This window comes from Lissotriton helveticus, chromosome 5_1, assembly GCF_964261635.1.
Source record: "Lissotriton helveticus chromosome 5_1, aLisHel1.1, whole genome shotgun sequence".
NCBI lineage: Eukaryota > Metazoa > Chordata > Amphibia > Caudata > Salamandridae > Lissotriton > Lissotriton helveticus.
In genome coordinates, this window is record NC_136065.1 from 2113179391 (window position 1) to 2113251479 (window position 72089).

The 72089-nt window shown below is 47.7% G+C and overlaps 1 protein-coding gene across 1 annotated transcript; it reads right to left on the reverse strand.

The window, feature by feature from the left end:
* Window positions 1-23148: 23148 nt before the first annotated feature.
* LOC144754021 (barH-like 1 homeobox protein) lies at window positions 23149-58184 on the reverse strand. The gene is made up of 3 exons (XM_078641535.1): window positions 57716-58184; window positions 47960-48182; window positions 23149-23431 (listed from the first exon to the last, which is right to left on the reverse strand). The coding sequence occupies exons 1-3, from the start codon at window positions 58182-58184 to the stop codon at window positions 23149-23151; spliced, it is 975 nt and encodes a 324-aa protein (XP_078497661.1).
* Between the last annotated feature and the right edge of the window lie 13905 nt (window positions 58185-72089).

The window sequence follows — 72089 nt, forward strand, 5'->3', positions numbered from 1 at the left end:
AAGTGTGCCTAGGTGAGGCTAGCAGGCAGGTTTGACCACAGAGAAGGGGGACCCCACAATCAATTGAAGGCAGGTAGACGGGGAAAATTATAAATCAAGGCAAAGAAAAAATACCTGCCTAAAGTGTAAAAATATAGGCCTCAGAAAGGCCCGACTATATTTGTGCTAACCTCAAACCACATAAGAAATTCTTGAACACATATTTTACAAAAGTATGAAAAGATATTTTTTATTTTATATGGCAATGTTTATCCATTTCAAAGGCATACTCCACGTTAGTTCATTGCATATAGGTCATAACTATAGAAGACAGAAAAATGACACCAAAATACAACAAGATAATTCAGTTACATCCTCACCATAGCCCACGCATCATAAAACACTGTCATACCATCATGCATACGGTTCAAATCACACACATCCAACACGTTCATATACTACTCCACATAGATGTTATAATAAATGATCAGTAGGGGGCAGTTGGTATAAAATCCCAAGTCATTCAGATATTCCTCAGATGGTAACAAACGCCAACGCGCGTTTCGGTGTGAGGACCCAGCCGGGGCTATACCTTCATCAGGGCGGAAGTAAATGGGGGCACAAGGAAACAGGCAGGTTTGGGCAGAGAGAGGAGTGGTAGTACTGTGTACTGGAGAGCGGTTAAGGATGGAGTGGGAACTTTTAAGGGGTGGTCCAGTTACTTTGCAAGATGTTACTTGAAGAGATGGGTTTCCTGCTCCTTGTGGAAAGGGTGAAGGGATGGCGCTTGACCGTTCTCTACTGTGATAGCGCTACAGATCGTAGGTGCACAGCAAAAGAACGCCTGGCTTCTCCTCTTCTGATCACCCATCCGGCGACCCAGCTGGTGCACAGGTACCTGTGCGTGAGGATCCTTTTAACCCCTTGCATGCTGATGACAGCCCCCAGCCGTCATGCACTCCAGTGCTCATGTGCTGATGACTGCTGGGGGCCGTCATGAACCCGCCCACTCAATAAAACTGCCGTACAGGCGCAGAATCTCGACAGCATGCAAGGGGTTAAAAAATCGAAGAGACTTCGGGGCCTACTATCCACCACCCCCTGCTTTTCCTTTCAAGGGACTAAAAAGACTGGATAACCCTCTCATTTTGATAGGATTTGTATTGTTTGGGAAGCTGAGGGCATCTTTGGTGTCCTGCTTCTCACTCCCCTTTAGTGATATACTTTGGGGAAATCTTAACATCTTTCAAAGAGGAGTGGGTTAAAGCAGCCTTAGAACAAAATCACGACTTAGCCCTGTGCTCCCCCAGGAAATAAAACTGTCCTCTTTCATAAATTGGTAGTTTCTGATCTGAATTTGAAGAAGAAAATGTATTTGAAGGACAGTGTTACAAAGGAGGGAAGGGGGCACTGGAAACACTACAAAGGAACCCCACAGTAGAAATTAAACCAGCTGACAAGGGCAGAAACATCATACAGCTGAACAAAAAGGATTGCATTTTGGAGATGTATGACATTACAACGCATGCTTTTACATCGCATGCCTTTACAACGCAAGTATTACAACGCAGTCCATTACAACGCATAGTGCTTTGGGGTGCTGGATAGTGAATAGTTTAATTTACTATTCCAACTCCAGTCCCCGTGGACACTAGGGAAGGTTATTGGATAGTAAATTAACCTAACCCTATCCTAGAGCGCCCCCCCCAGCGCAATGCGTTGTAATAGTTTGCGTTGTAATGGTTGCGTTGTAAAGGCTCTGCGATGTAAAAGTTGCGTTGTAAAGGTTGTTTACCGTATTTTGGAATCCCTTAGACAACTCAATGACAACAAATGTTATGAAAAACGGCAAGCAATTTTTTTGAAACAACTGCAATAAATGTATGAAGAAAAACTAGCATTGTAGGAGTTGAAGGGTCTTATTGACACGGATGAATGGAAATATCTGGATACAAAACAAATCAGTTTCTCTGTCTATGTACACCATTCCCAAAATCCAAAGTATTAGCAAAATTCACCAGACAGACCTATAATATTATCAAAAGGATTCCTCCTACAGAACACATCTTCATATAGCGACTATTTTCTGACACTGATTGTAAAGGACTTATCTTCAATCCTATGTGATATAGGTGATTTGCTAACATACTCACAGAGTATACCTTGTAGTTACAAATGTATAACCATGGATGGATACGCCAACATTGAACATACAACAGGATTACAGACTTGCCAATATTTTTTCAATAAGTGAGATCTCAACTACTCTGATCATAATAAGAAGAGTCTTGAAATGATCGAACGGTGCCTGACACATAACATCCTTTTGTTTATTGGTGAAATCTTCAAGAACACATTTAGAACTACCATGGGAATTTCCTTCTCATTAAACTACGCCAACCTAGCAACAGGATAGCGGGAAAAGGAAATAGCACGGGGAAAGGAGAAAGCTATCTTTTTAGAAAAAATATGCCATGTGGCCACAGTTCATAGATGACCTAATTTTAGGTCTCAGCTCTGGACAGCGCAGCTGGCTCGAAGAGACATGTTGGATATACTTTGTGGGCTTCAGCCTGCCCATAGGCTTCGCACTTGTTGGGTCCATTATATCTATCCTATTCTTTCTCCCCATTTGTCCAGAGCATGCATACGTCATGCCTCTTCCTGTGTTTTGTGCTCCACACAAGCATGGACCGATTACTACTATCCACTGCAGTCATTTTCGGAAATGCTCTGGAACTCTTGTTTTCTTCCTTGAAGAGCTCTTCACGCAAGTGCACGTGTTTTCATTTGCTCCGACCATTTATGTAAACAGACCTGTAAATCCTGTTGTTATCTCATCACATTTGCTGTGCATGCGGGAGTTACTTACCCGTCGCCCAAACCCCTCCCATTTTGTTGCTTGACCCGTACCCACAACCCCTCCCTCATCTCTGCTTGCTTTGTGCGTGAGTGGTCCTGCAGAAATTACACATGTAAGCTATTTGAAAACCTGACAGCTATAAAGTAGTTCAGAGACCGGCTCCAACTCGAGCGTCTCTACTGAATTTTTCAAAAGAGCTAGTGCTGCTTATTTGTTGCATGACACTGGAATGAAGGAGCGTTTTAATTATTCTTTACTTGAGGCTTATTAAAGGAGTAATCACTGCACTCTTACATGCTGCCGTGGTAAGAGTCTCCGAAGCAATACACTGCGGCAAACATATTTAACCTGCGCTGCTGCCAACCGCACATCTCCTTTCGGACCTTAGACCAAACTCTTGTGGTGCTAGGGAAGTCCTGCAACGGGTGCACTAGAGCAGCCGGTGCAGTAGAACTATTCCTGCAATGCAAGAGTGAACCGCTTCATGTCTACCATAGATATAAACACAATAGAAAACTTTTTCCAAACTTTTCTAGAGGTAAAGAAGGATATATTTCCCTTGGAAAAATCCCACACGAAAACATCATATCATAAATAAAATGACGACTTGTAGCACAAATAGTCATTCATTATTAGATCTCCAAGATTAATCTGAAAGGGCGAACATGTTAAAACAATACGTTTACCAAAGACCGAAATGTGTAGTAAATTAGCCAGGCCATGCACATGGAAGAAAGACTCCAAGGTAGACTTGCGAAAAGAACTAGAGTGCTGACTTAATACGAATAACACTGACGCCAATTGCCCCATTCATAAGCTTCATTTCAAGCCGCCACTTTCTTATGCTTCAGTACAATGGATGTTTATTGGTTTATTGTTTGTTGCAACTAGTTGTAGAAGTAGGTGCTGATGAAAAACAGTGAGATGGGATATGTGGATAGATAGGGTGTCTTTTTAGGCGTGGGACGTGTTTTTTTGTTTACCAAATTGCAAAGCATTCCAGTTGAGCTCTTCCTATTTCCGTCGCTTAGGTTGCCAATCAGTTTCAAACCAGTTTCCTATTTACCACCCTACCCCTTCTCAAGTTAAAGTTATCTCAAAGTCTGAAGAGAAGCAGAAGTGATCGATCGGATATTTAGTATCATGTTATGAAGTAAGTCCCACATTCGATATCCTCTTGGTTGGTTAGCCTAAGATATATCATGTAAATGTACAGGAATTTATATAGCGCAAATCACCAAGCGGTCTCTAAGCGCTTGCTTAGGGAACCCGTCCTGGTATTTCCCTGTGAGATAACCCCGGCAGGGTATCCGCAAGGTGAAAGCCAGGCATCCCGCCGCGAGGGGCCATTGTGGAGATTAAGCAAGCTATTGCCCAGAGTCGCAGAGTGTGACCCCGTGAATCGAGTAGGCACCGGAGCGAGAATTGTCGAGTCCATGGACATTTTTTAGGACTCAAGACCCCGCCGAGCCGGGAATTGAACCCTGGTCCCGGGCTGACCTCTGCTTCCAGGTCTGTCTCCTCTAACCAGTGAGCCACACTTCTCCACTATCATAACAGACACAGGGTTGCTGTTACTTTGCTATTTACTCTTTAGTTTTATTACATATTTCACCCAAGAAACTACACACAAGTGGCCAATTGTTAATAACTTAAGACCTGCCAACTCACCCGGTACCCATGTGTGTAACATGATATTGGCTCTCATCACGCGGTCAACTGGTGAGGAGCCGATATCGCGCGGTGGCAGGGAGAACGAGCTGAAAACTATCGTAAATAGTGGATTTCCAACTCATTTTCTGAGACTTTGAACTGCCAACATCCATTAAGTGGTGTGAAAACACCCCAGGACATCTGCACCACCCTCAGCAAGCTTTCATTTGTTTTTAACCCCTTGCATGCGCTGCGAATTTTCGTGCTGTGCTGGTCATTTACATAGTGGGCAGGATTCCGACGGCCCCTGGACGTCGTGAGCACATGCCCACCGTGACTCATGACGGCCGGAGCTGTCATGAGCATGCAAGGGGTTAAAGGAGGGGGCAGGGTGGGAGCAAAAGCGCCTTGTTGGTGCTTCTTGGTATGAGGCCCGCCCCCTCCTCACAAGGCGAGCTTTTTATTCAAGTTGGCAGGGATGAACTTACCTGATTGAGGAAGGAGGTACTAGAGCTCAATTTTAATGCACAAAACTGCGCTCCCCCAGTGCTCAATTGTTACATATTGGCCAATTCTAGCTACGGGACTGATGTTCTGCTGAGAACCCGTATGTCAATAAAGCCAGCCCAGCGCCGTATACCAATGTGTTAACATTGACAACGCCTATAGCTCTCGGATTGCAGAGACCTATTGGCTTGGCCAATGCTTGTTTAATCTGGAATAGCACAGCAAGGGAATATGTGAAATATTACCTGATATTGAACAACAAACAAAATCTCAGATTTACAAATGATTTAAGTGAGTCGTTGATTATTTTCTTAGAGATAGAGGTTTTAGCAATGAAACAACTTGAACTACTCTTCAGAGAAAACCAACTGCCTCTAATAGTATCTAATATGCAGACAGTGCCACCAACAAAATTTCTAAAAGGAAGTATTCCTTACATAGAATTTTTGAGATTGAAATGCAATTACTCCACTGAAGTAGAATTTTAAAAGAATGAGCAAGAAAGAAGCAGGAGATCTCGGCAAGAAAATACCCTGAAAAAGTGATTCAAAGAGGTCTCAAAAGAGCTAAAAATAGAGTTTGTCATGACCTGAATGATAGTGGGAATAAAAACCTCAAAAAAGTAAAAGGAAGAGGGCCCCAATCACATTGGTAACATCTTTCTCACAAGAGGCATACGCGATTAAAAGAATATTGATCAAATGTTTAAAAATATTATAGGATGAAGTCCTGAGTGTGTGCATTAGTAGCAATCCTACAGTAACATTCATAAGATAAAGGAGCTTTAAAGATAGACTTGTGCATAGTCATAATAAAGAAATTATGAATACACAGGAAATATGGTCAAAAAATACGTTTCTGGAAGTGCGATTCATTGAAGGCATGTAAAATTGGAATGAACACTACAGAAAATACAATACGGACAAGTTGAAAGAAGTAAATCTGTACGCGAATCACTCGTAAAAGTAAATTTGTGACCTGTGTTCTCACCTGCCGACGTGACATGAAATATTTGGCGAGTAGAACGAGTGAATTGAAGAAGAGAATATTAGAATATATATGTGCTGTGACTAATAAAGAAAGGAGCTATAGAACTACAAGAAATATGAAACTATAACATAACAGTGATTGGAAATTGATGCGATATTATGCAGATACGAACATTCAAGGGTGTGAAAGAGGAAGGACACTGCGTCAATTTGAGTTAAAATAGATAATCACTCTCGAAGGCAGGAGACCGGGCGGCCTCAATAGTGATGAAGAAATTTTTGTAAATCGGGAAATCAGGAATAAAAGGAGTCCAAATTAAAGGGTAGACCTCCTGAGCAACAGACCAAAGTATGATAACTTTGTTGTATAAATACACTGGCGGTGGCATCTCTTAGAATAAATGTAATGTTGAATAGGATAACAGGTATTTTAAGAACTGTTTACAAAAAAATATTTAAATGTTCATAACGCATGGCATGAACATAGGACACGAGGCAACAGTAGTGTGTCCTTAATGAGTTGGGATGATGTGTATTCTTAGAGAAAAGTAAAATAAATCCCCCACAATAGGGAATTAATGCAGAATGCACAAAACATGGCAGATCCCAGGATATATGGCGTGGTCATTGTAAACTAAATGATCTAATGCTGCTTAAGAGTGAACTCCCGGTGTCGTAACTGTGAAAAGGAAAAAAACCTGCCCCCCCCACTCGAGGGAAATATCAGGACAACACGTTCCACTTACTATTTGGAATCCATACCAAAGCATTTTTTAATGATGTTTCTTATTTGCAAATATGATTTACTGTAAACTATACTATCACATAATTATGTTGTATTTTTCACTACATCTCTTAGGATACCATGGGACAGGAAGAGACTTAGTGAATATATACCCCGACATCTGCATGATTTTCTAGGTCCATGTGTGACTAGTTTGGCCAACCCTGTTTTTGTTTCTTCTTGGAATTCTGGTACTTTCGGTCCTGGTTTTATATTGAGGTAAATAAGACTATAATTCACCGAAATCAAGGGGAAATAAATAACTGGCGTAACTAGTCATGCATGGACGTGGGGAAAATGGCAGCTATGATGAAGTGCAGTGCAAAATCCAACGTGTTTCGATTGCTCCAATGCATCCAGAACGCCTCTGCGTGCCTGATCCTCGACATCCCTCGCCGCAGACACATCACACCCCACCTGAGAGACCTGCACTGGCTCCCCATCAACAAGAGGATCCCCTTCAAGCTCCTCACCCACGCACACAAGGCACTCCACATCACCGGACCAGCCTACCTCAACAACCTACTCAGCTTCTACACCCCCACCCGCCAGCTCTGATCCGCAGACCTCGCTCTCGCCACCGCCCCCGCATCCGAAGAGTGTCCGATGGCGGCAGATCATTCTCCCACCTCACTGCCAAGACATGGAACACCCTCCCCATCCGCCTACGGCAGACCGAGGGCCTCCTAACCTTCAGAAAACTTCTCAAGACCTGGCTCTTCGAACAGTAGCAGCTCCACTCCCACCCCCAGCGCCTTGAGACCCTCACGGGTATGCAGTGCGCTCTACAAATGCTGTGATTGATTGATTGCTGATTTATTTTACAGCTAAGTCCCTTCACCCACAGCAGTAACCAGCTAAGCAGACTATATCATAAGAAATAAAATAAAGAGACCTGCAGCGCTGCTCAAAACTAACAGCATACTGAAAACCATAAACTACGCGCCTATCTCTTGCACTTCATCTTTCAACACACTGCTACCCGCTGCATCCCATAACATGCTAACCCCACCTCGGTGGTCATCACGTATGACATGGAAACACTTTCCACATAGGTTCAAAACAAAGATAACACCCTTCCAACCGCACAACCCGCACACTGTAGTGTGCTAATCATATAGGCAAGCACTTCAGCATCCCACATAGAGGTAGTAAATGCAATATAAATGCTGAAGTACAATACAATACTGGAATGGGAAAGTGCGGATTAATAACTGGAAGAAAGGTAATCTGAAAGCCCTCCACGTGAGCTGTGTGAATGTGTGGCGTTATGGAAGGGGCTAATCTGCAAAGGCTCATGAGAAGGACGGGGTGATTGACTTCGATGGAGATTAAATGTAAAGATTCCTGAGGCATGGGAAAGGTGGGTGGTGACTAGTACGTGGATATAACCTGCAAACCTTCCTAAACCAGGGGAAAGGAGGAATGACGGATTCCTGTAATGAGGTTACCTGCAAAGACTCCCGAGCCATGGGAACGAAGGGGTGATTGATTTTTGGATGATCCGCTGTAAAGTCTCCTGAGCCGTGGGAAAGAAAGGTCGATTGATTATAAGAAGATTACCTGAGACTCCAGAGCTGCAGTAAAGGAGGGATGATTGATTATTAGATGAATATTATCTACACAGACTCCTGAGGCATGGGAAAAGAGGGCTGATTGATTATTGATTGGAGATTATTTCCAGAAGATTCCTGGACCATGAGAAAGGAGGAGTAATTGATTATTAGATGGCGATTATGTGCAAACACTCCTGAACCTTGGGACAGAAGGAGTGAATGATTATTAGATAATTATCTGAAAAGACTCCTGAGCCGTAGGAAAGGAGGGGTGCTTGAATATTGGATAGATATTATCTTTCTAAGACTCCTGGGCCACCGGAAAGGAGGGGAGACTGATCATCAGAAGATTATCTACAAAGATCCCTCAGTCATGGGTAAGGAGGAGTAATTGATTATTAGATGGATATTAGCAGCGAATCCTCTAACACCGTGGGATAGGAGAGATGATTGATTATTTGAATACGGTTATCTGCAAAGACTCGCGAGGCATGAGAACGAAGGGATGATAGATTCTTGGATAATTTGCTGCAAAGACTCCTGTGGAACACACATCAAATCCCCCAGGGGGAGTTAAAAGCATTAGTCAGTTCCCAAATTCTACCTCCACCGACCTCACCTCACACTACAACACAAAAACAGAACTCCTTGACACAGTTGCCCTTTGAAACTCAAGAAATCAAGAAGTATCACTTCCGGATCACGGTTTGATAAAGATCGTAACAAAGAGAGGTGACAACTTCCGTTGGATGAAAGAAACTGGAGGCAACAACCCTCGCTAACTCATCTCTCGATCCTCTGAGCTGAATGCCTAAAATGAAAAAACACATTACCAGAGAAAAATCTTCTTTCTTCCAAGCTCAACTTGACCATTCTAGGAACAGACCTAAATACCTCTTCATCATCATCAGAAACAAATCTCCTCATTTCCTCAACATTCAATCAATGATTCTACTAAGTCCTGTGAAGAGTTCGCAACATTCTTCTCCGAAAAAAAACCCTACCATCAAAATCTCACTTGACTCCTCCCCACCCTGCACCAAAGGTGCCCCCTCTAGCAAAGAAGTTCTACTCAATGTCCTACCACCAACTAAGGGTTGTCTCCCCAAACTCTCCATCAGCATTCCAGAACACTAACCTCAACCCCTTGAAACTAAAAAATGATGCACCTTGGACTGAATTTGACTATATCCATGAAGAAGAAGTCCTCAGATGACTTGCTTGCATGAGGCTCACTTCGAACTTTCCCGACCACCTTTCTGCCGCGCTTGTCAAAACTCTTTGTCACAACATCTCTCCTACATGGACCAAATTCCTTAACTCCTCCTTATCGAGCAGCTCCATGCCGACCTCCCTCAAACTCGGCAAAGTTACACCCCTCCTAAAAAAAGTCAGACGCCAACCAGAATGAACATAACAATTGTAGACCTATAACTAACCTCCTTCTGTTTGGCAAAACTATTGGAAAATGTGTTGTCGCACAACTCAACAACCACATTGAAAAATACAACCTGCCAACACTTTCCAATCTGGGTTCAAGAAAGGCTGCAGCACAGAGACTGCAATACAACACATCACCAATGACCCACACAGGTCTCTGGATGATTTGATGGCCAGGCCTGCCTCCTAGTCCTCTTTGACCTCTCAGTGGCCTTTGATAATGTCAACCATGACATCCTCCTAAACACCCTCTTGCAGCGCAGGCATCGATGGAACCGTCCTTCAATGGTTTGCTTCTTTCCTGAACCAACACTCACAGCTAATCCAACTAAGCAACTACACCTCAAAAGCAACCGCAGTCTCACAAGGAGTCCCTCAAGGGCCAATCCTGTCTTTTGCCCGATTCAACCTCTATACGGGACCCCTTGCAATGATCCTGAAACGAACCAGAATTGCCTAGAATCAGTATGCAGATGACACCCAACTCTACACTAAACATTCGTCAGCTAAAGATATCCAGCACCTGAGCAGCACTCTCTCTGTGGTACAATCCTGGCTGATTAACCCCTTCACTGCTGCGGCAATTCTGCCGCAGCACTAGGGGGGTGGGGCGGCCGCGCGGCGCTCCCATGCTCGTGACAGAACCGCTCCGTCACGAGCCTCGGGTGCGCTTTGCTTATGACGAAGCGGTTCCGTCATGGCCCCGCCCGCTCAATGGAACGTCCAGCGCAGGTGCGGAATCCGTGCCGCGCAGGCGCTTCGAGCGGGCCGTGACGGAACCGCTCCGTCATCAGCACAGCGCGTCCATGGCTAGTGACGGAGCGGTTCCGTCACCAGCATGGGAGGGGTTAACAACCGCCTTAAGCTCAACTCCAATAACACGGAACTCTTCTTCGTCCAGCCGAAAACAAAAGTCCTTTCCCGTAGATATCTGGCTCAACAACCTCACTGCACTCAACTGAAAACGATTCCTCTCCAACTCTGTCAAATCCCTAGGTATTACACTTGGCAGAGGCCTGAACATGAAAGAGCATATTAAATCCTCGGCTAAAAGAGCCTTCTACACCTTGAACTCCTTAAAAAAATCAAACCTTTCATCCCCCTCAAAGACCTGAAGACTGTGGTGCAATCCTTAGTTCTCTCTAAGCTGGACTACAGTAACGCAACGATCACGGACACCCCCAAAACACACCTCATCCCTTTGAAAGTTACACTCCACGCCGTGGACAGACTACTGTCGGGGAAGAGTCGCTCTGACCACATCACTCCCACTCTCAAGAAATTCAACTGGCTACCAATCGAGGCAAGAAGTATACTCAAAGCTGCCTGCATAACGCACAAAGCTCTACACTGAAAAAACAATTTACCTCACATATAAACTATCAAAATCCGGCCAAAATTGACCTCTTCAAAGCTCAAGCTGTCTAGTCTTGATTCCACCAAATTTAAGAAAGAAAAATCTCGCACCTGCTCCAGCGGAAACGCTTCTAGACTCTGGAAACTCACTGCCACAGGATTTACGTGACAATCAATCATTCCCTCACTTCAGAAAAAAGCTTAAAATTCTTCTTAATAAATATCCAAACCCTCACCCTAAATTATCTGACTGGCCTGATGCTCTTACCTCACACCCTCCAAATAAATCTGAGTAACTACTCTCCCCACCTCCACAAAACCCTACCATAACTACCTCAGAACGGGGAACATCCTTTACAACGCAACTTTTACAACGCACTACCATTACGGCGCAACTTTTACAACGCAAGTTATTACAACGCATTGCGCTGGGGGGCGCTCTACAATAGGGAATAGTTTAATTACTATCCAACACCTTCCCTACTATCCACGGGGACTGGAGTTGGAATAGTAAATTAAACTATTAACTATCCAGCGCCCCCCAACGCAAGTCGTTGTAACAACTTGCGTTGTAAAACCTGCATCGTAATGGCATGCGTTGTAAAAGCATGCGTTGAACCGTCATACATCCCCTCAGAACTATATCACCCACATTTCTTACTGTCTATCGTATTCTTCTTTCATAGACTGTTACTATGTATTTTTATTTACTCCATTTGTAACTCGTGTAATTGCTGCGGTGCTGACACCGTAAAGCGCTCTGATACCTTCAGGCCAAGATCGCGCTATACAAAACTCGATGAATAAAATAAATGAATTATTAGATGGAGATTATCTGCAAAGACACCTGAGCCGTGGGAAAGGAGGTGTGATTGATTATTAGTTGAAGATTATCAGCAAACACTTCTCAGTCCTGGGAAAGGAGGGGGTGGGGTGATTATTAGATGATTCTCTGCAAAGACCCCTGTGAGCCTTGGGAATGATGGGGTGACTGGTTACAGTTGCAGCTTCTGCAGGTGAGCGCGGCGGGGTGGAGGGGATGTCAACAGACAACAGAATAGTATTTACTTATCGCCTTAACCGCGGCGGTTTTTTTGCCACGGTGCGGGCGTTCTAAAGAGCGGGCGGGGCTGCGTCGGCTGTTGGACATGCGCAGCACCAGCGAGGTAGCGCTTGCGACGTCCAACGGGCGACGGCAGCACGCAACCAGTTAATGTACCCTATTCCGTTGTCTGTCAACATCCTGCCCGCCGCGCCAAGCTTACCCGCAGGAGCTGCGACTCATGGATTATGAGATGGCTATGATCTGCAAACCCTCCTGCGCCATAGGAAAGGATGGGTGATTGATGATTATTTATTGGGCATTATCTTCAGAAGACTCCTGGGCCATAGGAAAGGAGGGGTGATTGATTATCAGGCTGAGAATATCTGCAAAGACTCCTGGGCCAATGGAATAGGGGTAATCGATCATTATATGAAGATTTTCTGCAAACACCCCTGTGCCATGGGAAAGGAAGGGTGATTACTTATTAGATGTTTATCTGCTAAGATTTCTGAGACATGGGAAATGAGGGTCTGAATGATTATTAAAATATTATCTGCAAACTCCCCTGTGCCATTGGAAAGGAAGTGTGATTGATTATTGGCAGGAGAGGAGATTATCTGCAAAGACTCATGGACATGGAGAGGGTGATTGAGTATTGGCAGTGGGGGTAATTCGTGAAGCCTGCTGAATTGATTCTGAGGATGTATTGATTAATCTGGGGTAATCTGTGGGGTGCCCTAGGCCTTGGAAGGGGTCTGGTGGGACCGGATTCTTATGTCCTTCTCTCCAGGGCACAAGTCCTATAAAAAGAAGTGGGGGCGAGTAACCAGGTTAGGCAGTATGCAAGTGAAATCATGATGCGTGCCATCAGAGCGCATGATGTCACGACACGTGACATTACAAGTTACATCACAGGAAGTGACCTCACTGGAAGTGACATCGCAAGAAGTGACATCAGATATTAAGACCTCACACATATGTTTATCAGGTATACCATGAGTACATTTAAGCACATTATGAAATTTAACAAATGAGATTTGGTGTCGGGTTGTGCCAAAAAAGTGGCACAATCCCAACGCAAAATCTGGGCCTCAATTAATACTTTTTTTTTTAAACCCTGCCACAAAGAATTTGGCAACAAGGAGAAGCATGGCAGTATATCTGTTTTGCTTAATTGGTTGCAAAGTCTGCATTTTTTAAATATTTGATTGGGTTAAGGCATATGCTGTGAAGGTGCCCAGTACATCTCAGGGAATAGTAATAACGGTGACATAACTCTGGAGTTTAACGCATTTGTTGGAGAGATCTGTGTTTTTGGAAGTCCCAGATTTGAATCAAAGTAGTATAAGGTTAACGCCTCTCCTGCAAAGCACATCACGTTAAATGCAGATGACAGATTTTTATTTTATGTGGATAGAAAAGTCGATTACTGCTTTTAACACAGAGATCCTGTTCTTAGTTGCAGTTCACAAATTGTAATCCTTGTAATAAAGCACAGTGAGCTATGAAGAACAAGTGACTCCTACTCTTTTTAACCCTGCCTCATGTAACTCATCTTGTATATTGATTTATTGTCAATGTATAATGTGTATGTTACGTACAAAGCTCTGACGCCCTGAATTGGTTAAAGCGCGATAAAAGATATGAAATATTACTATTGAAATTGTTATTTGTGTATATCCGCTTAACCGCTGCAGCAATTCCGCCGCGGTGTGGCGGTTTTATTGAGTGGGCGGGGCCGCGTCGGCCAATGGACGTACGCAGCACTACGGAGGTAGTGCTCGCGACGGCCGTTGGCCGACGGGCGAATCGAAAGGGTTACACAGGGACAGACCAACACACCTGACATTCTTACAGTGCATACATCTCTTATATACAAGGACTGAACAAAGGCAAAAGCTTCCTCTGCTGAGTACTTGTGGAGAGATAACAAGCTGTGTGCCTTTGTTTCCCTTCCATGGCATTTACTTTTAAGTGTGAGGTTCCACAAGGCCTCCAGTCAGGATTTTCAAACAAAAGGAGGCCTGATGGCCCCTTACCTTCGGCCCAGCTGGAGGTGAAAAAAAGCCCCTTCCCCACCTGCATGGAGCTGGTGGGAATCAAAAGCAGACAACCTGCAGGCGCTGCTGAACGTGCCCCGCGTCTGAAAATTACACCTGGACGCATTCAGCATATTTCTGTGGGGACCAACTTCTTGGCAGGAGGAATTGGCGTCCATCTTTGAATATACTGGGGGGACGGTGTGTACCCCCTACTTGTGCCCCACTTCTCTCCTCCTAAACTCGGGGCTCTGATTGATCACGAGGGCCGCACAATTACACGGTAGAGATGAACAGACACTTCCAAATTTAATTCACGCCCTCTCTATTATCTGAAGGAAGTCCTTCCATTATAGGAAATTCTGTTCTACATGACTATAGAGGGCCTTCCCAGTGTGTTTTGTGATTTGAGAGTCTGCCATTTATTGCAGTATTATACTTCTACTTGTATTGTGTACTCTTTTGTAACATGCACACGTCACTTTTCCTCTTGTAATGTATCGTTTGCTACCTCTTGCTTTTTGTTTGCTTTTGATACATGCACAATTGCCACCATTACTTCATGTTACGTAACGTTTGTTCTTGTGTTTTGAGTGTCTGCCATTTAGTGCAGTATTATACCTCTATTTGTACTTTGTACGCTTTTGTAACATACACATACGTCACTTTTTTCTCTTGTAACGTATCGTTTACTACCTCTTGTATTTTGTTTGCTCGATACATGCACAATTGTCACCTTTGATTCATGTAACGTAACGTTTGCTTTTGTAATTTGTTCACTTGTAATTTTCTTCTTATATATCACTACTGTTCCTACTGTGAAGCGCTCTGACACCTTCGGGTAAAGTCCGCGCTATATAAAAACGCATAAAATAAATCAATTAAAAAACAGAGAGGGCCAATCAGCATGAGTGTGTACGTGGCGCGGTAGTGGCTGTTGATTGGATAATGCGCATGGAGCCCTGTGACGTGGATGGGGAGGGCATGTTCATTACTTGAGGGTGGGCTGTGGGGCCCCGAGCTTTGCAGTATTAGAGGGGGTCTCATTATCTGGTATAAGAGGGGTCGACGCGGAGTTTGGTGAGATACACCTCAAATCTGTTCTCTTCCAAAGAAGCTTCCAGAACTAATACACCCCTTTTCGTGTCCCTCGAGGAAGTTCTTCCATTATTGTAAATCTGTAATCCATGCCTGTACAATCTTCATCCTATTGTGTTTTTTTGTGTGACTGCCATCTATTGTTTTATTTTACCTTTTCTTGTTTGTTTCTGTAACGTGTAAATATGAAATATTCTACTCATGTAAGGTCCCTTGGTTCAATTGTACAGCGCTCTGACACCTTTGGGTAAAGTCTGCACTACATAAAAATGCATTAAATAAAATAAATAAACAGTGTGGATGCTAATAGTTTATTTGGGGGGGCACTCAGTTGACTTCTGTCAGAAGTGCAGGAGCGTGGGGGGAGTATGGTTGAATGAACAGAATGAACTTTGAGCAATGTGGGGAGAGGATGTGGCCTAACGGGCAGAGCTGCCGACTTTAGAACTGGGGAACCATGTTCGAGAATCGTGTGGGCTCAACATCCTTTGTGGACAAATCACTTAATCACCCCCTCCCAGGCGCCTACCAACAATTAATTTTTCCTTGTGTAACTTAACTGGTGTTTATGTAAAGTGCCCCAATACCTTTGGGTCAAGTTCACGCTACATAGATCTTCAACAAAAAACCCAATGTGTTCCGGGTTCATGGATAGATGGGAGGGGGCGCTGCGTTTAAGACTCGATGAGACATCACCCCCACCCCATCAGAGCTCGTGATGGGGGGGGGGGCAGAGTGGTAACAAGCCGTGTCGACCCCTCAACACTGAGGCTCGAGTGTGTGTCTTCTCGGGTGTGTGTGTGTGTGCGTGTGTGTGTGTGTGGGGGGGGGGGGGGTCCCTGGACGTGGGTCCTGCGGTGGGGGGGGGGGAGCTTACCTCGCCCCCCATCTGTCGCCTCGCCGGCCCTGGGTCCGCTTCCAGGCTGTTCCCGGGCACCAGCTGCTCAGGCGGGGCAGCGACACCTCGGTGGGGGGGGGGCATTGATGGGCCCCTCCCGCGTTGGGCGTCAGGGCACTTAGGACAATTAGAGGCCCCGCTAAGTCAGGAGGCGTCTGTCGTCCCACGATGGCTTTATTATCTGTCCCGGACCCCCCCTGCACTGTACGACCCGCCCCATTACACCGAAAGGGTTGGAGTGTAGGAGGGTGTGACGTCATTCTCTCTGCTCCCTCTGTACATACCAACACTTCACCCCCTCCCAGAAACTGGGTGGGGGGAACACAGCCCCCACCACCCCCGTTTCCAGAGTTCTCCAAAGAAACGAAACCCCGACAAACCGCACACACGGGAGACAAACTTTGTAAGAACTTTTATTTTGACATTTAAAAAAAGGCGAACTGAAAAGAAAGTTTTTTGATCTGTTTAAATAAAATAAAAAACTTCTCTTTCACCCCTCCTCCTGCGGAGACAGGAGACGTCAGGACGTTCACAGGACACGCAGCACCGTCACTGGACAGGAGGCAGCACGATAAATAACAGAGTATACACAATATCATACACTTTACACAACTTATTTACATGTTTGACCTTACAGGCTTGGGGGCCGAGGGAGCGTGGGTCTCGAGCTGTTAAAAGGATAGGGGCAGGAGCTCTCTCGGGGGGGGGGGGAGGGCGGGGTCACTTTCCCATTTAATGTACATCTTTGACGGAGCCCCAAGGTCAGGCACACGGCAGCATCACATACATCAGGGCACAAGACCTAAAAACAGAAGTGGGGCAGATTGGGTGTGCGTGTGACGTCAGTGTATGTGACATCACAGCACATGACATTGCACGTGGCGTCACAACCCATGACCTCACAGAAAGTGACATCAGATTTTAAAACTTCACGTATGTTTAGCAGGTTTGTCATGAGTCATTTAAGCCCATTGCAAGATTTGAAAAATTCGATTTTGCATTGGGTTGTGTCAAAATATTGACGCAAAACCTGGCCCTCAACCTATTTTTTTTTAACCCTGCCACAAAGAAATTGGAAACAAGGAGAAAAGTAACAGTAAATCTATTCTGATTAATTGGTTGCAATATCTGTATTTTAAAATATCTTATGAGGTTAAGAGCTAAATCCCAGGGGATAATAATAATGGTGAGATAACTCTGGAGGATGACGTAATTGCTGGAGAGATCTGTGCTTTGCTTAGCCCTGGTTTTTAATCAAAATAGCATAGAGGGTTAATATGTCTCCTGCAAAGTACGTCATGTAACAGGCAGATGACATACTTTTATTTTATGTAAATGGGTCAGTGGGGTACTGCTTTAAGACCGAGGTCCTTTTGTTACCTGCAGTTCATAAATTGTAAACCTTGCAATGCAGCACAGTGAGGTACGAAGGACATGTGACCCCCCCACACCTTGTAACCCTCACTGTCTTATCTAACATATCTTTATATTGATGTATAATCTGTACGTGTGATGTAAAGTGCTCGGACACCCTGCATTGGGATGGGTAGAGGCAATTTAAAAACCACTATTTTGTTTGATTTCTTTTTATAGCGCATTACTCTAGTGCTGAAGCGCTATAAAAGAAATAAATCTAAATAGTGGTATTTAAATAGTTATTTGTGTCTATACTGGGGTAATTAACACATCTGACATTCTTACACTGTATGCATATCTCTTTTATACAGGGACTAAACACATTCGAAAGCATTTCTTTTTTGAGTACCTGCGAAGCGATAAGGGCATAGAGGTGTGAGGATCCCAATAGCTCCCAGCCGGGATACTCTGACTAAAAGAGGGCTAATGGCCCCTTAACTCCGGCTTTTGCTATGAGCCCAGCTGTACTCTGATTAGCCCCTTCCCTGCCTGCACGTTGCTGCTCGGAACAAAAGCAGACAATCTAAAGCCGCCACGGAAAGTGTCCCGGTGTCAGAAAATGGCGCATACGCGGTACTCCGCTGAAAGTGGCCAGCTTTGCAACAGGTAGACGGCATCAACCCACAGTAAATAGTGGGTAGACAGCACCTACCTGCGCCTGCCTCGACTCGAGCCCTGATATACACGATGGTGCGATACTCCAGTTAATAAGTTCTTATGAGATCGCGAACAACGAGTGTGAAAACTCAGGGATTTGCAAACGTAATGAGAACGCCAAGATTGCATTACAGGAGCATACGCAACCTGTCACATTGTGTAATGCTATATTACATGTTTATCTTAGACCAACGTGTAATTGTGTGTTAGAGTTCAGCAATGTCATCGGAGGGGTTTCGGCGACACACAATCACAAGGCACAAGGGGGAGTGGTCCGCAAATGTTTCCATAATCCAGAGAAACTTGGTTCAGCCCTAATGTTCGTTACCTAATCCACATTTTTATAATGCAGGGTTTATCCATGGGATTTAGGACTAGGGTAGAACAAATCACCTTGATGTGCTGCCTTACGTCAAAGTGAAAGGGCTGGAATGCACTGTATTTAAGCATGATGGTGAATTCCTCTCCTTTCTCCCTGCGCTGGTACCGTTTCGGAAGCCCAGAGCCAACATAGGCACCACTTGCATACAGGATTGTTTATGTACAGGAAGGGACACCTTCCCGCACAAACAGAACCCTAAGATGTGTTTTCCTCCTTCAATGTGTGCTGACGAACGCAGCACATACAGAAAGAGGAAAAAACGCAAGGAGAAAAAAGCATATTTCTCCTTGTTACGCCTCACCTCGAGAGGCGTACGATTTGCGCTTCCCCCAGTTCACATAGCTTTGTAAATATGGGGCAACGTCAAATTCCATAGGTTTTCCAAGGGAAAGCCACCACTACACCCATGGAAAGCCTCCCGGGTGCAGAGTGAGGCGACGCAGCGATTTGTGCTGCGTCGACTTACTTGTGATTTATGAGGACGCTCAAAGCCACGCTGTGAGACCCTGCGTCATGCATGTACCAGTTTACGTGGTGCAAAAGTGACACAAGGCTCTCATAAACAAGGCCCCGTGTTTACTTTGGAGCCGGCAGCGTGAATAGAGTGTTTTTTCCTGAAAACACGTAGGTGAAATTCTGGCTTGTACTTGTTCGTTGTCTGTATTAACAAGAAGAGATTAAGGTGCTTGTACTAATGAAGCTTCTTCTCCAGAAGTGAGGGTTTTTGAAGCTGCTGTCTGCAGGCCTAGCTGGAAATGAACTCTGACTGTAATTAGTATCTCAGATCTGTTCACCCTTCGTGACAAGGATGCTGAGTAAACCAAGTCGATGCTGGAGTCTGGAGAGCGGCTTCGAGCGTCATCGCCCGGACGCACTGTCATACTTAGATACTAGGGAACTTTAGAGAAGGCAGTCAGGCGGAGATTACGCCTCCCATTGGAAGAAATCCATTTTTGACCGGAGTGTCATACCAGCAATATAATATCTTATATAATAATAAATAAATGAACACATGGGTATTAGTTCCTTTGTTCTACCTCATGTGCTGCCGACACAGATTCCATTTTTATTAAAGGGGATGGGGGAGAGAGAGAGAGAGAGAGTGTGTGTTTGCGTGTGTATGTGTATATATAATCATAGATTAACCTCTTCCGTGCGTCGGACGGCCCCAGCCGTCTGAAGTCACAATGGGCATATGCCTCGGACGGCTGGCTGCCGTCTGATTTGCGCACGCGTGGAATTCACCCGCACAGCGGGGAAATGTACGCTGCATCGAATCGGTTAAAGGGGAACCACATTTTCTGAGCAATGGTGCACAGCAGAGCAAACACAGCCTTTATACAATCAGGGATTGTTGGCTCCGCAGTCTTTGAGACGTCGGGAGCCAAAAATCTTCGACAGTGCCCCCGGCCCTATCCGTCCAAATGTCCCAAAGTAGGTCAGATTTGGACACAGGATTGTTGTGTTGGAAAGGAAGGTGGTGGGGCTTAGTATAGAGTGGTCAGCGTTCTAGGCCTCTCAATATGACCTCGGCATTGGGGCAGTTGGGGTCGAATGAAGGGATTTTTACAGCGCACGGCTACTCAGGAGTGTCCCGACACAACTGTGCATACAGAGGAGGTGACGGCCTTAGAGGCTAGAGATATGTTTTCAGTTGTTTCGAAAACCTTCTCGTTGGACGTATTTCTGAGTGGCACGGGAAGGCGATTCCAGATACAGGCCACGCCCACCAAAAGGAAGCACCCCTTTGCCTAATTCCTTTAAAACGGGGGTACACAAACAGATGAGCTTTTTCTGAGTGGAGTGTCCTGCTAGGAGAACACAGACAGATTCTCTCTTTTAGGTGTCGAGGGCCTACTCTGTGCAGGAAGAAGTAGGGCTTTGAACGTGGAGAAGTGTGGCTCAATGGTTAGAGTGGCAGACCCTGATGCCGAGGTCTGGCCCGGGACCAGGGTTCAGTTCCCGCCTCGGCGGGTCTTGGGCTCAATTTCCTCGGACCTGATAATTCTCGCCTCGGTGCCTATTCTAATCCATGGGTCCCACTCTGCAACTCTGGGCAATAGCTTTCTTAATCTCCACAACGGCCCAACAGCGCTGGGATGCCTGGCTTCACCTTGGGGGTGCCCAGGAGTGGACATTTCACAAGGAAAAACCAAGAAAAGATTCCACAGCGGTATGCGTTACAGCGCCAGGACACCCCAGTCGGGGTATAAGTGCGCTTTACAAGTACAAATTTCATTTCATTTCAAGGTGATTCTTTTGCTCACTGGTAAGCCATGTAGCAGTTTTAGATGCGAGCACTGGCATAGCGAAACTTGAGGGGGCCTCCCTGCAAGGTGGGTGGAGGGGCCCCCTCCGGGCTCAATCAGGAGCTCTGCAGCCAGAGTGCTGTGCTGAGGGGCCCCCCCCGCACCGCAATGTAAATGTAAATGTCGGAATTTGTAAAGCGCACAGCTACCTCCACCGGAGGTGTCCCGGCGCTGTCCGTATACCGCTTAGGAACCCTTCCTGGCTTTCCTGGGAAATGTCCACTCCTGGGCACCCCCCAGGTGCAGCCAGGCATCGCAGCGCTTTTGGGGCCGTTGTGGAGACTAAGCAAGCTATTGCCCAGAGTTGCAGCGTGGGACCCATGATCAGAACAGGCACTGAGGCGAGAATATCCAGTCAGGGGAATTAATGAGCCGGAGACCCGCCGAGGCGGGAATCGAACCCTGGTCCCTGGCCAGAGCTCTGCATCAAGGTCTGCCTGCTCTAACCATTGAGCCACACTTCTCCACGCGATGGTTGCGGGAGCCTGTGTTACGCCTCTGGATATGAGGATGTCGAGGTGCGTTTAGAAAGATTGAATAAGAGGCGTGCTGCCGTGTTCCGCACTACTTGCAGATGGTGAGTCAAGAAAGCAGGAAGGTCTGAGTACAAGGCCTTGTGGAGTCCAATCTAGGTAAGATGCAGGGCTCGAGTCGGGGTGCCACGCGGGTGGCGGCATCCCCCCACTTATTTTAACGGGAGTTCGATAACTAGAGCAAAGGGAGCAACACATTCAATCTTTGGCCTCTCTGGGGCAAGATCGCAGCTCATTCAGAACGCTGCACACCCGCTGGCTTCTCTGATGCAATCGCATCTAAGGGGTGAGCGAGGGGAGGCAATGAGTCGGATGGTACAAGCCACCTTTCGTGATGTCACTTCCTGTCGTGACGTCAGCGTCCCTCCATTTCTTTTTTTAGGACTTGTGCCCTGGTAAGATGGATGCTGGTACAACCATTTTCTGGGCTTCCCAGGGTAAGAGAGGCAGGAATTCATTCAAGGCCTTCATTATCCCAAAACACACTGTTACTAAAGCGGTCACGGGCCTTTAAAAGAAGGGCAGCCATCAATTACAACCCCAAGATTTCTTGCAGATCCCCTGATCGGAGGGGGAGATTTTTGTAACTTCCACTGATCTCAGCCTCCCTGATGTGTGATCTTGTGCACATCTGTGTGTTTTTATCATTTTGTAACCTGTAGCTCCCCTGGGGTTGAGGTGATTCTATGACACACAAGGGCTGCTCACCGACCAAGGACTGGGGTTCTCCGGGCATTTCCTGCCTCCTGCAGTCTCTAAAGGTAATGGGCAATAACCCCCCCGCCCCACCCCCAAACTCTTCAGCAATCAGACCTTTCACTCCTGCCCCCCAAACAGCCCTCCTCAGGAACATGCCTGAAGTGAGAGATCTTTGGTGTGAAGTCATTGAGAACGAATAACTCCTCAACGGGGACCCCCCCCTGCTGACCCTCACCCCACTCACACACACACTTTGCTCGTGCCCTCCAACCTTGATTCAAAATCCATGTTTGCGTTTTGGGTTTTAGGGTGTGGTGATGTCTGACCTCCGCTGGTGCTCGCCCCCAGAATCTTTATACAGTTTATAGCATGGGGTGCACCCGAATGTTTTCTTGGAAACAACACCCCCCTGCTGTAGACACAATCGCAATGGACCGCACACCGCTAGCCCCTCCCCCGGATCACCCCTAGGGACTCTGGTACATGGAGTTCTTGAGTGGTTCACCCCAGTGGGTGCAAGTAGGTACTTGTTGAACTGATGATCTCTAGAACACCCCCCTGCTGTGTTCTTGCAGGCACCACCCCCACTTCTTGTTCTTGAATAGAGCCCCCCATAGTTTCCGTTTTTGGAAACAACACCCCCTCTTCTGTTTTCTTGAATAGAGCACCCCCATATTTTCAGTTCTTGGAAACAACACCCCCTCTTCTGTGTTCTTTGCTCTTCAAGTTTTAAAAAGTTTTCAAAGTTTAATATACGTCAGTCACACATTCTCCGCCTTTGAACGGGGCTGTTTTCTTCATGGCTGGGGGCGTTTTTTTGCTTTTAAAGAAGTTCTGAGCCTGTTTCCACCGCTTCCACCCTGCCCTCGGGGTCGCACAGGGCGCGCCTCCCTGCGGACCCCCGGGGCACCAGACACGCTTCTGGGTAGTCCCGGGAGGCCGCCCTCACCGCGGCTGCGCAGCCCGGGGCAGGACCCCTCCCAGCGGGGGCGGCTCGCTGCCTCCTTGCAGTCCGTGGATGAGGATTCTGGGGACCAGAGGCCTTTGCAGGGCGGGCGGGGGCGCGCTGGGGCCCCGGTACAGGTACAGGGCCGCCCCGGGGTCCAGGTTGGAGACCAGGCTCTGCGGGTAGAAGTAGGGGGAAGGGAACATCCGCTGGAGAGCAGAGTAGTTCCCTGCCTCCGCCAGCAGCTCCAGGCCCACGGCCGTCTGCCGCTTCCATTTGGTTCTACATGGAGAGGAAACAAAGAGAGACACGGTCAGAGTCAGAACATGCTTTATTCGATTTTAGAAAATTTATAAAATAATAAAAGCAGAATTAAAAAAAACTCTTCATACAGATAAAAGGTTTGCAATACAAATTAAAAACATCTGTCGCGACAGTGCATAATTTATCATTTTAGAGATTTACAGCTAGATTCATCAAGCCGAAAACGGCTCGCAAAGGGCCAGATTCTGAGAATCCGGCCCTTTGCGAGTGCAATTTTTGCATTTGGGATTCATCATCCCAAATTCAAAAATCGCTAATTAGGAAATCGCATATTTGCAAGGAATTGCATTTAAGGAATCTTAATCTTAAATCTTAATTTAATTTGCGAATTCGCAATTTTTGGCCGCTATTTACCACGATTTGTAACTTCGTGGTAAATAGCGAAAACTTAGAAAAATGCACTTCAGTGCATTTTTCTAAGTTGCATGTTACACACACACATGTCCTTGGGACATGTGTGTGCGCAACACATGTGTACATTTGCTTTTCAGGGGTGCTACAGGGTGTCCTTTGGACACCCCTGCACCCTTGAAAACGCATCCTTATTTGCGATTAGCAAATTGCTAATCGCAAATAAGGAATAACTCCCCATTCATTCCTATGGGCCTTTAGGCCCATAGGAATGAATGGGGAGTTATTCCTTATTTGCGATTAGCAATTTGCTAATCGCAAATAAGGAACATGTAGGAATCGCAATATTTTCTGCAATTCCTACATGAATCCCGTTTTGCAAGTCCTTAATAGCGATTCCTTATGAATTGCTATTACAGTCTCGCAAAATGAGACTTTGATGAATCTAGCTGTTAGACAGTTATGCTTTTCCTTTTCCTCATAATGCTTTTCAAAAGTCCAATCATAATACCTGTACAGTACAAGTTATCCAATAGTTGTAAGTAGAGAGATGGTCAGTTCGCACATCCATGCGTCTCCAGAGAGCCAATCACATTCTTAGGGGATCCTGCCAGTCTGAGCTCGCGAGATCACCCCAAACATGTGGAGAGGAGGGACATGGTGATCCCACCGACAACTGTTACAACGAATCTCTCTCCTAGCGCCTGGTGCACCTGCAGAATGGCGCAGACTTGCCCCTTCTGAGTGCAAAAACATGTTTTGACCAGAATCTCGTGGCCACAAGGGTTTCAGTGCTAAAGACTCCTCACAGACACTTGTTGGTCTTTCTTCCTCCTGTACCCACAGGTTCACTCCTAGGTACAGTAATGGCGTACACCCTGTGACTCCACGCAGACACGTCTCTACCCCGGCGACCCACATTTTCACGCATTGCCTCCTCAGCCTTGTGTACCCATAGGTGCACTGCTAGTACTTCAAGAGCTTACGTCCTGCAATTAGGGGATTAACGCGGCTTGTTCAGCCTCTTGTACCCACAGATTCAGTGTCAGTACATCAACGACTCATACCCTGAGATTCGACACACACACATTGCTTCTTCAGCCTCATGCACCCACAGGTTCACTGTTAGTACATCAAGTATTCTTACCATCTGATTGAACACTTAGCCTCTTGTACCCACAGGTTCACTTTTAGTACTTCAAGGACTTATACCCTCTGATTCCACAAGTACATTGCTTCTTCAGCCTCGTGCAGCCACAGGTTCACTCTTAGTACATCAAGGACTTAGATCCTCAGATTCCACACGTACTTTTCTTCTTAAGCCTTGGGCACCTACAGGTTCACTGTTAGTACATCAAGAACTCATGCCATCTGATGCCACACGCAGGCCTCTTGTACCCACAGGTTCACTCTTAGTAGATCACTCACAGTGTGGAGTGGTGTGGCTCACTGGTTAGAGGCAGCAGACCCGGAAGCAGAGAACGGCCCGGGACCAGGGTTCAATTCCCGACGCGGCAGGGTCGTGGACCAGGGTCAATGGACTCGATAATTCTCGCCTTGGTGCCTACTCTAACCAGGGATCACACTCTGCAACTCTGGGCATTAGCTTGCCTCATCTCTACAACAGCCCCCCACATTCGCCGGGGATGCCTGGTTTCACCTTGGAGATACCCAGTAGGGACCATCTCACAGGGATAGCCAGGACGGGTTCCCCAGCGGTCTACAGCGCCACAACGCCTCAGGGCAGCAGTGCTCTTTACAAGGCACATACATTTACATTTACATTCCACACTCAACCTCTTGTAGCCTGGGGTTCACTGTTAGTACATCAAGAACTCATACATCTGATTGAACACTCAGCCTCTTGTACCCACAGGTTCACTCTTAGTACATCAAGGACTTCTACCCTCTGATTCCACACATAGATTGACAGCCCACCCTTGTGTACCCACAGATTCACTGTTAGTACTTCAAGAGCTTACACCCTGTTATTCAGTAAGGACATTGCTTGTTCAGCCTCTTGTAACCACAGGATGTGTGCCTTGTGATCACACACACACATATTGGGTTTTTTCACCCTCTTGTGCCCACAGGTTCACTGTTAGTGCATCAAGGACTTATCCCCTCTGATTCCACACATAGATTGACAGCTCAGCCTTGTGTACCCACAGGTTCACTGTTAGTACATCAAGGATTTAGACCCTCTGATTCAACACTTACATTGCCTGCCCAGCTTCTACTACTCACAAGTACCCCGTTAGTACACCTACTCACAGTTTCCTCACCCGTGTGTCAAGGCCTTTGCATGCTGAAGTTCCTCAAATGCATACTTTTGTTTGGTCTGCCCCTTGCACCCACCGGTTCACCATTAGTGTTTGATGGACTTAGGCACACTGAATCCACAATTATATTACTTGGTCAGCCTCTCCCACCGCATAGTAATCTTTCCTCAAACTAAGGATTTAGACCCTTGTGGGTCCAACAATATTTGTTTATCAACCTCTGCTACCCAAGTTTTTTCTCACTCAAGAAGGACTGAGGCAAAGTGCTTCCATGAACAATCTGTTGTGTAACTCCACCAAACCCACGTTCACCTGCAGCATATTGCATCCTTAAACTATTGTGGAGGGGGGCGGAGCTAGGTCCCGACAAAATGGCGGCTCACCCTTAGCTCGCCTGGGGAGTGAGAGACCGCCTTCTCGTTTTTCAGGGTGTACAGTGTCCAAACTGCAGCACACGGATGAGATCAGTGTACTTAACACTCAGGAGAGTATGGGAGCTGCTAGCGCTGGGTCTGACGCCTGTATAAGTGAATCCGCTGTGCCTCCCCACACAGGGGCTAACGGCCACGCTTGTATCACCACGATGTGGCAGGCTGTAGGAAGCCGTTGCACGGAGACCTGGCTCTGAACAAGGCCGCACCGTCCTTGCCGGACTCCGGCAGGTGAAGGACCCACCACCGGGACAGGAATCGCAGCAGGCCCTGAGGAAGAGGGCTCGCCCCGCCCATCTTGTTGGAGGCTTCATGTTCCCAGGAGTAGCCAGGGCATCTGGTAGGCCCGAGGGCGCCTCGCCTTACTCCAAGGAGACACTGCCACCTAAGGGCTCCGCTGTACCACCCGCACTGCGCTGCTTTCACAAGTGAGTCCTGTGCCCCTCATGCACACTAGAGCCTTGGTGGGGCCTGAATTACTTGGAACACTCTTCGATGTCGTCAGCCGCCTGAAAGCCTAGAGGAGGTTATTAGATGTACAGCTCACAACCCTGAATAAACAAACAGCTTCAAGTTCTCTCTCCCACTTGCGTGTTCCCCACGCCGGTGCAGAGTGGGGTCCTCCAGGACTGTGACCCCCTACATCTGGGATACCTACAGGGGTGGCTCTGTTGGAATGAAAATGTTTTCGCTATTTTGCCGGTGCATTATTCTATGTACGTTAGCATTTGGGGCACAATTTTATGTTTGGCCGCCATTTTGAACCATGATCAAAATTAATCCTTGCTTTTTCTTGAAACGGCCCGGGGTACGTTTAGTTTCTCCAAGGTTGGGCCTTGCTTTGCTAATGAATACACTCTTCTTATTAGCGCATACCTTTCCCACTAGATAGAGGCCTTCTTCCACTAGTCTAGAGGGGGACACGGACAGAGTGACCTTGGGCAGGGGATAGTGTGGGCCTGGCCTCAGAATCAAAAAACATCCTTCTGTACTTCTTTGTTGAGCTGCATCTGCCTGGGAAAGTCCATTATGGGCTTGCCTTCATTGGTTCTGAATTGTACATAATGTATATCCATGTTTGCTGATGTCAGTCCCTCCGCAGCACTCCTTACAGACTGGGCAGATCGGGCTCCACTCGGGTGTATCTGAACAAACATATATTGGTTTGTATTCTCTACTGTCTGACCGACTCTTCATCAGCCGCGGCCGGCAGTGGGAGTACCTGCAGGGCGGTGACCTGGGGAGAGGGAGGGGCAGGGTGGGGGGTAGTAATGTATGGATTACGGAGTTTTACAGGTAAGTAAGCATTTAAATAATTAAAACAAATTTCTTTGCGCGCACTGCATCGTATTTGGTGATGCAGTGCACTCAACGAAATTTGTTTTATTTATTTAAATGTTTACTTACCTGTAAAACGCCGTAATCCATACATTATTACCCCCCACCCTGCCCCTCCCCACGTCACCGCCCCGGCAGGTACTCCCACTGCCATCCGCGGCTGCTCTTCATTTGATATGGAAGGCTGAGAGGTGGTTGTGAGTGACCCAGGTGACTCTAAGCGGGCCACTTCCTTCAGCTCCATCACCCTCATGCTCCCTATATGGGGAGGCTCCCCCATCCTGTGTGAGAGCGCTGCTCCTGCCCTACCTTTTCAATGACCTTGTGTTCTATATGGTCCCTTTACCCGTGCTTCTCTAGGTGCCCCCTATCAAACTTAGCAGTGGCAGATTTGAGACCTGCTTCATGGTTTGCCCCCCAAGAAAAACGGATGATTGCCATCCCCACGGCTTCCCATGCAGAAGACCCAGGTGTGATCCTGACAGACTCAACTGTACTGCAAAGTATTACTTTTTGAGGCTTCTTTGACTGTCTACCTGCACCCTTTCATGCCGAAACCCAAGCCTGCTTGTCAACTCACATTCCCAGCTGTGATGGCAAATACAGCCCAGCTCAAGGGGCCGATCATTGACTCACCTCCAGCCCCCTCTACTCTACAACACTCCTGAACAAGATGGCTGATATCAAAGGCTCTACTGCACAGATGTCCTCTGCGGGTACCGTGACAAATTTGGAAGCACAATCCCTATGAAGTGACATAAACCACTTTCAGACCAAGCTGACTACTGTCGAGGGACTGCAGACGGACAAGGAATAATGACTGGATGCACCTCCAGACAGGAGCTGAGATATCTGGGGGCAGATTTACAAGCACCTTGCGCCACTTTTGCGTCACTTTTAACATGGGAAAAGTGATACAAAAGTGGCACAAGGGGATTGTAAATCTGCCCCCTGGTATCCTGCAGAGGGTCATCGACTTAGAAGACAGCAACTGCCGAGACAACATAAGGATTATTGGCCTCCTGGAGCGTGCTGATAAAGACAATATGTTTCACTTCCTGGGCGCACTGATCCCTACTCGTATGAATCTCACCTTTACCCCCACCCTTGAATTCCACAGGGCACTTTGGGTCTTCTCCAATCTAGAGCCTGACAACGGTATTGTGGCGTGTTGCGTGAGACATCAGCATGCTAGATAAATTGTTCAGGAAGACAAAATCATGGCTCCTACTGATACGATAACATTCAAGTTCTGTTTGTTGCGGACTTCTTTGCACTTAATAGCGCCACAAGGAATCTGTTCCTGGTTCTCTGCCCTCGACTCAAGAAGGATATTAAAAACAGCCTTCTGGTACCCACCTCCTTGCTCATCTCATTTCAAGGCAGAACATCCAAATTCCATGAGCCAGGGGACCGGGATTTATTTCTGGATGCCTTAGACGACATCAACAAGGATGCCGCTCCATCTACGGCCCCTTCTGACTCCCCTCCTCTAACCTGACAGTATGACCCAGGTGGACTCCTCTTCATTGGAAAAACTTAAATATTGGGACTCAGTCAAGCAGAATTGGACTTAAATTGCTTGACAAAGCTCCAGAAAGACTTCCCATTCAAGAGATAAATCGCGATCAGCTCTTAAGACCTGATGGTGCCATAAGTTCCAACTTCACCAGGCGATGCTTGCTTCATAACATATACTCGAGGTCATTATATGAATGTGCACTCCCTTTACCCCCTTTTCTTGATTATATGGCACTGTGGGGTGTGGTTGAGGTCTACCTGGTTTAGTGTTCTTTGTTCATTGCTGTTGTTGTGCTCTGGGGCAGGAGGATGGGAGTAATAGTTATGATGTTGCAAATTTTCTAGGCCCTACTTTGTCACGCCCCTCCCGCAGTCTATTCCCACTCTAATTCTCCTTTGCTGACTCTCTAGCCTTACTGTTTCTCCCTTCAGCATCTTACTTTCCAACCTGTGGACTAAACAGGGACCCTTAATGGTGGGCAGCTTGGCTCCCTTCGGTATCGGCACCTCCTATCAATGCCCACTTCCTGGTACAGTCCTTGGGTCTATCAGAGGCCCGCTCACTGCCCCGGGACCTACCCCTACTCCAGATGCAACCTTGGTAGCGACCCTCTTCTAAAACAACCCATCCTGCCATACGCTCAACTGCTCTGCTGCACCCACGCCTCCTCACCGAGCCACGCACCAATCGTACCCCCTACTTTCAGAGATCCCAGGCTGCTCGTTGACCTCCCCCTGAGGTTAACCATTAATACCCCACAGCAGCATTCAACATTATGATGCATCCTCCACCATAAAGACCTTTGAAAGTACATTCCCTCAATGTCCATTGCTAGACACTTATCAAACTGAAGATAATCCTTTTTGGGCCAACACAAACCCCATATCGCCCTCCTTCAGGAAACCCACCAACCCTACAGAAAGCAACAAACGTCGGAGGGACTGTGTGGCCCGCCTCCTCCCCGCTGGCATCTCACTCATATTGCGAGGTCTGGCTGAGATGGGTGGCCCACCTAGAAAATGTGGAGGCGCTATAGTTCTTCATAAAGATCTCCCGTACAGACTCCTCCAAACGTGGACGGGCACCGACGGATGCTACGTGTTTACAAGGCTCTCAATACAGGGGACACAGGTTATTGTGGGCTCTGTGTATGTCCCGCAGACATTCAAGAGTGGGGTTTTCTCCCGAATGAGTAGGCTAATGGCAGTCTTTGGTGCCTCTAGACTCATCATTGAAGGAGACTGGGACACTGGACCATCTCCTGGACAGACCGGGCAGACCAGACATACATCACGATGCCTTGCGAGACCTGGTGCAGGACAACACTCTCTGTGACCCCTGGACACTCTTGCACCCCCAAGCCAGAGACTATACTTTCTCCTCCTGTCCCCACAACATCCGGACGTGCATTGACTGCTTCCCCTGCACCCTTAGTGACCCAGCAATTAGCAAATGCGAATATAGCCCTCTGTGGGATCTCAGATCACGACCTTGTGGATTTGCGCTTAGCCCTGTGATTGCGTCAGCCTCCTATAATACGTAGAGAGATACCTGGAGGATAATAGGGACTCTGTAGTTTCTGTGCAGATGCTGTGGGGGCTGGACAAGCTGTCCTAAGCGGCATGTTAAAGAGGGGTGCAGAGTTGGCCAAACAGAGGCTTTCAGACTCTAGACGTCAACTGGACGCTCAGATTGGTTCCCTGACCTCTGCCTCCCCCTCTTCCCCTCTTCCGGGATCTCCTGTCGCTTAAGTATCAATTGAACACACTGTGTACATCGGAGGTTGGAGAAATGCCTTCCCCGGAAACAACAGAGACATTATGAACAGGGTGAAAAGGCAGGGCGACTCCTGGCTTACCTACTCCGCCAGCTGGACTCTTCTAAGGCAATCCCTGCCATTCGCGATCTGGAGGGCCACCAAAGCCCAGACCGTCCCTATACGTGTCTTGGTTTACCAAGAGGCCCTAGATAACGGGCATCTCTCTGCAGAGCTCCTCAGGGCTAGAATCTCCGTGACTCGGACACTGGGGAAGGATCCCCTAGAATGCTTTATCTACAGACCAATTTCTTTGATTACTGTGGATGTTAAGATATTGGTGAAGGTTTTGGCGATGTGCTTGAATAAAGTCACCACCGGCCTTATACATCCTTTGCAGGTGGGCTTTGTCCCTAATCTCTCCTTGGCCAATCGCATGCGCACTCTCTCTCGTAGTGTTTGGCAGGTGAGGGACGATGTGGACGAGAAAGTCCTTGTCTCCTTGGATGCTGAAAAGGCCTTCCACCGCGTCGACTGGGGTCACCTATTTTGGACCATGGGGAGGATGGGCATTTGTTGCATTTTCATTTCCCTTGCTGAAGGCGTGTATCATGCCTCCGATGCATCCGTTGCATGTGGAAGGCTCTCCACCGTAAATTTTCATATTCATCGCAACACCCAATAGGGATGTCTCTTGTCCCCGTTGCTGTTTATGCTGGCTCTGGAGCCTCTGGTGATTGCAATAAGATCTAATGACAACATTGAAGGCATTAACATCATAGCTGGCGTGGTTAAGGCCTTTTACTAAGCGGGTGACAGCCTCTTGGCGTGATCACACCCCTCTGCCGCCTCTTTGATGTCCCAACTCAACTCTTTTTCCCAGTTTTCTGGATATAAGATGAACTGGTCTAAATGCGAGGCCCTACCGCTAATACCACCACTACGAGAGCCTCTCTGGCCAACCTGCCCTTAAAAGTGGCTACAGCCCCACTTGAAATATCTCGGGGTGCATATTTGTCGGACCTGAAAGACATGGTCTCAGATAATGTGCATCCCCATCATAGACCGTATGGAGCGTGACTTTAGAGGGTGGTTTGACCGGAATCCCTCCTTATGGGGAAACGTTCCCGTCATCAAGATGAATGTCCTCCCACAGTTCAAGTATATCCTCGGTATTCCGCCCCTCTTCATAGCTAGTCTGGCTGAGGAGGGCTGGTCGCACAAAACCGGTCCCAGGATGCTTGTTTCCGATCCAAGGAAGACATGGCTTGGCAGTTCGGGTTGGACTGTTCCCATGAGGCGCAGGGTCAGACTGATTTGCATATGTCCATGTCTGAACAGGGGTGGCAGAGTGAGCTAAAGAACGATGATGGATTCAACCCAGATCTGTGACTGGGGGTGAGTGTCTGAAAAGTTTCAGCGCTCCGTCCATCATCTCCTTTGCCCCTCTTCATAGCACCATCCCGCCTCTGGTGCACCCAGCGCTCTATTTCCCTGATTCATTTGCGGCCTGGATAAGCCGAGAATAAAGGGGGCTAAGCTGCACTCCTCTTCAGAGCAGGGCGACTTACGTCTCCCACATGTGGAGGGTTATTGGTCGGCGCAACAACTGGCCAACTGAAGTGTATTGGCTGTCTACATCCGGCCATACCCATATGAATGCTACTGGAACAACACATATTACAGAGATCCAGTGACCTCGCCATATAGTACACCTCAAGACCGTCGGCTAACCCCCTCTCCAGCCCGATCATGCACGCTTCCCAATGTGTGTGGCATAGGGCCCATCGGCTGGTACGAGTCCAAAGCAGCATTCATTTTTAAGCTCCAATATGGCACAATGTGGCCATCACGTTCGGGGGAAGAAATTGACAGGTCCATCTGGATTAACCACGGTGTTTGCTACATCGATCAGACGTGCCCCCTCCCTGAACATCCTCAAGAAAACACTCAGGACCTGGTTTTTCGACTGAACAGAGCTGCAACCCCCCCCCCCCCTCCCCACCCTGCAGCGCCTTGAGACCCTCACGGGTGAGTAGAGCACTTACAATTCCCCTGATTGATTTATTTATTTGATGATCTGGTTTCTAATGGTTCCATACGGCCGTTTCCATACTTGAGGAGTGAATTTGCGATCCCACACTCCCAGCTATGCAGATATAATCAATTATCTCATGGGGACAACGCATATCGACCTACCCAGCTCTCCCGTTGCTCAATACACCCCCACTTGGAAAAACTTCAGAGGGACTGTGACAAGATTGTGGTCTGCTGAGCCCTTGCCGCTCCTCCCCGACGTCGACAACATTGCGTGCTTGATGGAAAACACATCTCAATACGCAATACTTGGATGATGAAAAGGGACCTGAAACTCCATCCCCTTAACAAATACTTTCCTGACCAACGTCAACTAACCTAGACTTCAATATGAGAGTTGACTCCTCTCTCTCTTGACATTCAAGGATAGTTGGTAACCGGTCTGTGTTAATCCACCTTCGTTAGTTTTCTCTCTCTCCGCTGCACTGTTTACCTATTTTTCATGTATTTTTTTTTATCTCTGTTTTGCTTCCTTACTGCCTTCCTACTATGTAATGCAATTTCCTTCTGTTTTTTACAGTGTGTATGTAAAGCGCTCTAATACCTATGGGCCAAGCTAGCGCTATATAAAACTTTTAAAATAAATAAAAATATGTAGATGATTGGGATACCCTACTAGCTGATTACACAAAGGGACTACCGGAGGCACCCCTCAGGTATGGCTTGTGTTTTTTAACTCTTCACCACTGGCACTGATCCCCAGTGAGGTGGCATGGTGCCGCCTCAGCATGGATTCTCGCTGCTGGATTGTGGTATGGTGGACTGCCATATAGTCCAACTCTTATGGATGGTGGCCGGCTGAGGGCCTTCCGGTTGCAGACATGGGGCCATATGAAGAAGGTGCTATGGGTGGATAGACCTTTGACCGCCCGGCTGGTGCTACTGCACAGCACTTCTGATCTCCCCTCCGTGACCCAACATGTTAACAGGTGGCTCTCCACAGCCTCAGTTGAGGCCAAACTGGCGATCCGATCTCACCCCAGAGAGGCCAAAGAGTGAATGTGTGGCTCCATTTGCTCCAGCTATCGAGCTCCCGGTAAAATAAGTGGGGGGGACTCCGTCCACCCGCGTGGTACCCCGACTCGAGCCCTGTATAACTCATCCATCTCCTGTGCCTGTTCTCCGAGATCACACATGCCTGTTCACTGTAATTCGTTTCCCTGTTGTGGCCTCTCGCGGGAGCCTGGCGTGTGGCTACATCAAAGGTTCTGTTGAGCTCTGCAAATGACGTGGCTCCTGGTGGAATATGTGGCAAGAGAGGCAGGTCTGTGATACGCTGACACCGCTGTAGCCGTAGAATCACATCCCTCCAGAGTATGTGGCATCAGATTCACGGGGTGACTGAGTGACCTGGGGGCCCGGAGGGGGCGGGGTCTCAGGATTTCCCATCCGAGACTCACTGAGCAGGGGCCCACTTTTCATCTCATCTGTATCTATTAAAATGAATGAGTACCTGAGTGCAGGGGCGTGGCTACCGTTGGTGCAGCAGGTGCAGTGCACCGGGGCCCAGAGCCCCGAGGGGCCCACTGAACCCTGATAATTGCTCCAGCAGTCCGAGGGGCCCTTTCCCTCGCTTGCATCAGGGCTCAGGGAGTCCTTGCTGGGCTGCTGCCTGAGTGAGCGCCTCTTCCCACCATCCCTGGTATATCTAGGCGCTTTCTATCTGCCTGCAGATCAGGATGCGTGAGGGAGACGGGGGGGGCCTTGAAATCTGGGACTCAGGAAAGGTGTGAGGTGTGGGGGGGCACACTTGGAAATCTGGAGCCGAGGAGAGATGTATGTGGGGGAAGCGTGTGGGAGACGGGGGGGGGGGGGGCTTGAAATCTAGAACTGAGGAAAGGTGTGTGCGGGAGACCAAATCCTGGAAAACCTGGAGCCGAGGAGAGATGTGTGTGCGGGGATGCGTGAGGGAGACGGGGGGCCTTGAAACCTCGAGCTGAGGGGAGAGGAACGCCTCGAAATCTGCAGCTGGGGAGATATGTGTGGGGGGTGCGTCCCTAATAACCCTGTTTTCTGCACATTATGGATGTTAGGAGTAGATACAACAAGTGCTGTTGTATGTAATTGTTCCATTATTTTGGGGCTGGTCTAACGTGATACCCCCCCCCCCCCCCTCCCTTCGGCTTATTTTATATTTTCCCTGAAGACATTCGAACAATGTCCGGCACATGTTCCCGTGCTTGTCTGCAGATTTGGGCTACCCCGAGAGCACATTCATTTTTTTTGTTTTTAGACACGCGTAGATTGTGTGATTTGCCCCAAATCACAGGATGTTGGGCCGTTGCCGAGAGATGAGCCTGGTTCCGTAGTTGGCAGCTCTGGTCGTTACGCCACGTCCTCATTCGATTCAGGTTCGGGGAGGGACGAGGGGTTAATGCACCTGCAGCAATGATCTCCTGGCATCAGATCACCGACGGCGCCGGCTCCGTAACTCCTCTTTTCCGCGTGATAAAATAAGTGCCATTAACTCGAGTTGGACCGTCGTTCTCCTTACAGCGCCAACGCGCAGCAGGACGGCAGCAGCAGGCGCTTTATCCATGAGGTTTCATTTATTATCACCTCTGTTAGGAGTTCCCTTTGTTATTTTCCCTCAAGCAGTCGCGCGGACACCCCCAGTTATCAGCTCCCACTCTTTCTACTTCGCACTAGTTGTACTGATAATAAAATAGATGTTTTTAAAAACATCACTTGAGCGCGGGCTAACTTATCTCCACTTTGAAGGTACCCACCCCGGCTCCTGTCACCTACGGACGGACCCCTGGGGGGGCTAGTTCCTTCAAAATACAAAGTCAATAAGTGTACAAAGAGGACTTTGCATTCTATGTTCAATTCTTGGTCTACAGTTTTATTACAAGCATAATTAGGCCTTTATTGTAGTAACATGCTTACATTTCTTTATCCATACAACTACAACGGGAGTTATTTTGCGAAACATCGTAAATTCGCCGACAATGCATCACTCAGTAATGGCTTCTTGGCGCTGTCGGCGTCTTCATTTGTATAATTATTTATTTATTTATTTATTTATATAATGCGATTTTATATAGCGCGAACTTTACCCCTCTCTGTTCCTAGTCTGAGGGGTTTCAGACCCCGTTGGACGCGGCATGTCCAGGATTCTGTAAGATATATCGAATTACAGGCCCGAGGGACCGGCGGCGCCAACAGACACGTGAAGGCGCTATAATTATTCGAAAAAAATGCTTTAACACAAAACCACTTATCTATTTTATCGACCAGGACTTCACAACGACTATTTCAAATTTCGATAGATTTCTTTTTCGTACGATAAATATATTCCTCTAGAAAATCATGTGATCTAGGAAATATATATTTCATTTATTATTTATGTGATCTTGCTAAACAAACTCATTCGTTTTGTTTGCGGTTCAACCACATGAAATGATTTTCCTAAAAATATATGACATCTTTTAAAATTGTTATGCTGTTGTCTATGTTTAAAAATACATTTGTTCCGCTGTAAACATGGAAAACACGGAAGTGAACATCGGCGCAGGAGAATTAAGCGTCAGTGTGCAATCAATGCTGATTTCTAATATATTTAGCTTTATAATGTACGTATAGTTGTTTTGGGAATTTTAACTATATTGACATATGGCGTTCAAGCGTATTACAGACATTTATGAATTATATTATGTAGTATAGCGCTTTTAACATGAATGCTGTTATTCCCTGCATAGTGTACCCCCGTTCCTCCCGGGGCGCATGCGCAGTAGTGTGTGTGTCTCGCCCATGTGTGTACCATGACACTCTTGCGCAGTGATGCACTTTAGCAGACACTGTTGTGCGATGCGCGGCGTGTTTCAGGCCCGCCTAAAGGTGTGTGATGCGCACCTGAACGTGCGTGTGTACGCCTATGCGCGCACACACAATCCTGGTGTGTTGTGACATTCTTTAGGTGGGCCCCGTTTCTGTGTCATACATATCATGGTGCCCGCGTGTGCTGCGCACTGAAGCGTGCGTGCGCGTGCACGCCCGTGAGCGTCCGATAACGTGAACCCTGCAGACATTTCTTCACCTTGAGGCTGGCCCCAGCTGAGGCCGCGCGCGCCCGCAGACACCTGCTCACTTTTACATTTTTAATTAACCCGTTACATATTTCAGAGGAGACAGAGTCGCGAGCCGGGTGCCCCCTGCGCAGGGACGTGTCCTTAGCTGGGGCGCACGTGACTGCTGGGTTCGTGGGGTACTGGGTCCCATGCGGCTGGTAGGGCGGTGACGTGGGGAGGGGCAGGGTGGGGCTAGTAATGTATGGATTATGGACCTTAACAGGTAAGTAAACATATAAATATATAAAACGGATTTCGTTGCGTGCACTGCATCACATTTGGTGATGCGTTGTGCGCAACTAAATTCGTTTTATTCATTTATATGTTTACGTACCTGTTAAGGTCCGTAATCCATACATTACTAGCCCCCACTCTGCCCCTCCCCATGTCACCGCCTGGCAGGTACTCCCACTACCGGCCGCAGCTGCTGGGTCCGACACTGGGTTACAAAAGATTGGCACGGGGTAAAGAAGTGACGAATCCGTGGGGAGCTCTTGTGCTGCGCGTGCAAGACATAGTTGGGCAAACACGAGCGTAGTTTTCAGTGGCGCAGCAGGTGCAGTGGTGCCAGGGCCGAGGGGTATGCTAGTGTTAGGGCCACTGACCAAGCACATTTTACTTCGGTTGTACCACAGAAATAGGGTTGCACCAGGGTGCACATGGATGAAGCACACGCAATAAACCACAAAGCGTATTTACAAGCTGCCACAGGAATGTCACTTTTTACGACGTTCCTGTGGCGATACGGGCTTCACCTTATTTACAAGGCAGCTTCAAGCCACTTTACCTGGCTTTACGCCATCTTATGAAAAGGTCCCCTTTCACGCTACACTTAGCCTGAAACGGTTGTGTTGGGCAGCGCCAAAACTAAGATCAGGGAAAACCTGGTCTTAACCTGGCGAAATGAGAAGAAATATTTTATTTCTCTTGTTTCTTCTGTTTCTACGTTGTGCAGCACACATTGAAACAGCAAAAGTGAAAACAACAAAACACCTATTGATTGTTTTTTGTGCAGGAGGGGACACCTTCCTGCACATAAACAATTTTTCCCTGCAACGCAGCCACCCTTGCACCATGGTGCAAGAGTGCCTGCGTTGGCACTAGCCAGCTACATTTAGCACCAGCATGGAGGGAAAAACAGGGGTGCGCATTCTTGTGAATATGGTGCAACCCTGCGTTTGGAAACTGCCAAAGTGTGGGTTTAGCCATCTCCCACATTTTCCTAGAGAACATGCCCCACGTGTCCCTTTACAATTCATTTAACCCCTTCACTGCGGCGGCTATTCCGCCGCAGTGCTAAGGGGGCGGGGCGGAAATACGGCGGGCGCATGCTGGTGACGGAACCGCTCCGTCACCAGCGTCGGTTGAGCTGTGCTTGTGACGGAGCGGTTCCGTCATGGTCCACCCCGTTCAATAGAACGCTCAGGGCAGGCGCGGAATTCGCGCCGGGCAGGCGTGCCGGGCGGGCCATGACGGAACCGTTCTGTCATCAGCACAGCGCACCTGCAGCTGATGACGGAGCGGTTCCGTCATCAGCATGCAACGGGTTAAACGAGCGAAAGACACATACACACATCACATTCTCGCCCATGAGTAAACATTTAAAAATAGTTAATCTACAGGAATAAAAGATAATGATTTTGCCTCAAAAATGTGAACATATTTCAAAGGTAAAAACAGAATACAGTAAAAGTAAGGCGCCAATACATTTTATCCTGTTTGTTGTACAACACAAACAGCAAAAACAGAAATTAATGTAAATAAAAAAAATCCGCAACAGTGCACATTTTCTGTAATGTGGGCTCGAACCAATCAGCTAACTTCCTCTCTTTCTAATTTTAATTTACTCTGGGCTTTGTTTTATTTTTCAGAACAGTTCCTTGCATAAGAGTGTCGACAATCCAGGAAGATTCAAATACATATCTTGCTTTACCCACTTCCCCCGTTCCTTTCTCTCCATCCCCGTCTCCCCACTCTATTCTCTTATTTATGTCTAAAGGGGCATATGTTGGTGAACGGGAGGTCTCCGCAGCTGCTCTCTGCAAGCTTCATTTAAAAAGATAAAAGCTGAGATTTGTGAATACTGAATACAGCAATATCAGAACGGGAGTTCCTTTTTTAGGGCACTGAGTGGATGAAATATGTAATTCACAGTAGTGATTTAAATCCCACAACATTATATATATATATATATGTGTGTGCGTCGAAATCCTCGAATGTAGAAAGCAGCCAAGACACAATATGTTTAAGGTTCGTGATTTTATTTTAATTTGATTTACTTTCTCCCAATGCGCGTGAAGTGACTCTTCTGCTTTTGAAACTTTAATTTTTTTTGTGATTTGCTGAGGGTTGATTTCATGTACAGCCTTCATGTGTTCTACGCTTCTTGTAGTTTTTATCCTTATTAAATTATATTTGTTTTTTTTAGAAGTGTTGTGACATTTCTTCGTGATGTCATGTGTACGAGTAGAATATTTATTGGTTCCCAAAAAAGACTCTTGAAACTTGATGAAATGTGTCTGATGCCAGCTGTCAAAAATATATACATTTAATAATTCATTTGCGAGGCAGACGGTGAGGGAACCAGTGCGGTGAAAAATAAGAAACCCGCCCCGAAAACAGTCCGTGGACGAAAACGGCAGGGAATATATTCAAAAAGAAAAGAGTGTGATGGTAATTGAGGAGGAGAGGCCGGAAGTGGGAATTAAAGGTGCGCCCCGCACATTTCACCTGTGCGCGCGCGGGGGGCGCGGAGGACGCGCTGGAGACGTCAGACAGGATTCGGCAATAAATCTGTTTAATGTGTCAGCCCCGGCTCCCGGCCCTGGCAGCGGCGCGCAGCCCCATTTCCAGCTGTAAATTATTTATAATTATAATAATTGTGTAATTACTGTAACTGCCGTTAATTATTCATGCCCCGCGCAGTAATTGGCATGCAATATTAATGCGCCAATGTGTTGTGCTGGTGTGTTTACTTAAACTACCACTGCGGCCTCCGCCGGCGTGTGTTTGTGTTAGGAAGTCTGCAGGAGGCCCGCGGTGATGACACGGGCACCGGGGGTCAGGGGTCAGGTGTCTCAGACACGCAGACAGGGGGCGGGTACCCATGCCTCAAGCAGCTGCTGCTCCCCTGGGCCGGCATCACAAAGTCTTTCCACCTTACAAGTTACTGAGGTGTGTAAAACATATTTTGGGGTCACTCATTCCAGGGCCACCATCAGTCACGTGATCAGTCGTTAATCATTGGTTAATGCATGCAGCCTCCCGTACCTTGAAAATACCCGTACAGCCCTCCTTACACCTTCACACCTGGCCTGGTCTGGAAATGTGGCCTTTTTATAGCGCCCTGGCTCGCTGGTGGGGCCCCTTTTATGTGGGAGCCCGGGGCCAATTCGTTGTCTCCGTCCAACCCTAGTGCACAGCTTCGAGCTCCGGCCTCTAAACCTCAGCACTGTCTCCTTCCTCTCCGGCCGGCTCCCCTTTCTCGTCTTCTCTTCCTCTTTCTTTTACGTGCTTTTCCCTTTCCCTTTTCTATTTTTATTCTCCTTCATTCACAGACTCTCTCTTTCTCGCTTCATCTTTCTCTTTAATTTTCTTTCTGGTCTTCTCTTTCTTGTTTCCTCTTTGGTTTTCTCCTTCTCTTCTCTTTCTCTCGCAGGATATTGCTTTCTCTCTTTCGTTCTTATTCTGGCTTTCTCTTTTCTCCCAGGCTCTCTCTTTCGCTTTCGTTTTTTCTGTTTTTCTCGTCTCTTTCACTCCCAAGCTCCCTCATTTTTCTTGTTCTCTTTCGTCCTATTTCTGGCTTTCTCTTCCCCCTTCTCTTTTTCTCCCAGGATATCTGTTATTCTTTTTCATTCTCTTTCTCTCCCTGGTTCTCTCTTTCTCCTTTTCTCTTCCTCTTTCTGTTTCGTTGTTTCTGTATTGCTCTTTCTCCTTCTCTTCTCCTCCTTTCCTAGGCCCTTTCTTTCTCTTTTTCTCCCTGGCTTGCTCTTTCTCTTTCATTCACAGGCGTTCTCATTTTCTCTTTCGTTCTCGTTTCGGCCTTCTCTTTCTCTTTCTTTTTCTGTTAGGGCATCTCTTTCTTTTTCTGTTAGGGCATCTCTTTCTCTTGTTCTCTTTCGTTCCCCCTCCTGGCTTTCTCCATCTCACCCAGACTTTCTCGTTCTCTTTTTCTCTGAAGTTCTTTTTGCATTTCTTTCTCCGTCTCTTCTCCTTGTTTCCCAGGCTCTTTCTTTCTCTTTCTGGCTTTATCTTTCTCTTCTCTTTCATTCACAGGTTCTCTCTCTTTTTTCTCTCTTTATCTTGCATTTTTTTGTCTGTTTTTCTCTATTTCTCCCAGTCTCTCTCTTCCTCTTTCATTCTCTTTCTGGGTTTCTCTCACAGCCTCTCTCTTTCGTTCTCTTTCACGTTTTCTCTTCCTCGTTCTTCCTTTCTCTTTCTTTTTCTCCTTTTCTTCTCTTTCTCTCTCAGGATATTTATTTCTCTTTTTCTCTTTCATTCTCTTTCCGACTTTTTCTTTCTCTCCCTGGCTCTCTCTTTCTCCTGTTCTTTTTCTCTTCCGTTCTCTTTTTGTTTTTCCATTCTCTCTTTCTCGACTCTTTCTCTTCCTGACTTCCTCTTTCTCTTGTTATTTTTCCTCTCTTTCTTTTCTTTCCCACTCGCTGCCTTTGTATCTCTTGTTCCTCTCTCTCGCCCCTTCATATGTTTCTCCCTCACCCATTCTCTTTGTGTTCTTCTCTCCTAGTCACTGGACTCCGCTCTTTCTCGCCAGAGCCTCTCCTTTGCCCCCCCCCCCCATTCCACCCATCGTTCCGCCTGAGCCCTCTCTGGCCTCCGATCACCAGGTCACATGTCTAAGTCCGGTACCTGATTTCAGCAAGGGGCGCCACCTTTCACCTTGTCTGTTTCCTACAGAATCTTCTACCTGTTTCATCGAGTTCCAGGCTCTGGATCCGACCTTTGGGTCTGAATCTAGGTCTAAAGTTTAATTCTGGACATGCTGGTCAGAAGTAGGTATTTCTCTCCCCCCCCCCCCCCCCCCCAAGGCCTCCCCCCTCCCCACCCAGAGCTTCGGGTCTCGTCTCTCGCTCTGAGCCCGGAGTCCAGCTTCTGTCGGTCTGTCTGGGATCCTGGTTCTGGGCTCTTGGCTCTGGTGTTCTAGGTTCTGCCTCTTCTAGATTCTCATGTCTGTTTTCTGTCTTCCGTGCCGCGGGTTCTAGTTCCGGACGCAGCTCTCTGGTTCTCTCGCCCGTGCCTCCCACACGCGTGTCTGGTTCCTGGCTGCCCTCTAGGTCTGTTCTCTGTGTTCTCTTGTCTGGTTCTGGCTTCTGCTTTCGAGGTTCTGGTTTTGGCGCCAGAGCAGGGTTCTGACCAGCTCTGCCTGAACACTGGCTCGTGATCTCCGTCTCCTGGTTCCTCGTCCTGAGCTCTGGGCTCTGGTTCTTGACCCCTCGGTCTGTGGCCCCTGCGTGTGGGCAGGGAGTCTGCTCTATGCCCTGGACTCTGCTCTCTGAGTTCCGCTCTCATGGCCTTGGTTTGTAGGCTCCGGCCTCTGCAGAGGGTCACTCTGTTCTGGACTCTGGTTCCAGACTCCTCTGCTTCTGGTTTCTGGGATGGAGTCACTGTGTTCTAGACTCTTGTTCTGGGTTGCGTGCCCTGGTAGGATGGGTTGTTGCACGCTAACTCTTCTAGACTCTGGTTTCAGACTCTGGTTCTAGACTCTGGTTCTAGACAATGGTCTGGTTTCTGGGATAGAGTCACTGTGTTCTAGTCTCTTAGTCTGTGTTTTGGGTTGTGTGCCCTGGTAGGACGGGTTGTTGCACACTCACTCTTCTACACTCTGGTTCCAGACTCTAGTTCTAGACTCTGGTTCTAGTTTCTGGGATGGAGTCACTGTGTTCTAGTCTCTGTGCTTTGGGTTGTGTGCCTTGGTAGGACTGGTTGTTGCACACTAACTCTTCTAGACTCTGGTTCTAGACTCTGGTTCCAAACTCTGGTCTGGTTTCTGGGATGGAGTCACTGTGTTCTAGTCTCTTGCTCTGGTCTCCGTGTTGCGGGCCCTGGTGGGATAGGTTGTTGCACGCTGACTCTTCTAGACTCTGGTTCCAAACTCCGGTTCTAGACTCTGGTCTGGTTTCCTGGTATAGAGTCACTGTGTTCTAGTCTCTTCTTCTGTGTTTTGGGTTTTGTGCCCTGGTAGGACGGGTTGTTGCACACTCACTCTTCTACACTCTGGTTCCAGACTCTGGTTCCAGACTCTGGTTCTAGACTCTGGTCTGGTTTCTGGGATGGACTTACTGTGTTCTAGTCTCTTGTTCTGGGTTGTGTGCCCTGCTAGGACGTGTTGTTGCACACTAACTCTTCTAGACTATGGTTCTAGTTTCTGGGATGGAGTCACTGTATTCTAGTCTCTGTGCTTTGGGTTGTGTGCCTTGGTAGGACTGGTTGTTGCACACTAACTCTTCTAGACTCTGGTTCTAGACTCTGGTTCCAAACTCTGTCTGGTTTCTGGGATGGAGTCACTGTGTTCTAGTCTCTTGCTCTGGTCTCCGTGTTACGGGCCCTGGTGGGACGGGTTGTTGCACGCTAACTCTTCTAGACTCTGGTTCCAAACTCTGGTTCTAGACTCTGGTCTGGTTTCCTGGGATAGAGTCACTGTGTTCTAGTCTCTTCTTCTGTGTTTTGAGTTTTGTGCCCTGGTAGGACAGGTTGTTGCACACTCACTCTTCTACACTCTGGTTCCAGACTCTGGTTCCAGACTCTGGTTCTAGACTCTGGTCTGGTTTCTGGGATGGACTTACTGTGTTCTAGTCTCTTGTTCTAGACTCTGGTCTGGTTTCTGGGATGGACTTACTGTGTTCTAGTCACTTGTTCTGGGTTGTGTGGCCTGCTAGGACGGGTTGTTGCACACTAACTCTTCTAGACTCTGGTTTCAGACTCTAGTTCTAGACTCTGGTTCTAGTTTCTGGGATGGAGTCACTGTATTCTAGTCTCTGTGCTTTGGGTTGTGTGCCTTGGTAGGACTGGTTGTTGCACACTAACTCTTCTAGACTCTGGTTCTAGACTCTGGTTCCAAACTCTGTCTGGTTTCTGGGATGGAGTCACTGTGTTGTAGTCTCTTGCTCTGGTCTCCGTGTTATGGGCCCTGGTGGGACGGGTTGTTGCACGCTAACTCTTCTAGACTCTGGTTCCAAACTCTGGTTCTAGACTCTGGTCTGGTTTCCTGGGATAGAGTCACTGTGTTCTAGTCTCTTCTTCTGTGTTTTGGGTTTTGTGCCCTGGTAGGACAGGTTGTTGCACACTCACTCTTCTACACTCTGGTTCCAGACTCTGGTTCCAGACTCTGGTTCTAGACTCTGGTCTGGTTTCTGGGATGGACTTACTGTGTTCTAGTCTCTTGTTCTAGACTCTGGTCTGGTTTCTGGGATGGACTTACTGTGTTCTAGTCTCTTGTTCTGGGTTGTGAGCCCTGCTAGGACGGGTTGTTGCACACTAACTCTTCTAGACTCTGGTTTCAGACTCTAGTTCTAGACTCTGGTTCTAGTTTCTGGGATGGAGTCACTGTATTCTAGTCTCTGTGCTTTGGGTTGTGTGCCTTGGTAGGACTGGTTGTTGCACACTAATTCTTCTAGACTCTGGTTCTAGACTCTGGTTCCAAACTCTGTCTGGTTTCTGGGATGGAGTCACTGTGTTCTAGTCTCTTGCTCTGGTCTCCGTGTTACGGGCCCTGGTGGGACGGGTTGTTGCACGCTAACTCTTCTAGACTCTGGTTCCAAACTCTGGTTCTAGACTCTGGTCTGGTTTCCTGGGATAGAGTCACTGTGTTCTAGTCTCTTTTTCTGTGTTTTGGGTTTTGTGCCCTGGTAGGACAGGTTGTTGCACACTCATTCTTCTACACTCTGGTTCCAGACTCTGGTTCCAGACTCTGGTTCTAGACTCTGGTCTGGTTTCTGGGGTGGACTTACTGTGTTCTAGTCTCTTGTTCTGGGTTGTGTGCCCTGCTAGGACGGGTTGTTGCACACTAACTCTTCTAGACTCTGGGTCCAGACTCTGGTTCTAGACTCTGGTTCCAAACTCTGGTCTGCTTTCTGGGATGGAGTCACTGTGTTCTAGTCTCTGTGCTTTGGGTTGTGTGCCTTGGTAGGACTGGTTGTTGCACACTAACTCTTCTAGACTCTGGTTCTAGACTCTGGTTCCAAACTCTGTCTGGTTTCTGGGATGGAGTCACTGTGTTCTAGTCTCTTGCTCTGGTCTCCGTGTTACGGGCCCTGGTGGGACGGGTTGTTGCACGCTAACTCTTCTAGACTCTGGTTCCAAACTCTGGTTCTAGACTCTGGTCTGGTTTCCTGGGATAGAGTCACTGTGTTCTAGTCTCTTCTTCTGTGTTTTGGGTTTTGTGCCCTGGTAGGACAGGTTGTTGCACACTCACTCTTCTACACTCTGGTTCCAGACTCTGGTTCCAGACTCTGGTTCCAGACTCTGGTTCTAGACTCTGGTCTGGTTTCTGGGGTGGACTTACTGTGTTCTAGTCTCTTGTTCTGGGTTGTGTGCCCTGCTAGGACGGGTTGTTGCACACTAACTCTTCTAGACTCTGGTTTCAGACTCTGGTTCCAGACTCTGGTTCTGGTTACTGGGATGGAGTCACTGTCTTCTAGTCTCTTGTTCTGTGTTTTGGGTTGTGTGCCTTCGTAGGGTGGGTTGTTGCACACTCACTCTTCTAGACTCTGGTTCCAGACTCTGGTTCTAGACTTTGGTTCTGGTTTCTGGGATGGAGTCACTGTCTTCTAGTCTCTTGTTCTGTGTTTTGGGTTGTGTGCCGTTGTAGGACGGGTTGTTGCACACTCACTCTTCTACACTCTGGTTCCAGACTCTGGTTCTAGACTCTGGTCTGGTTTTTGGGATGCAGTCACTGTGTTCTAGTCTCTTCTTCTGTGTTTTGGGTTGAGTGCCCCTTTAGGTGCAGCTTTAGTTCTGGACTCAGGTCACGAGCAGGGCGTGCCAGGTTCGAGGTTCTGGACTCAGCCTCACTCCCTCTGGCTCCCCCGTCACTCTTTATGATTTATATTTGGCTCTGGCACTGGGCTGTAGCGCTTGGCCTCTCCCGCAGCACTGATACCAGCTCGTGGCACAGCGCCTGCCCGTTGGGCTCCCACCAGCTCATCGTGTCCACTTACCTTCTGGCCCTCAGCTCCCCGTTCCTGCTCTGGGCTGCAGTTCTGAGATCTTGACTCGAGTTTGTTCCTACTGTTCTAGGTCTCAAGTAGCGCCGCACTAGTGGCGCTGCACTTGGTGTAACAGAGGTCGAAAGATGCCGCCATCTCTCCCTGGTCATGTTACTACTAAGCCTGGGTGGGGTTCTAGGTCTCATCTGCGGTTCTGGTACCAGGTCTTGATCTGTGCGTCTGTCAGGTTAAGGGTGCAACTTTCTCAATCTTGCCATGTTTCACCCCTGCCCTTTCCCTGTGGTTCTAGGCTGCGGTTCTAGATCTCACCTGCAGTTCTCGTACCAGGTTTTTATCTATGTCTCCGTGAGGCTGAGAGGTGCTCCTAGGCCAGCCTGTCCTGTTTCACCCCTCTTCCTCCCTCCCTGTGGTTCTAGGCTACGGTTCTAGGTCTCACCTGCGGTTCTGGTACCAGGTCTTGACCTGTATATCCATCCGGCTGACAGATGCCCCATAGGGCCATCCTGTCCTGTTTCTCCCTTCTTCCCCCCTCCCTGTGGTTCTAGGCTGCGGTTCTAGATCTCACCTTTGTTTCTGCTACCAGGTCTTGATATGTGCGTCCCTCAGGTTAAGGGTGCAACTTTCTTAATCCTGTCCTGTTTCACCCCTGCCCCTCCCTGCGGTTCTAGGCTGTGGTTCTAGGTCTCACCGGCGGTTCTGGTATCAGGTCTTGATCTGTGCGTCCGTCAGGTCAATGGGTGCGACTTTCTCAATTCTGTCCTGTTTCACTCCTGTCGCCCCTCACCCCCTCTCCCCCGTGGTTCTAGGCTGTGGTTCTAGGTCTCACCTGTGGTTCTGGCACCTGGGCTTGATCTATGTGTCCATTAGGCTGAGCAATGCTTCTAGGCCATCCTGTCCTGTTTCACTCATGCTCCCTCCCTGTGGTTCTAGGCTGCGGTTCTAGATCTCATCTGTAGTTGTGGTACCGGGTCTTGAACTGTGTGTTCGTCAGGTTGAGGGGTGCGACGTTCTCAATCCTCTCCTGTTTCACTCCTGTCGCCCCCCCCCCGTCCCTCGTGGTTCTAGGCTGTGTGTTTGTGGTTCTAGATCTCACCTGTGGTCTTGGGCTACATACCCATCAGGCTGAGAGATGCTCCTAGGCCAGCCTGTCCGGTTTCACCCCTCTTCCACCTCCCCGTGGTTCTAGACCACGGTTCTAGGTCTCACCTGCGGTTCTGGTACCAGGTCTTGACCTGTGTGTCCGTCAGGTTGAGGGATGCAGCTAGCTCCACTCTGTCCTGTTTCACCCCTCCCCCCCCTCCCCGTGGTTCTAGGCTGCGGTTCTAGGTCTCACCTGCGGTTCTGGTACCAGGTCTTGACCTGTGTGTCCGTCAGGTTGAGGGAGGCCGCCAGCTCCATCCGGTCCTGTTTAACCCCTCCCCCTCCCTGTGGTTCTAGGCTGCGGTTCTATGTCTCACCTGCGGTTCTGGTACCAGGTCTTCACCTGTGTGTCCGTCAGGTTGAGGGAGGCCGCCAGCTCCATCCGGTCCTGCACGCTCAGGTACTTCTGCCGCTCGAAGCTGCGCTCCAGCTGCGCCAGCTGGTGGTCGGTGAAGGCGGTGCGGGCCTTGCGGGGCTTCTTCAGCCGCGCCGGGGGGCTGTCCCTGGAGCTGGAGATCTCGCGGTCCCCCTCCTCCTTCACTGCAAAGACAAGGGGCGGCAGGTCAGAGCGGGTCCGAGGGGCTGGGGAGAGGGCAGGGGAGCTGGGATAGAGGCAAAAACCGATAAAAGGAAAATAAAACAAAGGAAAGGGAAAGAAAAACTAGAAAAAAATAATGTAGGGATAAAATTAAAAACAAAGACTGTAGGAGAACCCAAAAGAAATAGGGAAATGAGTAAAAAGGGAAAACGAGAGCGAAGTGTAAAAAAGATGAAAAGAGTGAAAAGGCCGAAAGAAATAGAAGGAAAATACAAGGGAATAAACACGAAAAAAATAGTGAGAAACTGGGAAAATACATGAAGAAAAAAAATTAGAAGAAAGTAAGCACGAAAAATAATTGTGAGACACTCGGAAAATAAATGAAGAAAATCGAAAAGTAGAAGCACGATAGAGAAAGGAAGAGATAAAGCGAGAAAGCGGAGGGTGGAAGAGAGCGGAACAAGGAAAAGAAAGGTGAAAAAACACCAAGAGATATGAGAAGGTAGTATAAAAGGAAATAAACACGAAGAGAAGAAAACGAAAGCAGGAAAAGGGGGAATGTAAAGAGAGGGGGGAATACAAAATAAAGATCATAACGGGAAAGAGAAAGAACAACGAGAAAACAAATATTATCAAATCAGACAATCTAAGTATTTCTCGGAGAAAACAGATAAGTCTCCGAGAAATACTTAGAAGACACAAAAAGGAAAAGTCGGACTCCGGCGTAAAATACAAAGGAGACAGTTATAAAAACAACGATAAAGAGAGGCGGCTATAATTATTTTAAACGTAGAAAGGAAATACGATCTGAAAGAAATACGTATTAAACAACGAAAGTGAAAGTAAACTGGGGAAGAACAAGAGAAGGGAGACAGTGGAGCAGAAAGATAAAAAGACTGACTGAAATAATGATAAAACACGGAAAGGGAAGAGTAGACGGGTACAAATCAATATAGAACAGCAGTAATAAAATATTAAGGAAAAAAAATAAGTGAACAAAAAAGACGACAAAAACAGATTGAGACGGCTAGACGGAAGAACGGAATCACAAGTGACATCTGTAATCTAAGAAATGAAACCAAAGAAGAAACCAAAAAAAGTGAGCCGGGTGACAGTCCGCGTGCACGCGTGGGCGCGTTAGAATTCACCCGCAGTGGGGCCCGCGACTCCGAGTCCGCGTGGGCCAGGTGTCATTATTAACAGGAGTGCCTCGTTCAGTACCAAAGTGGCCTCTTGGCGCTGAGCCCAAAGTGGAGCACCGAGGCTCCGGCGTCTCACCAAAGGAAAAGGAACATTTTAAACCATTGCGTCCCTGGGTTTGGATACTCAGGGGTCACTGCAGGGAGCAGAGAACTCACTGAATCCGAGAGGCGGGCTGCCCCTAACTCACTGAGGGTACAACTACCGGAAGTACTTCTTGTGGCACCAGATGCGAGGGTTCGTAAATGAGGCTCTCACGTCTTCGTGTCTGTCTGTCTGTCCATCACACGCTGCCACGTTGTCTAAAGTGCATGCCTCCTCGGTCACCCCAGCTGCTTTATGCGATGCGTCGGGTGTCGCAGCGCTACAGTCTTTCTGTGACCCGTCCGGTATACACGTCCTGCCACCCATGTACACAGATGGCACCTTTTATGTGACAGCTGAAAACCCAAAGAACCCCCCTGGGCACCAGAGGTACATACGTCTACTCCTGCCTCTTTCAGTGCGTGTGTGTCACGCACAGAGACGCGTGAGTCACTGCCTAGGCACGCGTGGAGAGTGTTACCGCACACACAATTGATTTCAAAAGAATAGTGTCAGCCTGTGAATTACAGCTAGTAATCTTTAATAAACGCAGAGTTCCACAAACCCCGACTGCGGCGGCGCCGCCTCGGGGCTGTGGTGACCCGGAAGAGCCCCGGCTCGTGGGGTCACTCTCGTGGCACCAGAAACACAAGGTGACACTAATGTGCACCGTGGGGTGACGAGATATGTGCACCGAGCTGGAGAGGGGTGTGGATAGGTGTGTATGGGGGAGGGAGGAATCACACCTCTCTGGTTTAGGCTGTGTGTATCTGTATGTGAGTATGTGTGTATATCTGTGTGTAGGCGAGGGCCTCTTTTTGTATGCGTAGCTCTGTGTCTCTGTGTTGATTTTGTGTATCTGCTTTGTCTGTATGTGAGTGTCTGTGTGTGCGCGCGGTTGTGTGTCTGTGTATCTGTGTGTACCTGTAGTTGAATATCCGTAAGTGTGCGTCTCTGTGTTGTGTGTGCATGTGTGTCTGTGTCCGTATATGTGTGCATGCCTGCGTGAGTCTCTCTGAGTCTTTATTCGTGTGTCTGTATGTTTGTGCGTGCACACGCGCGTCTGTGCGTGTCTACGTGTGTTCGCGTCTGTGTCTTCTATGTGTGTGCTCGCCTGTGTGTCTGCAGGTGTGCTGTGTGTGTCTATGTGCGTGTGAGCAGGAGGCTGCCTGTGTGTATATGTGTGTCTGCGCGTGCCCCTGCTATGTCGGTATATGTGTCTCTGTGTGGTGTATGAATGCGGGTCTGTGTGCGCGCGTACACGTGTTGGTGTGTGCTTGCGTCTGTGCGTGCATTGTTGTGTCACACACCTTTGTAACGCACACTCCTGAATATAAAGCGGTTCGTTTTTCTGGGTGTGTATGTGTCCGAGTGTCAGTGCGCGCGTGTTTGTGTAGTGTCGGTGTGTGCCTGTCTCTTTGTGTGCACTGTTGTATCTCCCACTCTTTGTACACCACACTCCTGAATAGAAAGCGGTGTCTCTGTTTCAGTGTGTGTGTGTCTGTGTGCGCGTCTCTGTATATTTGTCGGTGTGGATAACAATGTGTGAGGTGCGTTTGTGTGTCTGTCTGTCCGTCGTGCAGAGTTGTGTCACGCACTCTTTGTACACCACACTGCTGAATATAAAGGGGTTAATGTGTGTCGGTGTATGTGTGTCTATGGTCGGTGTGCGCGTCTGTGTATAGGGTCAGTGTGTGTGACACTGTGTGTGTGTCTGTCTTTTGTGCACAGTTGTGTCACGCACTCTTTGCACACCACATTCCTGAATAGAAAGCGGTGTCTGTTTCAGTGTGTGTGTGTCTGTGTGCGCGTCTCTGTATATGTGTCGGAGTATATAACAATGTGTGACGTGCGGTTATGTGTCTGTCTCCTGAATAGAAAGGGGTTACTTTGTGTCGGTGTACGTGTGTCTGTGGTCGGTGTGCGCGTCTGTGTATAGGGTCAGTGTGTGTGACACTGTGTGTGTGTGCCTGTCTGTCTTGTGCACAGTTGTGTCACGCACTCTGTGCACACCACATTCCTGACTATAGAGCGGTCACTCAGCCCGGGAGCCGCAGGCCCTGGGCTCCGGAGGGGTTTTATAGCGGTTTATGGCGGATTCAGCCGAGCCCAGGCAAACTCTGGCGTGAGAAGGGTGGGGGCGACTGTCTTTTTTTGGGGCTGCTTTCTCTCTTTGGGGGACAATAATCCGCTTAATTGAGCCACCGGGGAACTCACTCCAGCTTCAAGCCCAGAGAATTACGGCCCAGTTAGAGACCAGCCCCCCCCCCCGCCCAGCAGCCCCCCCCCCCTCATCCCCTCTGCTCAGATCTCATCACCCCCTACCCATCGCCCCCCCACCCCAATCTGTCTGCTTTGATTTCACGCTCTCACCAGGCGCTCGAGGGGGGACTTTCTCTTTCCCAAACACAAGATCCATATAGCGCTTAGAGGAGCAGAGCGCTTTTAAAGCGGATTATCCCTGTTCTTCGTGTCTGGGCACACTTGAGCGGAGTTTAATAAGGTTATTATCGCAGAGCGGAGCGGGCGGTTGCAGGGGCTTAACGCCCGGATCCAAGATTTAAGAGCGCTCCGTTGAAGCGGGTTTAATGGAGATTGTGGAAGTTCATATTGACTGAATGTGAGTGTAGACATCTGCCATCCGACCCCAAAACACCCCGAGCCAGCGGCCCTTCGGGAGCTCATCCATGCACCCCCGGCCCCCTGGCACACACACACACTCCCCCCCCCCCCCCCCAAGTAAAGCTCTTCTCCCCGAGGCCTGTGCATGTTCCGTGTAACCCCCTTCTTTGGACACGCTCACCTGTGAAGGTGCAGAGGCGCCGGGAGTCACCCCGAGGCACCCCCGGGGTCCCAGAGGGAGGGACCCGGGGTGTCCGGGCGCAGCATATGTTTAAAGCCCCTTGCTCCCCCTGCCCGGTAAAAATTGTCGTCCATGTCTTTTTTGTTCTCCTTTAAAAACGAACCCGTTTCTGATAACATCTCGCAAGGCCACTCAGACTCCCCATCGGAAAGGGTTATTATTACAAGGAAGGCGCCTTACATAGAAGGTGTCTTCCAGGCGCTATGCCCCGCGGCGCCTCCCGCGGTGCCCGGTGCGCTGCTCAGTGTTAACCTCGCGTTGTGTCTCAGGTTTTCCTGCTGACACTTTTTCATCCGAAACTTTGCTGTCCAGGAACAGATTTTCTAAGTTCCATCGCTGCAGTCATATCCGGATTAGAAAAGATCATTTCTTTCTTTATTTATTTGAAAGTTTTATATAGCGCGAACAAGACCCTTATGGGTAGGTATCAGAGCGCTTTACAATAAATGTGTATAGGCGAATCAAAACAATACAAATAAGCAATACCGTAAAAATAAAATCAAAAAGCTTAATAAAAGAGCAAAGGACAGTAAAGAATCCTGTTCCCAACCCAAATGATTATCAATATTATTATGTGTACTTGTGATTATTGCCTATAATTTTCGAAATTATAATTGGAACAAATATAAAGCGAGTGTGGCTGGGACGGGCTTTTCTACACTTTTTATTTCGTTTTTCTTTTTACATAATACTCGAGGGCCCGGAGACCTTCGAGCCGCATAACTCTAAAGTTTGCTGCTGTCTTTATCTTCATATATAGCGCCCTGAAGCCTGTGCGTATGTGCGTGTGTGCGCACTCTGTAGTGCCGTCTTATTTCTCATTGAAACACCTCTAACTTTACTCCTCCTTGTAATTATGGTTTTAGCCCCGGGTTTCCCGTCCGTCCTCGCCCGGAGGCGCTTTTATACCAGCGAAAAAATGTGGAAAAGTTAAAGATGTCGTACGTGGATTTCTGTAACACGCACGGGACAGGACCGAGCCCTCCGGCTTACAGAGGCATACAGCGCTATGACCACGAATTTAAGTAAATCTCAAATATATGTAATAACGGAATACGCCCAGCCGTAATTTGTTCAAGGAAAGGTTCTGTCACGTTGTAACTTTTCGTCATTTGCTTTTCCTGGGTGGGTAGGATATTTTGTGTGTGTGTGTGTGTGTGTGTATATATATATGTATATAGTTATACACATATAAGTTGATATATATATATATATATATATATACACATATATAACCACTTATACGTGTATATATATATATATATATATATATATACACACACATATACATATATATCAACAACATATAAATATATATACACACATATATAACTACTTATGTGTGTGTATATATACACACACATAAATACATATATATCAATAATAACATATATATACACACACATATATTTACATATATATCAATAACAACATATAAATATATATATATATACACACACATATATAACCACTTATGTGTGTATATATACACACACATATATATACATATATCAATAATAACATATATATATATATATATATATATATACACTCACACTCACACACACACACACACACACACACACACACACAATAACACAATGTCCTTTCAGGCTTAGAGTCAGGGCCGGACTGGGAACCGAAATCCTGCTTAGAGTGTGGATAAATTATGCAGAAAAGAAGTAGGGAGCCCTGGGTACTTTCCAGGTTTTCGATTGAGGGCTGATCATATTTATTTTTTTGGTAATGTTCTACAGTGTTCTATTTTACAGAGCTGCGCTCCGCTTGAAGCCTGGAAACTAGCCAGAGTTCCGTACTTTTTTTTGCATAATGCACAAAGTCTGAAAGTACAATCAATCTATCTATCTATCTATCTATCTATCTATCTATACACACACATATATATATATATTTGTGTTCAGCTCAACTTTTTCTCACCAGGTGCTGTGGGGATTTCCCGTAAAAACAAAATCTCAATTGCACCCACAGATGATGCAGTCTTTACTGTGCATAATTTCACACATGGTGACCGCAGAAACATCAGCGGTGATGTGTCAGAACGGGGGTGAGGGGTGTTAAAGCACAGCAGGGCGGGCGGGGGTTCTAACTTTCAGACTCGAGTAGCTGTTCTTACTCCCGGCTTCTACAAAGGACAACAAACCCGTGATTCTGCGAACTGCCTTTCTCTCCCCCAGTGTTTGCAATTGTAAATGTGTAAAGACGTGTAAAACCACAAGAACTGACGGGCTCCTATTAAATGACCTCTTCACCTCTCACAGCCATGATGACCCTCACCAGGTCACAGACTTCACCTTTGAGAAGCTTCCAGTGTAAAACAAAGAGCATAAAGCGCTCTGATATCCTTCGGGATCAAGTTTGCGCTATATAAAACTTTATAAATGAATAAATAATCATGTTCATCGGAGGATGAGCCACGGTTGTGCCATATTCAGTATTTAAGAAATTGAACGAAGAAGCCGCATTTAGTACATTGTATTGTGTTGTAATTGCATTTATATAGCGCTTACTACCCCTGACGAGGCGTTAAAGCGCTTTTTCGGCGGGTAGCACGCTACTCCGGGACCCGGAGAGGATTAGTGTTGAATTAGTATAGTGAAACATGCAAGTACATTTTAAGTGGTGGATAGGTTAGTCAGTTATTTGGATTTGGAATGATAGCAGAAGGATAGAGGAGGAAAAAGGTTTGTATTTATATAGCGCTTGTTACCCCTGATGGGGTGTAGAAGCACGCTACTCCGGAAGCCCATAAAGGAGTAGTGGTGAATTATTACAGTGAAATATGAAAGTAATCTCAGTGGTGGATATTAGTCAGTTATTTGGAGTGAGAAGGATAGCGGATGGATAAAAGGGGAAGAAAGGTTTGAATTCATATAGCGCTTGTTACCCCTGATGGCAGGGTGTTGAAGCGCTTTTCTGGCGAATAGCACGCCACTCCGGACCCCATAAAGGATTAATGTTGAAAATTAGTATAGTACAAATATGAAGTAATTTGAGTAGTGGATATGTTATTTAGTTATTTGGGTAGAGCAGGAGAGGGGGAGCCGTGAATCATGTCTGGATCTTGGGGTGTATTATCCCCTGGTCTCGAGCGCAGGGTAGATTTTAATGTCCCATCGACGCCCGAGCGCCTGGAAGAGAAGTACCTCCTGAAAACACTTTGTCCGCCCTTGTCGGAAAGAGCAGCTCTTGGATAATTTATAAGGCCATTAATTATTCTTTTCCCCTCTTCCTTTAGCTGCTGTGAGTTGGAATAAGAGGCCGAGCCGGGATGAATCCTAAACAAAAGTCCGGGAGGGGGGCCGGGGCGTCGGGAGGTGTCTCTGTCCGACGCCTACTTTGTTCTTAGGCAGAAAAAAAGATCGTCGATGAAACAGTGTCTTAGGAGCGTCACCCGAGCCGCCGGCATTGTCCGGGTTTTATGGGTCGCTTTAATTTTTAAAAATACCATTATTCACTGCAAGGTACACTCAAAAGCAGAACTCGGGGCTGCTTCCAGCCGACCAATCCCGAGGCGTCTTCCGGGTTTATAAATAGCTCACCTTTGACTACATTCAGGGAATAGGCGCTCGCCCTGAGACGTCTTATGTAGGTCTGAGAGTCCCGGCCATACATCACCGTGCCGCCGCCTCGGAAACCGCTGGAAGTAATTCAAGTTATACAGCGCACACCGCCGCAGCTGCAGGCTGCAGAGACCTCGCCTCGCGCGCTATATTTTAATGTTCAGAACCTGTATATTTAGACCTGTGCACGTGCATGGCTTTAATGCACGACTCACCCCACAGAGCACGCGACCTCATGGCCCGCAGCTGCAGGGGGCTCTTACTAACTAGAATTTTCCTGCATTCCTTTATTAGTTTACGAGGTGGCTGGATGTGGTCACTTAAACCCTCTATTACAGCCAACAGATAGTAAATATTCCGGACAGGGACAGCGCCGAGATGCCAACTGCTCCACGGCCCCTCTGCTTCTGTGTGAGGGCCTGCTAGCGTCAGAAAGCAAACCTCAGATTGTTTTACAGATTAAACAACTTTATATATGTTTTTTGTACTGTTGCTTGTGCATTTTTCAGAGTTGTGTTTTGTATTTCGGGCTGTGCGCGCTATTAAAGCGCTTTTGCAAAGAACGGAGCCTCTAGCCGCTGGCACCCCTTCTCCGCTTTGGAATCCATGCGGCTAACTTAAAAGGAACCCTGTTGTATTAAAAAAAAATACACTGGCGTCTCCGTGCGAGGATCACAACGCGTTGTTCTCTCAAGGCAGAGGAGCCGGGACTTTACGGGCCCCAGTTCAGCCGCATGAACCCAGCGGGACTTTGACTGCAAGTAGCTAATGTTTGTGGACATTACGCGCAGTTTAAAGACCCGACTCGTACGACCACGGGACTTGGGTAAAACAGAAATCAGGTATGCAGGCGCCAAGAGGCCGTTCAGTTTGTGATGAGCGCTATATTATTGTTAATAATTACGCCAGTAGTAGGGTTGTTAATAGTGGAATCTTTACTAATTGAGACACTAGTGTTAATGTCATTATTTTACTTAATTGCTTCCTTCTCATACCGGACGTAAAGTTGTGCAGAATTATTCCCCCCTGGCTACAACACGGACACTTCACTCCCCTCACCGCTGCACCCGAGTAACTCTGTGTACCCCTAAGGAGCCCATTCCCCCACCTCTCATCTCACCTGAGTGCTGTAATATGACGAAGAGTCCACCTCCGTACCCCTTCACCTCGGTACTCTTAAGGCAAGGAGACCCACCCGCCCTCCAACCCCTGAACTTAGAGTAGGACGCGCCCAGACCTCCTCGCTTCTGTACCTACCTCACTTACGTACTCTATGTAGGACAAGGCGCTGCCCTCCACCGTACTCTCGGTCCACCCCCTGTACCTCTTCACCTCTCTACTCCGAGTAGGACAAGGAGTTCCACCTTCCTTTATTTATTTATTTATTTATTTATTTATTTATTTATTTATTTATTTATTTATTTATTTCACAGGTTTTATATAGCGCTACTGGACCCAAGAGTATCAGAGCGCTTTACGAAGATGGTGAACATAATGAGATAAAATTAACAATTAAGCGAAAAAGAGTTACAGTATGATAATGCATTCAACAGGGCTAAGGGGGCAAAGAAACAGAGAGATAAAAATTAAGTGGAAAAATGAATATTAAAAGTTAGGAGAGAGAGGGGGGTGAAGAGAGGGGGAGTGAGAGAATGAAGGGATTGAGAGGGGGTGGGAAGAGGAGTGGACAAGGGAAAAGAAAGGAGTGGACATGGTCAGAGTCTGTAACCCCTTCACTCCGGGTAGGATGGGGACCCCTCGCCCCCTCGCCCCCTCGCCCCCCAGCCTCCAGCTCTGCCCTCCTCACCTCTATACTCGGAGTCGGACGAGGCGTTGCTCCCCCCTCTCTCCAGCTTCTCCCTGAAGTCCTCACCCCCCCTGCTGACCAGGCTGCACCGGCCCGGCTCCTGGGCGGGCTGCCCGTTGCTGGAGTAGGGGGCGCAGGCAGCCAGGGGCTTGCAGTCTGCCAGAATGTCTCTGATAAGGAAGGATGAGGTGGTGATTGTCCTGGACTGAGAGGGGGCAGACAGGGGGGCCCCTCCGGGGGCCCGAGTACAGTCCATGCCCAGGGCGCTGCCGTGCCGGGGTCCCCCCGCCTCCATGCACTCCCGTCCCGGGGAGGAGGAGGGCGAACAGCCGCTGCTTCCTTCTGAGTCGGGGCTCAGCTCCAGGGGGGACCTGCACTCCCCCATCAGGGTGTCCCCCTTGCCCCCAGCCGGGCTCCCGGGCCTGTGGGACAGGATAGAGTCAATGCCAAAGCCGGTGGCCCCTTCCATGCTGCTGGCGTGTCAGGGCAGGGGTCATTGGGCCCACGAGTCCTTGTAGGGCGCGGTGTGTGTGGCAGGGCTAAGAATCCGTGCCGGTGTCCTTCATGGCACAGGGCGCCTCTTCCCGCTTCGAAGCTGCAGGCCCAGTCACTCCAGGACCAAGGGAGACGGTGTGTTGGGGTCCGAGGCGTCCTCAGGGTACAAGAGGGAGGTGTCCTTACAGCCCTTTGGGTGGCTCTGCTGTCAGGACTCTGGGCTGGGGGCGCAGAGTCAACCCCTGGGGCCTGACCCGAGCAGGGGCGAGGCCTGGGCGCCTTCCTGGAGCCGGTGATGCCACAGAGAGGCAACTTGGACGAGGTGATGCAGGACCGGTCCAGACAGCAAGAAGCGAGCTGAGCTGGAACACGTCCAGGGGCCAGAACTTCTCCAGAAGTCAGAGCCACGCGAACAGGGCTAGATCTTGTCCAGGCGTTAGAACCACGCGAAATGCGTTAGAATTAGCCGATCTAGGTTGGAATGACAAGGTGCAACTCCCGCCCGGCTAGAACAGGCCCAGGGGTCAGATCCGGGTGTCGAGAGGCGCCCCCAGGCTGTCCCTGAGATCAGATGCGTGCCAGAATCGCTTGCAGAGGTGACCGGGCTTTTCTAGATGGCTTTTGTCACAGCAGTAAAAAGCAGATCAGAACCGGGTCAGGGGTCGAACTTATGTAAACTTGAGATGAGTTTAGCTCCAGCGGGCGGTGCAAGCTTCCTGAGGGGAATTTAGGGCGTCGTGCGCGTGGAAAGTGGGCCCATGCCGGTGGATCAGAGGTGGCCAGTGCGCTAGAGCCGGCCTAGACTAGTGGTCAGACGGGGGCCGGGGTTCTGGCTTCTTTCTGCGTCTCCTCCGGCTCAGCGCCCTTTGTGGCTCAACACCTCCTGTTGCACGGCACCCCGTTCCTCGTGAGGCCCAAGGCCTGGACTGCACCGGATATCAGAGCCTCGTGTGGCTCAGTACCGCTGTGAGCTCCCTTAGTGCCTCAGTATCCCGGAAAGCTCCTTCTGTGGCTCAGCACCCAGGAGAGCTCCTTCTGTGACTTAGCTCACTGGGAGTTCCTTCTGCAGCTCAGAACCATTTCTGGTCAGCACCCGTAGAGCTCCCTCTCTGGTCAGCACCCTGGAAAGCTCCTTCCGTGGCTTTGCACCCTAGAGAGCTCCTTCTGCTGCTCAGCACTCTGCAAAGCTCCTTTGCAGCTCAGCACCTTCTCTGATCAGCACCCTGGAGAGCTCCCTCTGTGGCTCAGCACCCCGGAGAGTTCTTTTGCGGTTCAGCACCTTCTCTGATCAGCACCCTGGAGAGCTCCCTCTGTGGGTCAGCAAAGCAGAGAACTCCTTCAGTGATCAGCAATCTGGAGAGCTCCTTCTGTGGCTCAGCACCCTGGAGAGTTCCTTTGCGGCTCAGCACCCTCTGCGGTTCAGCACCCTGGACAGCTCCCTCTGCGGTTCAGCACCCTCTGTGGTCTGCACCCTGGAGAGTTCCTTCTGATGCTCAGCACCCTCTGCGATAAGCTCCCAGGACAGCTCCTTCTGCTGCTCAGCACCCCCGAGAGCTCCTTCTGCTGCTCAGCACCCCGGAGAGCTCCTTCTGCTGCTCAGTTCCCTCTGTGCTCAGCACCCCGGAGAGCTCCTTCTTCTGCTCAGCTCCCTCTGTGCTCAGCACCCAGGAGAGCTCCTTCTGCTGCTCAGCACCCCGGAGAGCTCCTTCTGCTGCTCAGTACCCTCTGTGATCCGCACCTTGGGATGTTCTTCCGGTGTGCTCTCAGGTGACCCCCTTTGCCTCAGCACCCTCTGTGTCTCAGCAGCACCCTGAGTCGCGCGCGCCCTCACTCCTCGTGCGCCTAGAAGGCCCTGCAGCTCCCAGCCCTCGAGGTGACGCCGCCCTCTCTCCCTCTCACGCACACTGAACTTCGGGCACTTTAGCTCTGCTTTTTAAGACGCCGGGGCACGTGCCCGCTCACCGGGCGCTCTGATTGGCTGCCGGGCTCCTTTCTCTTGCCTGCCGTCGTCACTCTCTGGAAGAGGACCCGTATGAGCCATTAAAAGAGAGTGAATTAATTACCGCGGCCCGCCCCCCTCGTTGCCGCCCCCCGCCCTGTGCCTCCGCCCAGCTCAGAGGGAGCCTTGACGGAGTTATTACCGCGGGGGCCGGGGGAGGCGCGTGAACTTTACTTCCTCTCTCTGTCCCCGGTGGGGGCCGCCCTGGCCCCCTCTCCTGTCGGATACAGAGCCTCCCTGAATGAGTATTGTAAATACGGTGCTCATGTAAAGCGCTCCAATACCTTCGGGTCGAGTTCGCGCTATATAAATATATTTTTAAAAAAACACGTGCATTAACCGGTCTCTTCACATGTATGTATGTGCAGGCACACACACACACACACACACACATTAAAATAAATAAGGCGCACAATCACAATTTATTTACAGGATCTGAACGAATTAATTTACTATTAGACATGTTGATACAGTGCACATGTCAAATTCTGCGTCATTGACACAGTGCGAAACTGACAGGAGAAAAACTCTTTCCTCGCTCACACTTTGTAAGTTACAACGGCAGGAACACGTTAAAAATAATGTTCAATGTGGTGTCCTAGCGGCTTAAATTTCAAATGTAACCCCTTGCATCCTTGTTTAGCTAAATACCTTTAAAATACAAATACAGATTTAAACTGCTATGGTATACAATATGTATGCAGGTACGCAGAGTATAATATGCTGTTTATTGATAATTTTAAAGGGAGGGCTAACCTGATCTCCTCCAAGCGTTGACTCTTTAATTACAGCCCCCTCCGTACGGAGCAGCGGTAATAAATAACATATTACACTCAGCATATCTGCAGATAGATACACATTCATATATAATGATATGCACACAAGGAGGCATAGGCGTGCACAATTGAAACAGACACACACCTGTACAGAAGTGTATGTTGAAATGCACCCACGTGAGCAGGTGCAACGTGTCTACCTCAGCTTGTAACTAGAAGGGCTCACACGGCAAACACAGGTGTGGGGGAAAAACACACCGGCCACCACATGGCAACAGACAACGTTCAGCACACACTACAAACAAGGAATCCACAGTGAATTATGCATGGAGATAGATATATAGATAGATAGATAGATAGATAGATAGATAGATAGATAGATAGATAGATAGATAGATAGATAGAAGATAGATAGATAGATAGATAGAGATTGAGGGCGATAGATAGATAGATAGATAGATAGATAGATAGATAGATAATAGATAGAGATTGAGGGCGATAGATAGATAGATAGATAGATAGATAGATAGATAGATAGATAGATAGATAGATCAATCATAGTTTTTATAAAGCGCACTACATACCCGTGAGGGTCTCAAGGCGCTAGGGGAGGGGATGCTGCTATAGATAGATAGATATGCTCAGTGATTTGTAAATATTGAAAACGCAGGGGTGGCATTAAAGGGCCACAATTCTTCCTCTCCCTCTCTCTCCCTCTCCCAAATCATTCATATATATATATATATATATATATATATATATATATATATATATATATATATATATATATATATATATATATATATGTTTCTTCTTGGTATTAAAATGAAAATTATGCGTATTTTGGAAGCACTACTGTCTTGAAATGAGTGTTTACACAGCTGCTGTCTACAAGGTTCCGCAAGCCCTGCTTTAATTCCAGTTTTCCTTCCCCTTGGAGGTGGGTGTTAAACAAACAAAGGGCAGCGGTGAAGCTGGCGCGCGCTGTGTTCATCCTGCAAATGACATCAGCGGGTGACGCGCCCTAAGGATTTCAGAGCCTCCACTTGCTACTGGTGAAATGAATATGGCCAGACACATACATGGCTCTCTCTTCATTTATTGAAATAAAAAAACACACCTATGTTAAAGTGTAAGTACGACCCTCTCTTTGCATCCCAAAATAATAGATAAATGGCACCACACGACCTTAGAAATCAATTCAGTTGAAGAAATGCTGTGGTTCTGAGCTACAATATCAAAGCCTTTTAAATGCACCCCTTCCGGTGAGATACTCAGACATTAGTATTTCCAAAGTTAAGGGGGTGGGGGCATGACTCAGAGGGGGCGGGGCCTGGCGACGCCCCTCCTTCATTGCAATGCAATTTTTTTGCTCTCAGTGCACCTGCACACGAGGGTCAGGCCAGACGTTTCTCATGTATGTTCTTTACTGGCATTTCTCTCTGACAAGGGGTTAACATGGGGTTAAATCGATAGGTCCGATAACACCCTATGAAACTGGTCTCGGTGTTTCCCTCTGGAAAGAAAGTGTGCCTGGAGCCCGGAGAGGCGCTAAGCAGTGATTTCACAGGGAGGCCACACTCCACAGTGACCGGGAATGTGACCCCTGTACTCGTTATAAATGTGTGAAAAGGTTTGTGTTACCACACGGCTTTGTAATGACCTTTTTTTGACAATTTTTATTTTGACTGGGATGTGCCACAAACGTGAGTGTGTGTTTACACATTTTAGAAGAAGTTGCAACAAGCTCACACCTGAGGAATTATACACCTGATAGACAAGCCACGGTTTATACATCTCCACTTTCTGTCGCCGCTCTTAAATGGCGGTGAAAGGTGCCGTTTCCAACCACTCGATTTTTTTTTATTTTTTTTTATTTTGCGTGGTCTTAAAAGTGAGTCTGTTTCACGCCGCGTGGGCAGGTGGTTTGACGGAGCTTCCGGCGTCTCTCTTTCACTTTTTATATTTTGAGTAAATATATAATTAATTACTGCAACAGTGCAGTCTATAAACTGCACTGCCTACATGTATGTGTTTTTTTTTTAAAGTAAGAAAGCGATTAAAACTGTGCCTCGAGTCCGTTTGCAGCGTGACCTAGCGCTGAGGAGCGTTTTATTGGCTTCTTTTGAAGCTACTCGTGAAAAGGCACAGTCTTAGCGACACACACGGGAGAGCTAGCGCCCTCAACATCTTTAAAGCCATAAGAGGCGCTACACACCGGGGAGCAGATTTACAAGCCCCTTCCGCCGCTTTGGCGTCACTTTTAACATGGGAAAAGTGACGCAAAAGTGGCGCAAGGGGCTTGTAAATCTGCCCCCGTTTTTTTTCAGAAGCGCACGTGGGGGGGCGTGTGACATCCTGTGTCGGAAGCTGCCCTTTGGGGGGAGGGGCCGTGGGTTACATCTTCCTTCTGAGGGGTCGTCTTTCCGTGTCTGGGGTCGTTTACTTCGATTTGAAGTTGACTCTTTCGTTCCCACTTACCCCTTGACAAAAAGCATGGAAGGGGACTAAGAGAAAAGGGGGAGCGATGAAAGGAGGAGTGTTAGAGGCGCTTAGGCGAGATGAAATGTATAAAGAGAGAAAGTGGGGTACATAGGAGAGGGCCGTGAGAGCTGTGGGGCGGAGGGCAATAAAGAGAAGGGGGGAATGTTGGGAGAGGGGCAAAGAGAGTGGGGGGTGAAAAACATTAAAAAGGGGAGAAAGAGAGGAGCAAGTACTGAGGGGGAGTTCAAGGGAGAGAGTGTTAGAGTGCGAGAGACACTTTGGGGGAGAGAAGAAAAGACGGAGAAGGCCAGGCAGGTGGGGTCCGATATTAGAAGAGGCAATGGAGAGAAAGAGGCGTAGAAGACAAAAAACATAAGAGATAGAAAAGAGAGAGAAATGAGAAACCACGGAGGAAGAGGACGAGAGAAAGACCAGGACAGAGCAGGGGAAAAGGAAGGGGGGGACAGAGAGGAGGAGAGGAGAGGCCACTGGAGGGGGTGGGATAGGAGAAGAGTAGAGAGGGACGGGGGGGGGGGGGGGGGGGACTGTGGTGGGGGAGGGGTAGAACAGGCAGAGCAAGAAAACGTGTAAATGAAAAAGTGACTGGAACTCGTGTGTGTGTGTTTGTGTTTCCATAAATGCATCCGCGCCTGTGTCTTCCTGGGTGTATATGAATATACGAGTTTGTGCGCGCCCTTATTTTTAGGTGTATGTGCGCGCCCGTGCACGGGCTTGCTTGTGCCTACGTGTGGGCGCACGAGTATACTTGTGTGTCAATGTGCACTTGTCTATGTGCGCGAGGGCGTCCCAGTGTCTCCCGTGCAAAACCTTCTCAAGGACAGCTCTAAGGCGCCTGTAACCCACTCACATGTGCCTGCCATATCTACCTACCTGCCACTCAGCAAAGAACACCGACCCCAGCCCACCTGCACCTAGGGCTTTAAGTGAGCCGGGTCTCACCGGGTCTGAGCACCGGCAGTTTTTCAAAGGGGGCCTCGAAACGGGTCTCTTTCGGGCTCTGTTTTGTGCCCTGGCACAGGTGGTCAGTTTTTTCCCTGGACTGCAGTGACAGCAGGCACGTGCACTGATCACACTGCTCACTCCGCTACGGCATGACGTCATGCCAGGTGAGCATTGTAGGAGTAGGGAAATCCTTTAAAGAGAATCATTTTCTCTCTGGATTTCCCTTCTCTTTTTGAAACTCAGGAGCAGCAACGTCGTCGTGGTGTCACCAGGGCTTTAAGTGGAGGCTTTTTCAATATTATATACCAGCAATAGTTGCTGCTAATTTATCTTATGCAACTAGCAACCATTGAGAAAGCCAAGATCCCTGACTTGCTGTAGGTATGTTTCTTGTTGTACCATATATCTGGATGCAAAAACAGGAAACAGCAAAATTCAAGTCGTGCGGCGCACTATGCTAAGCACAGATTTTTAGTTTATGTGCATTTAAGCCACATCCTTAACTATATTGGCCACGCCCCTTTGAGAGACCCCCCCCAGTTTTGTCATCCCACTTAAAGCCCTGCCTGCACCCCTACCCCAGCCGTCCTGCACCATTCAGCACAAAAACACCGCCCCCAGCCCAACTACACCCCTCAACACAAGATCACCGCCCCCAGCCCACCTGCACCCCCAGCATCAGCAAACTGACCCGCAGCCCACCTGCACCCCCAGCACAAGAACACCTCCCCCTTTCTGCACCTGCCCTCATCAGCCAACTCATACCAGCCCTCCAGCCCTCACACACCTGCCCCTCAGTCCAAGACACCTACCCCCTTCAGTGAGCCCACTCCTGACCCCCTTAACCCATCTGCTCCCCCAGCCCACCCACACCGCCCCCTCCAGCCCCCCCGTGCTAACAGTGAGCACTTCGAATCCAATACACCCCACCCAGGAACAACCATTTCACCCCACCACTCCTACCCCCATCGCATCACATCTGCCCCTTTCACCCCCAGGATAGTAACGAAGGTGGGTGGGGGGTCTTTCTACAGTAAGTAGGTCGGACCCAGATACAGGTCACCTGCAAACATACCTCCCGCGCTGCGACTTGAACCGGTGTCACGCGGCGCGCTCCGGTCTGCACTGACACAATTCATTAAGAGAGAAATATACGGAATTTTAAGAATGCTGATTTGTTTGCGCAAGAAAGTAAACAACGGCACCATCACACCCCTCTCAGCTGCCCAGAGTCTTTAAGTGCGTCCCAGCCATCGGCCGCGCTAATAAATGTTAGTTTCATATTTACACAAATTCAAAAATATATTATTAAAACCAATAAAGTGGTTTGGTGCACACACTCGCAGCTTTGGAGGTAGTGTTCGCAGTTGACCCCTCAGCCCACCCACCGAGCCCCTGTGTTACAGAGGGCACAAGTCCTAATGAAAGAAGTGGGGGGACGCTGAGGTCAAGACAGGAAGTGACGTCACGAAAGGTGGCTTGCACCATCAGACTCATCGTCTCCCCTCGCTCACCCCTTAGATGCGATTGCATCAGAGAAGCCAGCGCATGAGCAGCGTTCTGAATGGGCTCCGATCGCGCCCCAGAGAGGCCAAAGAGTGAATGTGTGGCTCCATTTGCTCCAGTAATCGAGCTCCAGGTAAAATAAGTGGGGGACGCCGTCCACCTGTGTGGTACCCCGACGCGAGCCTTGCAGGCTAGGTGCCCCTTCAGTCCACTCACCCTAGCTCCATCGAGGCAAGATCTCTCTACAAGACTGCCTGTATCACCCACAAAGCCTTGCACTCCTCCTCTCCTCGCTACCTGGCGAATAAACTGAAACTCTCTGGAGGCTCTAGACCCTCACGCAATGTGGAAAATGTACTGCTCGAACCTCACACTTTCAAGAAGGCAAGATCGATGGCCCAATCCTTCTCAGGCAATGCGGTGAGAATCTGGAACTCACTTCCGCCTCAGCTCCGGACCACCACCTCCTCCCAGGCCTTCAAAACGGACCTCAAAGCTCTCCTCCTTCAAAGACACTTCCAAACTTAATTCACGCCCTCTCTATTATCTGAAGGAAGACCTCCCATTATAGAGAATCCTTTTCTCCATGAGTATGGAAGTGCCTTCCCAGTGTGTTCTTGTGGTTTGAGTGTCTGCCATTTATTGCAGTCTTATCCTTCTACCTGTGTTTGGTTCTCTTTTGTAACATACACACGTCACTTTTCTCTTGTAACACACTATTTGCTGCCTCTTACATTTTGTTTGCTTTAGATACTTGCACAAGTGCTTCCATTGCCTTTGTAACGTTTGTTCTTGTGTTTGAGTGTCTACCATTTATTGCAGTATTATACCTCTACTTGTGCATTGTCACTTTTTCCTCCTGTAATGCACCGTTTTGCTACCTCTTGTATTTTGTTTGCTCACATTTGTCACTTTTGACTCATGTAACTTAACGCTTTTGTAATTTGTTCACTTGTAATTTTCTCCTCATGTATCATTACTGTTCCTATTGTGAAGCGCTCTGACACTTTCGGGTAAAGTCCGCGCTATATAAAAACGCATAAAATAAATTAATAAATAAATAAATGTTACAGGCTGCACCGTGTCCGCCCGCCACCCCCCTCCCTCCTGTGTCACAGAGAGCACCTTGGTGCCCCTTCAGTACCATTCACCCCAGCCCCACCCCGTCCCCTGTGTCAGAGAGCGCCTCGGTGCCAGCTCCCTTCACTACTGTCTGTATCCAGGAGTTGAGCAGTGCCAACCCCCGCGCAGGTGCGAGGGGAGCAGCTTGTGCCAGGAGGGTTCGCTGTGCCTGACAGAAGAAATTTATCACAGAAAACAAACTCCCCCGCAGCCAATTAATAACCAGAGCCGCAGCGCATGCTGGGCCTTCATCTGCGGGGCTGTGACCCCGGCCTCCCCTCGCCGCATCACCTGACAGTGACTTCAGTTCAGCGAGAGGTTCTGTGGCTAGCCGCGGGGGGCGGCAGAGCGTGCCAGGGACACCCCGCTGCCACCTCCCCCAGAAGACAGCAGCGCTCACCTCTGCTTTGATCCTTTCCTGGTTTGGCCTTAGTTATGGGCGGGGCGGCTCAGGGCGGTGGAGGGAAAGCACCAGGCTATAAGGGTCTCTGGGTCAAGACCTCACTAAGGGGCATATTAGAAACAACTTGCGATAATTATCGCAAACCACGTTTAGCGCGCTTTTTTAATCGCCTCCTATTGCTGGACTTTATCGTAGAGATAACGCAGTATTACGAACGTTTATCTCCACGGCGATAAAAAATTCAGCGATAGCGGCGAATCTCATCTTTAACGTGAGATAAAGATCCTGTCGCTAAGGAAAATCTCGCTAATAGGCAGGTGGGGACTTAGAATCCACCTCCCATTGACTATTATGGCTAAGTCAGGTTTTTACCAGGTGTAAAATCCAGGCGCTGATCGCGGTTAGGGCATTTTTTTTATCGCGTCGTGGGTATTGCTAATAAGCGATAGCTGTTTTAGCGACTGCTTTCAGTCGCTACCAGTTTGGGTACGCCCAATTTGCATGTCATTAGCGATAACAATCGCTGACATGCAAAGCGGGACCCAAACCAGTCGCTATCACCTGGAAGCTGTCGCTAACTGCTGATAGTGCAGCCACGGTCGGTAGGGGAGTACCTGCCGGGGCGGTGACATGGGGAGGGGGAGGGGCAGGGTGGGGGTTAGTAATGTATGGATAATGGAGGTTAGCAGGTAAGTAAACATTTAAATAAATCAAACGAATCTCGTTGGGCGCACTGCATTGCATTTGGGGATGCAGTACGCGCAACAAAATTCGTTTGATTTATATAAATGTTTACTTACCTGCAAACCTCCATTATCCATACATTACTAACCCCCAGCCTGCCCCTCACCCTCCCCACGTCACCGCCCCGGCAGGTACTCCCCTACCGACCGCGGCTGTGATAGCAACAGCTTGGTAATTGGGCGATAACAAAATCGCCGCTTTATCGGCAAAAAGTGCTGATAAAGCGGCGATCTGACCCTTGCTAATATGCCCCCAATAGTTTAAGAGCTTCAGCTTTAGGCTTTCACCTTTGACATTGTTTACTAGAAAGACAAAGGGGTAGATTTATAAACATTTTTCGCTGGGTTAGCCTCACAAAATACTTTTTTCCTACTTTACTTTCCAGTGCAAAACATTTACATAGGCAACTACATTTACTACTTGGAAAATATGTATCTGATTCACAACAGGTGAAGTATACTTTAAATGTCCTTTCATCTCACCTTTTGTGCTAATCTCTAGTCCATTGCTGTTTTGTAAAGTGCTCAGGGCGCTAACAAAAACACAAGGAGATCGCAAACCTCTGAGATCTCTACAAGTACCTTATATATCGAAATACACATAGCTAATCATATGTTGCATGCACACATAATACACATTGCAAATAATATGTTGCATTGCCACATAATATGCTTTCAAATAAATGTTGCACCCACACATATGTATTCAAATAAATGTTGCATGCACACATAATATCTATTCAAATATGTTGCATGCACACATATTATGCTTTCAAATAAATGTTGCATGCACACATAATATGCATTCAAATAAATGTTGCATGCACACATAATATACATTCAAATAAATGTTGCATGCACACATAATTTGCATTCAAATAAATGTTGCATGCACACATAATATACATTCAAATAAATGTTGCATGCACACATAATATGCATTCAAATAAATGTTGCATGCACACATAATTTGCATTCAAATAAATGTTGCATGCACACATAATTTGCATTCAAATAAATGTTGCATGCACACATAATATACATTCAAATAAATGTTGCATGCACACATAATATGTATTCAAATAAATGTTGCATGCACACATAATATACATTCAAATAAATGTTGCATGCACACATAATACACATTGCAAATAATATGTTTCATGTACACATAATATGCATTCAAATAATATGTTGCATGCACACATAATACACATTGCAAGTAATATGTTGCATGCACACATAATACACATTGCAAATAATATGTTGCATGCACACATAATATGCTTTCAAATAAATGTTGCATGCACACATAATATGCCTTCAAATAAATGTTGCATGCACACATAATATGCATCCAAATAATATGTTGCATGCACATATAATATGCATTCAAATAATATGTTGCATGCACACATAATATACATTCAAATAAATGTTGCATGCACACATATTATGCATTAAAATAAATGGTGCATGCACACATAAGATGCATTCAATTAATATGTTGCATGCACACATAATATGCATTCAAATAATATGTTGCATGCACACATAATATGCATTCAAATAATATGTTGCATGCACACATAATATACATTCAAATAAATGTTGCATGCACACATATTATGCATTCAAATAATATGTTGCATGCACACATAATATGCATTCAAATAATATGTTGCATGCACACATAATATGCATTCAAATAATATGTTGCATGCACACATAATATACATTCAAATAAATGTTGCATGCACACATATTATGCATTCAAATAAATGGTGCATGCACACATAAGATGCATTCAAATAATATGTTGCATGCACACATAACATGCATTCAAATAATATGTTGCATGCACACATAATATGCATTCAAATAATATGTTGCATGCACACATAAAATGCATTCAAATAAATGTTGCATGCACGCATAATACACATTCAAATAATATGTTGCATGCACACATAAAATGTATTCAAATAAATGTTGCATGCACGCATAATACACATTCAAATAATATGTTGCATGCACACATATTATGCATTCAAATAATATGTTGCATGCACACATAATATGCATTCAAATAATATGTTGCATGCACACATAATATGCATTCAAATAAATGTTGCACGCACACATAATTTGCATTCAAATAAATGTTGCATGCACACATAATATACATTCAAATAAATGTTGCATGCACACATAATATGCATTCAAATAAATGTTGCATGCACACATAATATACATTCAAATAAATGTTGCATGCACACATAATACACATTGCAAATAATATGTTTCATGCACACATAATATGCATTCAAATAATATGTTGCATGTACACATAATATGCATTCAAATAATATGTTGCATGCACACATAATACACATTGCAAATAATATGTTGCATGCACACATAATACACATTGCAAGTAATATGTTGCATGCACACATAATACACATTGCAAATAATATGTTGCATGCACATATAATATGCATTCACATAAATGTTGCATGCACACATAATATGCATTCAAATAATATGTTGCATGCACACATAATACACATTGCAAGTAATATGTTGCATGCACACATAATACACAATGCAAATAATATGTTGCATGCACACATAATATGCTTTCAAATAAATGTTGCATGCACACATAATATGCCTTCAAATAAATGTTGCATGCACACATAATATGCATCCAAATAATATGTTGCATGCACACATAATATGCATTCAAATAATATGTTGCATGCACACATAACATACATTCAAATAAATGTTGCATGCACACATATTATGCATTCAAATAAATGGTGCATGCACACATAAGATGCATTCAAATAATATGTTGCATGCACACATAATATGCATTCAAATAATATGTTGCATGCACACATAATATGCATTCAAATAATATGTTGCATGCACACATAATATACATTCAAATAAATGTTGCATGCACACATATTATTGTAGGAAGGGGGAGTCTCTAGTTGGCGCAGTGCAGCACTGGCGACAAGCAGGGACTCTCTCTTCCCCGTCAGGGCTGAGGGTTACCTTCAAGACAACCTCTGCTTACCCTCTAGGTAGCGTGGCTTAAGCAGTCTTAGGCTAATCTCTGGGGCATATAGGGTTAAACATTTGCAATATTACACCATCACAACCAACCCACCACACAATGACACCAAACTGTATTCGTAAAAATATAGGTTCTTTATATAAATTTCAAGCAGGCTTGTAAATACAGTCTTGGTTCACTTTAAAAACGGTTCCAGTGTACTTTAGATTCAGTTGCCACAGTTCTTTCTCAGCAATAAGCAATCTTTGTTTAGGGTTTTTTACAAACAGTTCTTATTCAGCTTATTTCCCCAAAACGGGGACTCCAGGCTCCTCACGATACTTTTCTCCTTTCTGATTGTTAACCAGGATTCCCCCAGCTGTCCGTGGCCTCTCTGTGCCCCTTCGTTTCCTCCGCGCTGGAAAAGCGGGCCCGGTCTACCCACCCTCACGCTTCTGGCGGGGCCGGCGGCCGGGGAATCAAAGTCCGCCTCTCTCTGCGCGCTGCACGGCTGTGCGCGGCTGGCGGGGGAGAGAGCGGGGGCCCTGGGAGCGCTCAGCACGCGGCTCCTGGGGCGAGGCGAGGCAGCGGGCGGTGCGAGCGAAGCAAGACAGATGCTCGCACCGCGGGGCAGGACACAGTACCTTTTCTTGTGGAAGCAGCCTGGGCACAGTTCAGCGCGGTGATCCGCGTCGCGGTGTCTTCCTTCCGACGTTGGAGCGAGCGGCGGCTCGGCTCTGGCTCGGGGGTTGGCGTTGCGGCGCGGGCCGGGCTGAGGAAGCGCCTCAAGGTTTCCTGGCACAGGGGGGC

Bases quoted from the DNA above. Each gene is read 5' to 3' on its own strand.
- LOC144754021 (XM_078641535.1), bottom strand. From the start codon at position 58,184: ATGGAAGGGGCCACCGGCTTTGGCATTGACTCTATCCTGTCCCACAGG. The intron at 48,183-57,715 runs GTGAGGAGGGCA...TTGTCTTTGCAG, and splicing joins GTCCGACTCCGAGTATAGAG to TGAAGGAGGAGGGGGACCGC. The intron at 23,432-47,959 runs GTGAGACATAGA...CTCTCCATGTAG, and splicing joins ACCTGGTACCAGAACCGCAG to AACCAAATGGAAGCGGCAGA.